The sequence below is a fragment of the Heterodontus francisci genome, chromosome 36 (assembly GCF_036365525.1).
Source record: "Heterodontus francisci isolate sHetFra1 chromosome 36, sHetFra1.hap1, whole genome shotgun sequence".
NCBI classification, from domain to species: domain Eukaryota; kingdom Metazoa; phylum Chordata; class Chondrichthyes; order Heterodontiformes; family Heterodontidae; genus Heterodontus; species Heterodontus francisci.
The window spans coordinates 15,231,064-15,303,152 of record NC_090406.1 but is presented as its reverse complement, the minus strand read 5'-3'; the positions used below and the strand labels follow the sequence as shown (position 1 = coordinate 15,303,152).

Genomic DNA, 72,089 nt, shown 5'->3' with positions numbered 1-72,089 from the left:
ATTGAAAGCTGTTTTACTCGTGGCACTTATTCATTCTTCTTTCAGCTATGGTTTGCTTCAAACCCGGTGGAAGAATGGAAAAAGTAGATTTCCAGTTAAGGCTGGGATTTGAATCTCAACTGTTCTGTGTGTTTATCGTAATAATATCTTTCCATTAATAAACAAACATATCATTATACAGTACACAAATGTGCTTGTGGGAGAGGAGCTTCTTTGATAATTTAATAACAATTTTCATTCCAAAGGAAAGTCCCGATAATTTAATGGGTCATGAAAGTTTTTCATAACATGTTTGATTGGCAACATTTCCAAGCAAAAGAACAGGACTACAAAAAAGAAACTGTCATATGACAGAGTGTTAATGTATTAGGCAAGGATGCTTTGATTTATCCACAGAGCTTCAACATGTTCATTGATCTTCAATGTATGTTGTGTCCATGGAGCTTCAGTGTGTTCATCAAACTTCAATATGTTCTTCGAGCTTCAATGTGTATTGTGTAAAGAAATGTTGTCTCTGGTGATTTCTGCTCAGCAGCAAAGGAATTGATTAAATTAGCAGGGGCATTAAGCGATGAAAAACAGCACAAGCAAAACTGACATCTGACTGCGGACTGAGAAGTTGCAAACTCAAGGCCATTTTAGTCAGGCTATGTGTGTCAAAACAAACCATAGTGCGGAAGGAGCACCTACGTACATGCAACAGGGTGATTTGTGCCTGAATTATGGAAAGTTAACATGCAGGTACAGCATGTGAGCATCGCTGGCTGGGCCAACATTTGTTGCCCATCCCTAATCGCCCTCGAGAAGGTGGTGGTGAGTCACCATGCCATCTTGAACCACTGCAGTTCATGTGCTGTAGGTATACCCACAGTGCTGTTAGGGAATGAGTTCCAGAATTTTGACTCAGTGACAATGAAAGAACGGTGATATAGTTCCAAGTCAGGATGGTGTGTGGCTTGGAGGGGAACTTGCAGGTGGTGGTGTTCCAATGCATCTGCTGCCCTTGTCCTTCCAGGTAATAGAGGCTGCACGTTTGGAAGGTACTGTCAAAGGAGGCTTGGCGAGTTGTTACAGCGCATTCTGTAGATGGTACCGGAGATGGAGGGATTGAATGTTTAAGGTGCTGAATGGGATGCCGATCAAGCAGGCTGCTTTGTCCTGGATGGTGTTGAGTTTCTTGAGTGTTGTTGCTCACTCTTCCAGGAAAGTGGAAAGTATTCCTTCACACTCCTGGCTTGTGCCTTGTGGATTGTGGACAGACTTTGGGGAGTCAGGAGGTGGGTTACTTGCCACAGAATTCCCAGCCTCTGACCTGGTCTTGTAGCCATGGTATTTATATGGCTACTCCAGTTCAGTTTCTTATCAATGGTAACCTCCAGTATGTTGATGGTGGGGGTTCAGCAATGGTAATTCCATTGAATGTCCAGGGGAGATGGTTAGATTCTCTCTTGTTGGAGATGGTCATTGCCTGGCACTTGTGTGGCCCGAATGTTACTTGCCACTTATCAGCCCAAGCCTGAATGTTGTCCAGGTATTGCTGCATGCAGGCATGGACTGCTTCAGTATCTGAGGAGTCGCGCATGGTATTGAACACTGTGCAATCATCAGCAAACATCCCCACTTCTGACATTATGATGGCGGGAAGGTCATTGATGAAGCAGCTGAAGATGTTTGGGTCTAGGACACTACCCTTAGGAACCCCTGTAGTGATGTCCTGGGGCTGAGATGATTGGCCTTCATAACCATAACCATCTTCCTTTGTGCTAGGTATGACTCCAACCTTCCAAACCTGCAATCTCTATTACCTAGAAGGACAAGGACAGCAGATGCTTGGGAACACCACCACCTGCAAGTTCCCCTCCAAGCCATATACCATCCTGACTTGGAAGTAGATCACCATTCCTTCATTGTCACTGGGTCAAAATCCTGGATCTCTCTCCCTAACAGCAATGTGGGTGTACCTACACCACATTGACTGCAGCGGTGGCTCCCCACTACTTTCTCAAGTGCAATACGGGATGGGCATTAAATGCTGGCCTTGTCAGTGATACTCACATCCCAAAAACAAGTTTTAAAAAAGAGCTGCAACGAACCAACAGTGCAGGAAAAAGATGACTTGTTCATTTGCAATTGATGGAACTTTGATATGTGCAACTTGGCTGCTGTATTTTCCCACCTAACAACAGTGACTACACTTCACAGAATCACAGAATCGCAGAATAATACAGTGCAGAAGAGGCCCTTTGGCCCATTGAGTCTGCACCAATGCATTAAAACACCTGACCTGTCTATCCAGGAAGCACTGTAAATGGCATTAGCACCCACAACTTTATGTAAGTGATCCCTGGGATGACAGTGGTCCTAAGTAGGCTTTTGTAAGCAAAGATGGAGGTAACAAGGTGCATGGGTTTTGAGAGAGAGTTTTGCAAGATGAGCATAGTGGCTGACAATGGTGGGGCAGGGGGAGTGGAGAACAAGGTGTAATGTGATGGCAGAGGATGAGAGTGAAGATGTACAGCTAGAGGAGGCCATAGTGTTTGCAAATGGGGATGACAATTATATGTTAATGTCTGCTGCATTGCAGGAAGCCAGCGAAGCTCAGAAAGTATGGGGTTGATGATGTTGTAAGATTATCTCCAAGTCCAAAAAAAGGTGCAATACTTGGAGTAACTGGGGGCAAGCCCAACCTTTGGTGGTGATTGAGTGTGGGTGCAAAAGTAAATCTGATGCTTCAATTTCTCAAAAGGAGGGAGTTGAAAATGCCAATCCTGTCCCTGTGTAGATAGTGACATGCCTTAATATTACACACATATATTCCTTTACACCTTGATTCTGCATAACTGGTTTTATACAAGTCAATAAACCAAAGTTTGATGAAAACGAAAGATATCAGGTTCCTTCCCATTCTCTTAGACTTTCCACCTTGAGACTATGACCAAAGTCCAGCTTTGCACCAACAGCATAGTTTTTATATTCTTCATATATATTATCTAAGTTAATAACATGATCTACCAATAATATTGTCAGAATCTTTGACACAGTAATGTAAAGTTATTATTTAAAGGATAATGCAACTGCCAACACTCAATTTCTCAAATTATTTTATATAATTGCTTTAATTAGGGAAGAAGGGAGGTTGAGAAAGTTGTGTTTCTCTATCTGTACTTTCTATCTTATAGAGATGTTTTGTCAATATTGTTAAAATTTGTATATAATAAGATTTTATAAATGTGCCCGAGTCTCAGTTCTCTTAACCATTGGATCAGTTCTCTTAATTAATGGATCCTTCTGAGCAGGCACCATCACACACTCTATCACTCCCAGGCACCAGCACAGTACAGGGAATGACATTCTGGCTAAGTGAAACAGAGGGATCAGCATATGGAGATGCACCTAGCACTAATGCACAGGAGCAGGTAGTCATGGCAGGACAGCTCAGGAGAGAGCTTTCTGGAGGACAATGTCCTCTCAGCTCTGCTGAGGAGGACAGAGATGCAAATTTCAGGGCCCAGCAGTGATAGGAAAACTGCTTCCCAAAGAAGTTATATCAATTAATGGAAGGCCCACCAAATAGTTTCAGCACCATAACTGAAAGCATGGAGGAGTTCACTTCCATCCTGTGTAGTGTCATTTCACATAGCACCAGCACTCTGCACCTTGGAGTGTGTACTCACTTCCAGGGACACTGCAGCCTTGCCTACACAACAGGAATACACGGTCAGTTCTTTGCCACTTTGATGAAAGCTCAAATGACTGCCATGCAGATTCTGTAAGAACATAAGAAATAGGAGGAGGAGTTGATCATACGGACCCTAGAGCCTGCTCCACCACTTAACAAGACCATGGCTGATCCTAGATCTCAACTCCACTTTCCTGCCTGATCCCCATATCTCTTGATTCCCTTAGAGTCCAAAAACATATCGATTTCAGCCTTGAATATATTTAATGACTGAGTATCCACAGCCCTCTGGGATAGAGAATTCCAAAGATTCACAACCCTCTGAGTGAAGAAATTTCTCCTCATCTCAGTCCGAAAGACTGACCCCTTATCTGGGCTCAAACCTCTGTTCTCCTTTGGATAGACAGATGTCCAGCTTGGAGAGATTGGTAGAGAAAGTAGATTGGGGCTTTCAAGAAGTCACTCTAATTCTGCAGTCTGCCCTCTTGCAGATCAGTGGAAGTGATGACCTCCAGCCTCTTGAGAGTGACAGTAGTGCAGCATGAGCGACATGCATTTGCATTGTCCTCTAACAGAATGTCGTAGTTTGTTCCCTTGCTACCCGTCAACCAATACCCAGAACAGTGCCAGAAAGCCAACTGAACCAGTGTCCCCTCAAACCCAATCACTTAGGAATGTCCAGTTATGGTCATCTCACTGGCCACAACATGAGCAACAACAGCTTTCCAGCAGCTCAGCTGAAACCACTAATAGGGGTAGTAGAGTGAGGAAGATCACTATAGGGTGAGCTCTTGTTTGTCAAAAGTTTTTAGTTCAATCTTCTGTTTGTAAATAATTTCATTACCTTTTTCACACTTGGGAATTTCTCTTTACAGTCGCAGCTAGTTAGTCTGCACTGTCGGGCTGTCAATGATAAAGAGGTTGGATGAATGCTTTCACTGTTGTTTAATGCATAATGAAGGGAGTAATGAAGACTCTTAAAACAGAGGACCTTTACATCAATTTTCAGATGAGTGGCTCGAGAAGATTAATGAGAGGCCTTCCGTAGTGACTGATCCTTGGTCTGCTTAAATGCTCCGCTCGCCTGCTGCACTCTAATAAGCCCAGCTTCTGCTCGTTCTGGTTTCTGAGGCTGCTGCACTTCCTCTTCCTCCAACTGATCCTCCATCCAGAGTACATATGCAACACTAACACCCATGATAAGCAAAGAGTGCTTAATCAAGAAAACAATTAGTAATAATGTGGTAGCTTACCATTGCCTTGTGCAGTGCAAGCATCTCTTCAATCTTCGAGTTTCAGATAAGTTCCCCTTTAAATTCTTTAGTAGAACTGATCAGCCAGTTTCTGAGGCCAGTAGTGTGAGTTTCTACTAAGCGGGTTGGCCGCTGACCAGGATTTTCATCTTACCCAGTTAAAATAGCATTTGTCTCCAACAATGTCATGGGGCCATGATTTGTGCATATTTATTAGGCATCGGCTGGGGGTCTTTCTGACATATTTCAGTGCTGCAGTTAAAATGGTGGTCATCGGGGATTCAGTGGGAGCAGGATGGTAAATCGATTTTTGCGATTGTAACCACTCACTGGTCCTGTTTGTGCCAAGTGGTAGGATTAAAATGGGGATCCATGTCCTTATTAAAAGTCTGTGGGAAGTCCAGAGTATCAGACAGCCACCCAAGGCTGGCAAAGCATCCTGCCCCTCGGAGCTGAACAGACACCAGCAACAGCTGTGAAAGGTTTTATTGTTCGGAGTGGTTTCAAATGTCTGATCTGCTCTCAGCCCACTGATTCATTGCCAAGAAAATTGTTTTAGTAACTAATGGGCCAACAATATCCCAGTCTCATGACTGCACTCGCTTTGATGCATTACCATTAAACGCTCCCCATCTGATCTCCCCTCCTTGTAGGAACAGTGGCGATCAGAACCTCAGCGGAGTGAAGAATTCAACTTTGATTGTACCATATGCTGGTGCATCAATGAACAGCATTACCCCTCCCAGTACCAACATTTAAAACTTCTGCAAAGTTGGTCAATTCAACTCTGGGTACACTGATTGTTTTTTACTTCATCTTTATTTGTTCTCTTTCCCACCCCAAACTCCCCAAGGTACTGACCCCACTGCCACTGGCATCCCCTCTGCCTAGGGTTGCCAACTCTGCTTGGACATATTCCTGGAGGTATCTTCACGTGATCTCTTGCCTCCAACTGTCCCGCCCAGTAAGCCAATATTTGTGGTGCACCACCTTACTAAGCCAATTGGAAAGTCAACAGATACCTCATCATCCAATTGAAAAAATTTTGAATTCTTGAATGTCAGTCAAACAGCCTTTTTCCCCATGTCTAATAGTTTTATAACTAATAAACAAACATGCCCAAAGATTTCACAAGCTGGGCAGGCAATTAGGCTCATTAAGAGCCTTGTTAAAGATAAGTTAAGGAGGCCAACTGGGGAATGTGGGTGCAGAAAGGTGCTTGGAGGTAGACACCCAGTGGCAGGCTAGGATGCCAGCCCTCCAGGCAGACCTACAGACCCTCCCTGCCTGCTTGGGTGAGGGTGAGGGTGCAGCCAAAGGCCGCCTTGTAGAGGTGCTCTTCCCCCCAACACCACTCCCACCCATGCCCCCCCACCACTACCCCCACCCCCCCAACACACACACACACAGTGGTGGCCTGGCTGCTTTTTCTGTTTTTTTTTTATTAAAGTTTTTAAAAAGTGGCTGAGAAAGCATCTACTTGTTGAAGCACCCTCTCAGTTACTTACCTTGCAGTGTAGCCGGGTGCTCTCTGAAGCTGGAAGGCCTCTTGTTCGCCTGCCTGCCACCTTTAATTGGACAGGAAACACAGGAAACCCATTTCTTAATTTTAATTAGTTTCTCCCAGGAAGTGTGTCTCTGACCCAAAAACAAACCCGGCTCCTATTTCACCTTTGTGGTGAAAATTCAGCCCAATGAGTTTATCCAATGAATAGCTTAGCCATACAGACTGCCCTGTGCTGTCAGGTGACCAAACTGTGGAGCTTCTGCCCCACCCCTCTTCTGCATTCCAAACAATCTCCCCAGGAACTTCCTTGTTTTATTTAACTCCAGTCTGGAGCCTGTGGATTAGTCCATATTCTCAATTTACAAGTATTAAAGACACAAGGGATAGAAGATATTAAAGAAGGATATAAATCTACCCATCTGTGCTTCAAAATGCTGGGTACAAGAAATGCATTATTGCTATAACACAAGGGCAATGGAAATAGAAAGAAAGAAAGTGCATTTATATAGTGTCTTTCACAACCTCGAAACACGGACAAATGCAAGTTAATTAAGGAAAGCCAGCATGGATTTCTTAAGGGAAAATCATGTTTAACTTGCTGGAGTTTTTTTGAGGAGGTAACAGAGAGGGTTGATGAGGGCAATACTGTCGATGTGGTGTACATGGACTTTCCAAAGGCGTTTGATACAGTGCCACACAACAGACTGGTGAGCAAACTTGTAGCTCATGGAATGAAAGGGACGGTAGCAACACCGACAAAAATGGCTGAGTGGCAGGAAACAAAGAGTAGAAGTTAATGGATGTTTTTCGGGCTGGAGGAAGGTTTGTAGTGGAGTTCCCCAGGGATCAGTGTTGGGACCCTTGCTTTTCCTGATATATATTAATGACCTAGACCTTGGTGTACCGAGCACAATTTCAAAGTTTGCAGATAATATAAAACTTGGAAGCATTGTGAACTGTGAGGAGGATAGTGTAGAAGTTCAAAAGGACATAGACAAGGTGGTGGAATGGGCAGACAGGTGGCAGATGAAGTTTAATGTAAAGAAATATGAGGTGATTCATTTTGGTAGGAAGAACCTGGAGAGACAATATAGAATAAAAGGCACAATTCTAAAGGGGGTGCAGGAGCAGAGGGACCTAGGTGCATAAGTCATTAAAAGTGGCAGGACAGGTTGAGAGAGCAATTAATAGAGCATACAGTATCCTGGGCTTTATTAATAAGGGCCTGGAGTACAAGAGCAAGGAAGTTATGTTGAACTTGTATAACACACTAGTTCAGCCTCATCTGGAGTATTGCATCCAGTTCTGGGTGCCGCACTTGAGGAAAGACATGAAAGCATTGGAGACAGTACAGAAGAGATTCACGAGAATGATTCCAGGGATGAAGAATTTCAGTTATGAAGATAGATTGGGAAAGTTCGGACTGTTTTCCTTGGAGAAGAGAAGGCTGAGAGGTGATTTAATAGAAGTATTCAAAATCATGAAGAGTCTGGACAGAGTAGATAGAGAGAAACTGTTCCCACTCATGAAAGGATCGAGAACAAGAAGGCACAGATTTAAAGTATTTGGTAAGAGAAGCAAAAATGGCATGAGGAAAAACTTTTTCACGCAGCAAGTGGTTAAGGTCCGGAATGCGCTGCCTGAGAGTGTGGTGGAGGCAGGTTCAACTGAAGCATTCAAAAGGGAATTAGACAGTTATATGAAAAGGAAGAATGTGCAGGGTTACAGGGAGAAGGCAGGGGAATGGAACTGAGGGAGTTGCTTTTTCAGAGAGCCAGTGCGGACACGAGGGCCAAATGACCTCCTTCTGTGCCATAACAATTCTGTGATTCTGTGATATCGAAATGCTTTACAGTCAATGAAATACTTTTGCAGCAAAGTGTCATGCTTGGAAGGAGCCATGATGAAATAAACAATGAACTGAAGAAATTATGACAATAAAATGTCAACTGTAAAACTGAACCACAAGAAAATGGGCACATTTGTACCACGGACAAAATGGAATAGAAGTCAGGTGACCCCCTTGTCATTAAACAAGCCTGTCTGCAATGATGAAATTCATTAGCATCTTCTGAATTAGCTCTGGGGAAAACCCATTGAAAGTGAAAGGAGCCCATTCCATGTTGATGACTCCTATCTACAGAAATGAATTAACAAAGACAGACTGACTCCACAGCCCAAAACTAGATGAATGGATGTGAAGTAGCACCATTGTAATTGAATGGTCCCTATCGGGACACCGACAGATAGCAAGGGTTTCCATATCCTGGACTATTGTGTGGTAACGTAAGGGGAGAGGGTTCTGTGCCACCTGACAGAGACTCAAAGGTGATGGATTTTTACCTTCAAAAGTAGTGCTCTGGAGAGAGAGGGGAGATCAAGCAAAGACCACAGAAAGCCAGTTCTAGACAAAGGCTGTGAGATGGTTCCAGCTAAGGAAGAAGTCCTGCCGCTGATACTATACTTCAACTTGCTGCAGCAGAGAACTAAAAAGGTGACCACTGCCTCGGGACTGAAGTTTTAATCACCAGAAATCCACAACATCTCAGCTGGTTCACAACTGCAAACATCCAGGCCTGCACCTTTGAAAAGACTTTCCTCCCTGAGAAGATTCAGCAGGTTTCTGTGAACCATGAACTCTTACATCACTTTGGACTTTAATTGCACGCTATGCTTTTTCTCTCTATTTATCTATTCTTGTGTATGAATGTGTGAGTGGGTGAACAATTTGGGTCTTGCTGTTTAAATAAAAATTTAACCTTCCTTTTTTTATCCTATGAGAAGACCTGCCATGTGTCTGTTTGACCCTAAAGATACTCAGGACTAACACACCATTTTTAACAAAACACTATCTGCAGTTAGTTGGGAGGGGAAAAGTGGAAGCCCACATCACTTACCACCTGTCCATAATAATAGTCACTGTTGTAATGTAGGAAACATGGCAAGCAATTTGTGAACATCAAGCCCCCACAAACAGCAATGACCAGATAATATGTTTCAGTGACGTTTTTTTTTCAGGTATAGAATGCAAGAGCTGGGAGGTTATGCTGGAACTGTATAACTCATTGGTTAGGCCACAACTTGAGTACTGTGTGCAGTTCTGGTCACATCATTACAGAAAGGATGTAATTGCACTAGAGAGGGTACAGAGGAGATTTATGAGGATGTTGCCAGGACTGGAAAAGTGCAGCTATGAGGAAAGATTGGACAGGCTGGGGTTGTTCTCCTTGAAACAGAGAAGGGAGATCTAATTAAAATGTACAAAATTTTGAGGGGCCTGGATATAGTGGAGGTGAAGGGCCTATTCACCTTAGCAGAGAGGTCAGTGACGAGGGGGCATAGATTTAAAGTGATTGGTAGAAAAATTAGAGGTGAGATGAGGAAAACATTTTTCATCCAGAGGGTGGTGGGGGTCTGGAACTCACTGCCTGAAAGGGTAGTTGAGGCAGAAACCCTCAACTCATTCAAAAGGAGTCTGGATATGCACCTCAAGTGCCGTAAACTGCAGGGCTACAGACCAAATGCTGGAAGGTGGGATTAGAATAGGGAGATCATTTTTCGGCCGGCACAGACATGATGGGCCAAGTGGCCTCTTTCTGTGCCTTAAACTTTCTATGATTCTATTCTATGACGTTGGTTGAGGGATAAATACTGGGGAGAACTCCTCTGCTCTTCTTCGAAATAGTGCCATTTTACATCCACCTGAAAAGATTACTGGAGCGCCTGCTTAATGTCTCACCCAAAAGACAGCATCTCCAACAGTGCAATTCTCCCTCATAGTGCACTGGGAATGTCAGCCTTGTTAATGTGGGACTTGAACCAAGGTCCTTCTGGCTCAGGTGAGAGTGGGACCACAGAGCCACGACTGACGCAATATGAGTGATATGTAAATTCTTGGCAACTGGGGCTATTGAAGGGTATCTGGGGTAAAATGTCTAATCCCTTTGGTTTGGCTTGATGAAGATGGTCATTTTCTGTCTAGTATAGTGCAACATTCCTAAGGAAATTGGAAGGGGGACGGTGTTATTTATTATGAATTTGGGTCTCCTGTCCTAATATATCCTTATGTGGCTCAGTTTCAAATTTTGTTGATAATACTTCTGTGTATCCCCTTGGGATGTTTTAAAAGTGTTGTGTGTTGCCTTAACCTCTGTGTTAGTCTATACACAAAGCACTGACCACTCAAGACAGGGTCAGTAACGCAGTAACATGGAAGCCTTTTTTAAGGATGGTTCTGCATGTACAGACAGGTTTTCACTGTACAGATACTTACTTAAGACTGTCCCCAATCCAGAAGTCACATGGTGTGTTACATCACAGCTCTTACACTGCTGGCAAGATAACATAGCCACACCTCTTAAAAGGTGGACACACAACAACCTTCTTTTCCCAAACAGAAACATATGGGCGGCACAGTGGTGCAGTGGTTAGCACCGCAGCCTCACAGCTCCAGCGACCTGCATTCAGTTCTGGGTACTGCCTGTGCGGAGTTTGCAAGTTCTCCCTGTGACTGCGTGGGTTTCCGCTAGGTCCTCCGGTTTCCTCCCACAGCCAAAGACTTGCAGGTTGATAGGTAAATTGGCCATTGTAAGTTGCCCCTAGTGTAGGTAGGTGGTAGGAGAATGGTGGGGATGTGGTAGGGAATATGGGATTAATGTAGGATTAGTATAAATGGGCGGTTGTTGGTCAGCACAGACTCGGTGGGCCGAAGGGCCTGTTTCAGTGCTGTATCTCTAAATAAATAAATAAATAAAAAATATCCCCCTCAAATAAGTTGAAGCTAACTTTTTACAGTTCAACTGCAGTAATATTAACTATATACATGGTACATAATAATACTAGAAACGTGTGAATATATCAGTCATGGTAAAATAAAGGTGTTTTGATCGAAGGGCCTGATTTAGAAACAGGATCATAGTTCTTGAAATCCGGAGCAGACGTGTTGACTTGGCCATATGGAAGTGGAATGCGTGGACTCTGCCTGGGGGCTCCACTTGAATTTCATTCGATTTTGCGATAGAGTCTTCCATGGATCTGGGATCATGGACTGTTCTGATCTGATCTCTATTCCTACATAAAGTAGCACCAGTAGAAGTAATAACCTCATATGAACGTGGTTCTGGTCGAAACCTGGAGACTTGTGCAGTTCTCTGTGCACCAGTTACAGGATTCTGAATCGTGACCTGCTGTCCTACCATTAAGTTTGTAAGCTCACTCCAGCATCATGCACCTCTTCATCTTTCCCCATTGCTCCACAAGAGCATCCCTAACTTCAGGGTAGATTATTGTCACAGGGGTGTGATTTGTTTTGAGGGCCTCTGCACTGGACGCAGTCTGAGCTGGAGGTGCTGCAGACCGGGCAGTAATGGGCTGTACTTCTTCCTCTGTCTCTTCTTTAGGTATCTTGCAGTCACAAGGTTGAAAACAGCTTTTATCTTCGGTCACAGTATAGGCAAAATTTAAAGTTCATTCTGAGACTGCAGCCTTCCTTACGCTCACTTGCTTCAGGGCCTTTCGGAGTCTGTGTCTGAGGCCTGATGGGAGGCAGTGCTTGGCTCTGCCCAATGCCATGTATCACTACCGGGCTTGCACGCCTGTAGTCCAGCGATAGCAGGTCCAGCCATTGGGATGATGCAAAAAAGTTGGGATTTCCAATCTGAATCATTGTATTTGTATTTAATCTTGATGGATCCTAAACACAGGATTAGGGACCCATTTCATACAGTTAGTTGGGTGTTCATCAGTGTCACCATGGCTCACCATTTAACCAGATACATGCCTTTTAAGATGCATAGAGGTAAAATATTCACGCTGGCACCAGTGTCTGCCTTCACCCAGAGCACGTGTGCTCTCCTTTCTCGGACATAGAACGTGAATAGATGCAAACGCCTCCAGTGGAGTGATCAAATCAAAGTGTTCGGTAACACGGACAACGTGAAATGACTGTTCCTCTTGCACACTTGAACTTGGACCCTCACCATTATCATCACTGGTGTTGACATCATCCTCTACCTGGTGAATGTATCGGTTGTGATGCGAAGTACGACTGCGAATCTTGTCAGGGCATGGGGCCTTCTTACGGTCTGTCCGACTGTGGTCAGGACTCTTACCAGCAGCATCTGTATTGGTTTTCCAACACTGACATTTCCAGTGGTCCCTGATACCACATGCTTTGAAGATAGCGTTAAATGCTGTGCAACCCTTAGGCGTATATAACAGCCTGCACCTTTTACATGGTTTCCTGTACTCATAATCCTTACTCAAGGTTGCAACGGTATTCGCAGCACACAGGGCTTGTAAACTCTGTTGATCCATAATGATGGACTCATATTTTCGACCATCTATGAGCAAGGTGTCCACTGTGTCCCCCTTGGGCTTCTCTAAAAGATCCCTCTGGAATGCCTCTATTGTTGTGGATGCAATTCCAAGCTCAACGATGCGGTCTGCCAGCTCAGTCTCAGTGAAGTCACATGTGCGGCCCTAAGCTCAACATCGACTGACAAACTGGTCAATGGACTCAGTTGGCTGCTGTCAAAAGGATATGAATTTGAGTTGATGGACCTAAAAATTGAGTCTGATACAAAGTTGATCCGCTAATGTGGACCAGATTTTCGGGATCCTTTTGCTCTTCTTCAGTAAGACCAGAAGTGTTAAGGCGATGTAAGCCTTCATTGCCAATGGCAATGCATATTTTCACTGCCTGCTCCTGTGGATCTGCAACTGCTACGTCATCGAAATATAGCTTGACTCTTTGCTTGCAGAGTGAAATTCTGATAACAGGTCAGATGCTTTCCAGTTGATGGCAGGTAACTGTGCTGTCATTCTTGAAATGACTCACTGTGGTTGCTCTTAAACGAAATCTCCTGCTGTACAGGCAAACAGAAATAACCACCTGCAGTTCCACCTGTGAACAGGCTTGGAGGGTGTGGCGCTGACTCCTGCTATAGTAACTGGCTGCAGTTTCACATGGGAACAGGCTTGGAGGGTGTGGCACTGTCTCCTGCTATAGTAACTGGCTGCAGTTCCACATGGGAACAGGCTTGGAGGGTGTGGCATTGTCTCCTGCTATACCGGTAACAGACAGCTGGCTGCTGTTCCACTTGGAGGATGTGGCGCTGTTGCCCAATTCGCATGCTTTTGTTAGGCCCCACCCACAAAGCAGTCAGCCAGGGAAGAGGCTCTGCAATGACAGCCCAGCTTTTTCACTTCTGGCTGGGTCAGAACAGGCTTTGGACAGTGCAATCTTGGAGCAACCTGCAGCGGACTTGGACAGTGTGATCCTGGACTGACCTGTTTCTTCTTTTGACCTATGGTCAATTTTAAAATCAGGTACTCCCAGTTTTAAAGAGACTTTGCCTTTTTCTGGTTGTGGCTTTACGTGACTTCGGGCTGGTTCCTCTCCACGACCTTGCACTGAAGTAGAGCACCACGATCTCGATCTTCTGTTCCAAGTTTCAACTTTAAATTTTTTAAGTTCTGAAATGTGGTCTGGTCTTCAAACGCACACTGCTGCCACCATATTGCATGTTGTCTTAACCTCTGTGTTAGCTGCCACTATACACAAAGCACTGACCACTCAAGACAGGGTTAGTAATGCAGTAACATGGACTCCTTTTTTAAGGATGTTTCCACACGTACAGACAGTTCTTCACTGTACAAATACTTACATAAGACTGCCCCCCAACCCAGAAGTCACATGGTGTGTTACATCACAGCTCTTACATTGCTGGCAAAATAACATAGCTACACCTGTTAAAAGTGTACATACAACCAAAGGTGCTTACACAAATGCAAGCAGTTGTTGATCGGAGAGGAAGGCCCCAGAGTTTTCCTGAAATTGTCTGCTGTCTTACCGCTTTTCTGCCTGCCAAAGCAATTAATATTATTGGCAGTTGAGGGTGTGAGCATGAGGTTGGACTTTGTTTTATTCGTTCTTGGGATGTGAACGATGCTGGCACAGCGAGCATTTATTGCCCATCCCTAAGTGCCCTTGAAAAGGTGGTGGTGAGCCGCCTACAACTGAGTGGCTTGCTCGGCCATTTCAGAGGGCAGTTAAGAGTCAACCACATTGCTGTGAGTCTGGAGTCACATGTAGGCCAGACCAGGTGAGGATGGCAGATTTCCTCTCCTGAACAAGATGGGTTTTTACAACAATCTGGTAGTTTCTTAATCATTATTAATGAGATAAGCATTTTATTCCAGTTTGATTAATTAAATTTAAATTCCTCCAGCTGCCATGGTAGGAATTGAACTCCTGTATCTATTGTACAGCTATAGTATAAGATGAGCGCAGATTGGACTGGTGTTTTTTTTTTAAGTGTTCATACGACAAATTTAAATGCAAAAACAAAAACTGTTAATTATATCTTGCATGAGTTTGTCAGAGTGATTGAAAGTTCATCCTGAGTTCCAATAATAATTTCAACATTTGGAACAAGGAACCCCATTCATGAGTTCCCTGGAGTTATGGAATAATTACTGAATAACATTATTACTCATTGCTAAAGTATCCTCTCCAGCTTGTGTTCCACAATTTGTGGTTTGGAACAGCTCCAGAGAGCATTTAGAATGCTGAGTGATGATGGAGAAGGTCAGGATAAATGTTAAATGTGGTCACGGACAAAATGAAATGAAGAATGAACAGGTCAGTTGAGAAAACTAGGATAGCAAATAGCATGATTTTTCTTTATAATTGAGAAGCCCAGGTGAAGGGCCAGAGCCCTGCTCACAGTTTACTGCCAAGCCTGCAAAGAGGAGGAGAAAAATTGGGGATGAATGAAGAAGCTGAAATTTTTTTAAATGCCATGAAGAGACATGAGACAAATGATACACCAAGGTGCAGCAAATTCACTCTGCCCATCAAAGCTCTGCCCTTTCACACTTTAGCTCTCCCATGTAAGCTCCAAACTACATTTTCAACGACCGTAATGACTTCTCTCCTATGTGCCTGGTTGTGACCAAGGACACTGATTTGTAGTTTACACAAAAAAAATGGATAGAATTTCAGTGAATGATCCCCAGTGCACCAATAACAATTCTGAAAAAGCCCATGCTGAGAAAAGGGAATTTAACTTGTTCACAATCACGACAATGAGTCGGCCTCAGAGGAGAGATGATGGAGTATTTGACTGTGTTGAAGGCCGTGAAGAATTCAAGCAGGACAAAAAGCAAAAGTGCTGCATGATCACAGTCATAAAGGATGTTGCTGATGACTTCAATCATATTCTGAAACTGGAACAATTTGCAGCTTAATTTCTGAACAAGAAGGACATGCATGTCTGTGAAGTTTTCCACATCGCTGTCATCCAGCCCCTTCAGAGCTCATCTTCACTCTGTCTGCCAACCTCCCTTTCCTCTCTAATATCCTTGAGTATGTCAACATCACCCAGTTCCATGCCTACTTCTTTCTCTTTGAATCCCTTCCGTTCATTTTCTGCCCAAGTCTCAGTACTGTGGCAGAAAATGAACTAGAAAGATTTGATAGGTGCGCATGAAGCTGGGTGGTGACATGTTTAAGTACCTTTTAGAGAGGGAAAGGCCAGCAGTAGAACAATGATTGGAGGTTGGTGATAGAGCAATAATTGGAGATGACAGATTGAAGGTGAAAGTTTTGAAGGAGTTGATGCCGACAATGTGAAAAACATCAGTGCTATGGGTGTCGTTCTTGTTCAGGGTCCAAGCTAATCATCCATGTATGTTCCAGTTTTAGTAAATGTGTTGGTGACGTAGATGTGAGACTAATCATCGTTGTCCGTCAGCTTGATGTCAAAGAATTACTGGGCATCGTTACTGATTTACTTCTGTTTTAAAGTATGAGCCAAACAACACTTCACTTCTTTTCTTCCTCCTTTGTTTGTCGCTTCTCTTTCCTCCCCCTCCCCTGTGAAATTGTTGACCCCTTGCTTTGCTACCTCACCCAGGTGGCCTTTTTCATGTTTGATACCATAGTGAGGCAGGCTATTCCACATAGGGGCATCACTAACCTCATCTTGACGTCAACACACGTGCAATTCCAGCAGGAGCGCACTTGATGGTGACTCAATCCTAGCTGATTTTCCCCATCCCTAGCCCAGCTATACTGAGACCTCTTGACGCATTCTTACTTCTGGCCTGTACAGTTCAACTATTCGCTGCATTATGCCAACTGGGTCAATGCAGGAGCTTGTTTTGTTATGGTATAAACTCTGGAACGGTTTAAAATGATTGTGTCTTGCTTTGAAATGCACATCGGAGCTAAATTCCAATTGATGACTGCCTGCATTCTCCTACTTCCAGGAAATCATTGAGGCAACATTATCATTTCCACTGTGGATAGAATCTCCATAACCTTTTATGACTAGTAACAATAGCGTCAATATGCTGGAGCATAATAGTGCAGCCCTAAGGATATCAAACAGAATGGATATTGCCTGAACTGTTGCTGGGTTGTACCTTCCCATTCAGTAAGGCTATACTCAGCACAAAATCTAGGCAGACACTCCAGGAGTGCAGCCCTATCGGAGTCCCCATCTACTCTATCAGGCAGATATGAAAGACCACACGGCACTATTTCAGAGAAGTCCAAGGAAGTTCCCCTCGTGCCCTGGCCAATATGTATTCCAATATGTAATCAACATCATAAAAACAGGTTATCTGGTCATTGTCACATTGCTGTTTGTGGGAGCTTGCTGTGCACAAATTGACTTGTTGCATTTCTTACATTACAACAGTGACTGCACTTCAATGTCTGTACGGCGCTTTGGCACATCCTGAAAGGCACTATATAAATGCAAATTTTTCTTTCTGTACCGCTTCAAGCAACCATTGGTTTCGAGATTGCTATAGGGGTTGAATTTCCTCGGAATTTCTCCCGTTTGACCACCTTTTCCATTGCATTACCGGAGTAGTTACGACTGAGCAGGAGAGGGTCTAAGGAAAATCAGTCAGTCTGCATTGGAAAATACTTTCCAGTCAGCTACACAGTGATGATTCATCACGACATGATATCCTTTTGAAAGGTTGAGCTAATCCTCATTGTATCATTCCGAACATCTTTACTGGCAAATCAGGCATGAATAAAATGAACATCCACAGATGTTTTAAGTTCCTTTTATCGTAGTCGTGCCTAAGTGAATAGCTGAGGGCCCTCAGTATGGGATCCTGTGCCTCAGGAAAGAGATGTACCATACTAGGAGCAGTGCTGTACTGTGTGATTCCCAACACCCCCCACGCACCCCATCAGTTCTGCCACCACCCCACCCCACCCCCTCATGCCATAAGGGCACGGTTCACAGATGCAAAATCTTCAAAGCACTTTTGACTTTACTTTGTGTGCTGACTCATAAAAATAAAATAAATTGAATTTGGTTGAAGATGCCATGAATAATATTTTGAAATGGGCGGAATTTCCCATTAAAGAAACAGCCAAGCTCCTTGAGCTCCACTGAGTAACTTGTCCTGAAATGACTTTGGGGTTGAAAACACAGGGGACTGACACGCTGGCATAAAAGTGCTCACACAATGTTGGTGGGCTCAGGAGGAGATTCTTTAAATATCCAGGCCCAATGGGTTATGGTTTTGATTCTCTCCTAGTAAAATGATCCTATTTACACCAACAGTTGGGATAAAATGACAGCCAAAGAAAGCAGCACTGTCAGCCTGAGCAATCCACCATTAAATCCTCACACTCCTGAAACTACAGCCGTGTTCACATCCCTCACAAGCTCTGTATCCAGTGTAAAGCTGACCAATACTGACTGATGCTGAATGTTGCGTGCAGCAATTCAACCATTGTAAAGGGAAACAAAGTCAAAGTTAGTTCTCTGGCCACTGACTTCGCAAATCCCATCAAAGGCCAAAATTACATGTGCTGGATGAGTGGTCATTGAGTCACACAGAGTAGGAAACTCCCAGAGTTTAATCACTGCTCTCTGATGAGCCAGTTGATCTCGGCCCAAGCAGTAGGAGCTCCCGATGGTTATCATGCCTTCATGGGCTGGAAGGGTGGAGGTAATAAGTCAGCCAGGATTTCTGCTTCTGATCTTTATCTAGTAACCTTGACTAGAAAGTGAGCAAGAGAAAGCATCTCATCAGGTTAGAATCAGGTCAGTGTGCTGGTAAATGTTGGTTTAGATGCTATTTTATACAAGGTGAATTCTCCAGTCCTCAAAAGGAGGTGATTCAGCCCATCACGCCTGTGCCAGCTCTCTGGAGAAGTATTCACAGTCCTATTCCACTAAGCCTGTTTATTTCTTTTTCAAATATTTATCCAGTTCCATTTTAAAAGCTGTTGTGGATTCTGTTTCTACCAGAGTTGGGCATTCCATATCCTAACAAAAAAAAGAATTGTATAAATTTCCATCCCTTACTATAATCTTTAAAATTGGTTGACGCTTCGTAAAATATGTGAATGTCTATCTATTTGTGGAATGGCTTCATAAGATGTGAACATATCTTCGTAAGAACCCAATTTTAAAAAAGTATATATGCTTTGAGAAAAAAATTGGCTGACCAAAAAATGTTTGGTTCCGTCTACATGAAGCAGACAAACCTGAGGAATGTATCAGCTCATCCTGTTCCAGAAGTTTGTGGACAAGTTTTCTGGGTTCAAATAAACGCCAGACTTGGACACTGCAGGAAAAGGTTTGAAAGCTTTTCGCCCAATTTTTGGGCCAGTATGTTCTGGCATTTCTGTTTGACTTTCCACTGGCACATGCGGACTCCCTTTAAATATTCAAATGAGGCTGAGGACAACCCTTACAGAAATTTCCAAGTTTGGGCAAGTCTCCTCCCACAGCAATAACCTGGCAAATTAAAATAGTGACGCACCTGGTTTCAGGATTTTTGGCTGTTTATTTGGTTCAGATTGTTTTTTGCCTGAGTATCTCTCAAGGGTTTGCATTCCTCAACGTGCACCGATTATTTGGGATCCCTGGCACTGCCCTAGTGCATAATTCTCATTTGTTAAAGTGACAAAGCTCTGCAGCAACCTAAACAATGGAATGTTGGGAGGATGAGTGTGGCTTGGAGAAGGATCATTGGGCTCGCAATGGTAAGTGGTCCAAAGTGTTGTCATTCAATACTGCTTCCAATAAAGGTTCCTTACAACCATCCACCTTCTGTCATCCAACAAATTTGAGTTCATCCAAAGCTCGGCTGCTCGTATCCAAACACGCACCAAGTCCCATTCATCCATCACTCCTGTGCTGCCTGACCTACATTGTCTCCCAGTCCAACAATGCCTTGGTTTTAATTAAAATTCTCGTCCCTGTTTCCAAATTCCTCCATGGCCCAACTATATGATAGCCACTTAGTGGAGCCTACACAAATAGCACACTCCCTGTTCCCATGCTGACCTGGAAGCCTGTCTACCGTTGCCCACAATTATAGCCTTCTGCTTTCCAACAACACTGAACAAAGGAAGTTTCATTGTTTACCTATTTACCAGTGACCTTCTCAATTTCCAACCTCTGTGCTTTTCCTTAGTGACTCAGCAAGGTAGGGTAGATATATTTTATAATCTTGCACTATGATGAAATTCTGCTCCCATGGACACAGCAGCTGTCATGATGCAGAGAGAACTTGTGTGTTGAGAGGCCGCTGGGCTAGCAGACTTCGCTGCTCTCTCCATGCAATCTTTCAATCATTCCTGTTCAGTAGAAATGGAGTCCTTTAACTTAAGTACCCAAAGTATCAATGACAGTAGTGACAGTGAAAATGTTGTTCTGTCCTTGCTGCATTTTTCCCTCATGTTGACCATGCATCCTCCATAAATTTGAGCTCATTCCAAAACTTTGCTGCCCATATCATAACTTGCATCAAGTCCTGTTTATCCATCATTCTGTGTTCGCTGACCTACATTGGCTCCTAGTCCACAATAACTGGATTTTTAAAAAAATTCTCATCCTTGTTTTCAAATCCCTCAGTGGCTTCCCCATCTGTAACCTCCTCCAGCCCTACAACCCTCTGAGATTTCTGCATTTCTCCAATCCTAGTTTCATGTGCACATCTGATTTATATTGCTCCACCATTGGTGGCTGTGTCTTCAGCTGTCAAGGCCTTAAGTTCTGGAATTCTCTCCCTAAACCTCTCCTCGTTTCTCTATCTCTATCTCTCTCTCTCTCCTCCTTCAAGACCCTCCTTAAAACCTACCTCTATGACTAAGGTTTTTGTCATCTGTCCTAATATCTCATTATGACTCGGTGTAAAATTTTGTTTGGTGCTCCTATGAAATGCCTTAGGGCATTTTATTAGGTTAGTGGCGCTACATGAATGCAAGCTTTTGTTGTTGATATGGTCACTTGCAATCAGTGACCAAAGCGTGATAAAGTTTGACATTACGTTTGATGAGGAGCAATAAATTAAGGGAAGCAACATATTGGACTCGATATGTGTTTGTCTTGAAATGGTAACAGAAAAATTATTGCGATTTAGGATATAGATCTCCCAGACCTGATGGTTTCTACCCGCAGGTATTAAAAGAAATAGGTGAGGTAATTATAGAATCATTGCTCATAATCTTCCAAAGCTCTCTTAATTCAGGAATTGTGTCAATAGATTGTTACATGAGGTAATTACAGGCCTGTCAGTTGTGGGCAAGCTACTAGAACCTGTCATTAGGATAGAGTGACTGAGCACTTGAACAAATACAAACTGATCAGAGAGAGCCAATGTGGTCACATTAAGGTAAGTCATGACAAAACTAGTTTTTTGAAGAGGTCTTTAATACTGTAATTAAGGGAGTGTCTATGAACGTTGGGGTATGGTGTCATGGTGGTTTTGTTACTGGACTAGTAATTCAAAGGCCTAGACTAGGGATCCAGAGAAATTAGCTTAAATCCCACTATGGCAGCTGGGGAATTTAAATTCAATTAATTAAATAAATCTGGAATAGAAAGCTATTCTCAGCAATGGTGACAATGAAACTACTGGATTGTCGTAAAAACCCATTTGCTTCACTAATGTCCTTTAGGGAAGAAACCTGCTGTCCTTACCCAGTCTAAACTATATATGACTCCAGATCCACAGCAATGTGGGGGCAATTAAGGGTGGGCAATAAATGCTGGCCTTACCAGTGATACCACATCCGATGAATGAATTAAAAAAATTATCTGTATGGACATCCACACAAGTGATTATTAGCAAAAATGAATAACCTTTTGTCTGAGTTTGGAAAATGGTCAGGAGGTAGGAGACAGAGAGTGGGGATCAATAGAATGTACTCTGTTTGGCAAGATGTGAGGCGTGGTGTTCCCCCAGGGATCTCTTCTGGCACTGCAACATTTCACCATCTATATCATGACTTAGATGAAGAAATAGAGTTGTAGATGCAAGTTTGCAGATGGTACTAAATTAGAAAGGACAGTAAGTAATGTAGAGGAGAAGAGGTAGTGGCAATGCAACATAAACAGAATAATGAGTGAGTAAAACTGTCACAATTGAAGATTAATGAGATGATTCCTCCTTCTTGCCCCTCCACCAAAACACTGTTTCCAGTTAGTTGAGAAAAGACGGCAATCTATCCATCCTGGTAGCTGCATGATATAGTAATAATGGAGTTGTTGATTAATCATAGCCACCAATCTCTACCAATTAGTCTGCAACAGACCCAGACGTGAGGCGAGGAAAATCACTGGTGAAGCGCTTTAGGAACCATAGGTCCAACACTACTTCTTCCTTGCAAACACGCTCCACTTACCACATGTGTTACAGACTTTGTGCTGGTTTGCATTGTTAAAACAGTGGATTCCATTATCTCCATTTATAGGGTGTCCAGTCATCCAGTTATCATCATTGTTTCTCTGAAGACTTTCTCTGTTCTGCAACTGTACGGCTTCCAGTGTTTTGCCTGGCTTATCTTGGGTACAGAAGAAAGTTTCCTTATGGGCTTTGGTCACTGTACCAATTACTTGATCTTCAACATTTTGAGGCATCTCAGGCTGCAGTTGTGGGGAAGAGATCGCCTCTTGTAATATTTCAGTCTGAACATAGCCATTCAGCTGATTATTCATCATGTTTTTCATTGCACTTTGCATTTCAATTAACATTCTCTGCTTCTCACGCTTAGGAATGCGTCCAAATCGAACAGCATCTCGGGACATGCCTACAGCCAAACACTTCTTAAAGCGACACTGCTGACACCGGTTCCGATTCATCCTCATTATGGAACAGTTTTCATTTTTCAGGCACTTCTTGTATTGAATATTCTGCTGAATGCTTCTTCTGAAAAATCCCTTGCAACCTTCGCATGCATGCACACCGTAATGGAATCCAGATGCCACATCTCCACAGACTTTACACAGAAGGATCATCCCATTAATTTTAGTAATACCACTGGTACTTCTGCTCATAGGGTTTGAGCTTGGTCCATCCCCTTTAGCTGAACACACAAGCTGAATGCTGCTGGAGTTTCCTAGTTTCACTGTACAGTTTTCAGCAAGCATGTCATTGGGGATAATGTGGTTATCAGATATAAAACTGTTAGGTGATGATGGAACGGGAGACGAGATTGACTGGAAACTGTTCTCCGAACTGTCACTGTGATAAGAGGCAGGACTACAACTGGAACTTGATGAACTTATGTATGCAATGACTCCACCTGCACCATTGCCATCCATTTCATTAAGTATAAAAACCCTCCGATGTCTGTGAGTAATCTTAATTACAGGTTCCTTTGAAAACAAAAGACTTTGTTCCTGAGTCCTACTTTTCGGTCGTGATTTCTTCCCTTTTCTCAACCCCAAATGTCTCGCTGCTCGTTGTCTCCGTTGATGGCTTTCTCAATCCTCATACACTGTATCCCAAAATGTTACTTTCTGAATGAAATTTATTCATTTCAATTACAGAAGAACGAGGGTAAGAATATTCTGTGAGATGAGCTCATTGTAAGCTTAACTTCACCTCTGAATGCAAACCAGGATATTAAAACATGGATGGGTGATTATGTATGCAGCTAGTCTATTTTTGGCTGTGGGAGGAAAGAGACTGTTGCCCACCTCCTTCTGGAATGTGTCTTTGCAAAGCAGGTGTGGAAAGAGATGCAGTGGCTTTTGTCGAGTTTCATCCCAAGCAGCTCTTCAACACAGGAGTCTGTGCTCTACGGGCTTTTCCCAGGGACGCACACCGAGATAAACATCAACTGCTGCTGGAGGACCATCAATTCGGTGAAAGACACTCTTTGGTCTGCCCGAAACTTACTGGTCTTCCAGCGCAAAGAGTTGTCCATGACCAAGTGTTGCAGACTGGCACATTCCAAGGTTCAGGACTACATAGTGAGGGAAGCACTAAAACTTGGAGCAGCTGTCACAAAGGCTCAATGGGGAAAGGCCATTGTGTAAGGCCCTCCCACCATAGTATGCCGAGGATCTGGAACCCATGTAAAACCCCTTGTGCTGTATACACTAAATATGTTTTTGCTGTGTAGTGCAAATGTACATTGCATATCAAATGGAATGGAAAGAGTTATGAGGCAACTCATGTTCTGTATCGAACGAATCTGATCAATATTGCAGGGGGGTGAGACCCAAAGTAGTAGTCTCTCCGATGAGATAGTTGAGGCAAATGTAGAGGTTAAAGCAAGCAAGTCCAGTAGGCAGGCCGGGCAGGGGCAGGACAGGGAGCGTGGAAGGTCTGGTAGGCTAAACTGCATTTACTTTAATGCAAGAAGCCTTACAGGTAAGGCAGATGAACTCAGAGCATGGATCGGTACATAGGATTGTGATATTACAGCTATTACGGTAACGTGGTTAAGGGATGGGCAGGACTGGCAGCTCAATGTTCCAGGGTACCGATCCTTCCTGCGTGACAGAGGTGGAGGTAAGAGAGGAGGGGGAGTTGCACTATTGATTAGGGAGGACATCACGGCAGTACTTAGAGAGGATATCCCGGGGGGAATGTCCAGCAAGGCCATATGGGTAGAACTTAGAAATAAGAAAGGGGTGATCACTTTGATGGGATTATACTATAGGCCTCCCAATAGTCAGAGGGAAGTGGAGGAGCATATATGTAGGGAAATCACAGATAGGTGTAGGAATTATAGGGTTATAATAGTAGGTGATTTGAACTTCCCTAATATTGACTGGGACTGCCTTAGTGCTAAGGGGTCAGATGGGGAAGAATTTGTTAAGTGTGTCTAGGATAGTTTTCTGAAGCAGTATGTGGATGGCCCTACTAGAGAAGGGGCTACACTCGACCTCCTCTTAGGAAATGAGGATGGGCAGGTGGTTGATGTGTCAGTGGGGGAGCACTTTGGGACCAGTGACCATAACTCTATTAGCTTCAAGATAGTTATGGAAAAGGATAGGACTGGTCCTCAGGTTGAAGTCCTAAATTGAGGGAAGGCTAATTTCAATGGCATCAGACCGGAACTCTCAAAAGTTGAATGGGAGAGGCTGTTTACAGGTAAAGGGGCGTCTTGCAAGTGGGAGGCTTTTAAAAGTGAGATAGGAAGAGTTCAGGGCCAGCATGTTCCTGTTAGATGGAAGGGCAAGGCTGGCAAGTTTAGGGAACCTTGGTTGACGAGGGATATTGAGGGTCTGGTCAGGACAAAGAAGGAGGCATATGTCAGGTATAGACAGCTGGGATCAAGCAAGTCCCTCGAGGAGTATAGGGGATGTAGGAGTACACTTAAGAAGGAAATTAGGAGGGTGAAAAGGAGCCATGAGATTTCCCTGGCAGATAAGATAAAGGAGAATCCTAAAAGATTCTATAAGTATATTAAGAGTAAAAGGGTAGTTAGGGAGAGAGTAGGTCCCCTTAAGGATCAGTGTGGCAATCTGTGTGAAGCCACAGGAAATGGGCGAGGTCTTAAATGAATATTTCTCGTCTGTATTTACTGTGGAGAAGGTCACGGAAGCTAGTGAGTTCAAGGGAGGGAACACCGATATCCTGGAGCATATCAACATTACAAAGGAGGAGGTGTTGGAGGTTCTGAAGTGCATTAAGGTGGATAAATCCCCAGGGCCTTACCAGGTGTATCCTAGGATGCTATGGGAAGCATGGGAGGAGATTGCTGGGGCCCTGGCAGAGATTTTTGTATCATCGTTAGCCACGGGTGAGGTACCAGGAGACTGGAGGATAGCTAATGTATTGCCTTTATTTAAGAAGGGCAGCAGGAATAAGCCAGGGAACTACAGGCCGGTGAGCCTTACATCAGTGGTGGGAAAGATATTGGAAGGGATTCTGAGAGACAGGATCTATACGCATCTGGAAAGTTATGGTCTGATTAGGGATAGTCAGCGTGGCTTTGTGCGTGGGAAATCATGTCTCACGAATTTGATTGAGTTTTTCGAGGAGGTGATCAAGAGGATTGACGAGGGCAGGGCGATGGACGTTGTCTACATGGACTTTAGCAAGGCCTTTGTCAAGGTCCCGCATGGTAGGCTGGTCCAGAAGGTTCGATCACGTGGGATCCAGGGTGAGCTAGCAAATTGGATACAAAATTGGCTTGGTTATAGGAAGCAGAGGGTGATAGTGGAGGGTTGTTTTTCAAATTGGAGGCCGGTGACCAGTGGTGTGCCGCAGGGATTGGTGTTGGGCCCTCGTTTGTCATGTATATTCAAGACTTGGATGTGAATGTAAAGGGCATGATTAGTAAGTTTGCAGATGACACCAAAATTGGTGGTATAGTGGACAGTGAAGAAAGGTGTCTAAGGTTGCAACAGGATATAGATCAACTGGGAAAGTGGGCAAGGGAGTGGCAAACGGAATTTAACAGAGACAAGTGTGAAGTGATGCATTTTGGGAAGTTAAACCAGGGCAGGACATACACAGTGAATGGCAGGGCCCTGGGGAGTGTCCTTGAGCAGAGAGACCTTGGGGTGCAAGTACATAGTTCCCTGAAAGTGGCAACACAGGTAGACAGGGTGGTGAAGAAGGTGTATGGCATGCTTGCCTTCATCGGCCGAGACATTGAGTATAAGACTTGGGATGTCATGTTACAGTTGTACGTAACGTTGGTTAGGCCGCATTTGGAGTTCTGGTCACTGCACTACAGGAAAGATGTGATTAAGCTAGAGAGGGTGCAGAAAAGATTCACAAGGATGTTGCCTGGTTTGGAGGGCTTGAGTTATAAAGAGAGATTGGATAGGCTGGGTCTGTTTTCCCTGGAGCGAAGGAGGCTGAGAGGGGACATGATAGAGGTATATAAAAATTATGAGAGACATAGATAGGTTAGATAGCCAGAGTCTGTTTCCCATGGTAGGGATGACTAAAACTAGAGGGCATAGATTTAAAGTGAGAAGGAGGAGGTTTAAAGGGGATCAAAGGGGTAAATTTTTCACACAAAGAATAGTGGGCATCTGGAATGAGCTGCCTGAGGAGGTGGTGGAGGCAGGATCAGTAGTGACATTTAAGAGGCATCTGGACAGGTACTTGAATGAGCAAGGCATAGAGGGATATGGAATTAATGCAGACAGGTGGGATTAATATAGATAGGCATTATGGTCGGCATGGAAGCGGTGGGCCGAAGGGCCTGTTTCTATGCTGTATGACTCTATTGTACTTTCCGAAATGTCAAATTCAAAGTGCTTTGAACTGTTTTGTAACTTATTTATTACAAACTTTTATGAATAAAGTATATTTTTGTGGGAAAAAAAGCTAGTCTGTTTTTGGTTGAGGGAGGTACATTGACCAGCTCTTCAAATTGAACCATGGGATATTTAATATCCACCTGAATCATCAAAACAGGCAGACAGGGGCTTAGTTTCATACCTTATCCAAAGGACAGCACCAACAACAAAGCAGAATGCTGTCAGTACAACAGTGACGTGACAGTCTAGATTACGTATGCAAGTCCTGGAGTGGGGCTTGAGCTCACTCTGGCTCTGATAAGAACGCTACCGACCTAGCCAAACAAAGACCATTGTGTAAGGGCCCCCCCCCCCCCCAAGCTGAACTGAGGGGCTGGATCTATGGAAAACCCCTCGAACTGTATCTGGAAAATTTTTGTTTGCTGTAAAATGTATACGGCATGAAATGGAAGGGTTGTGAGGCAACTCACTCCTGTATTGAAGGAAACTGATCTCCTTTGCACTCTTTGTATTTTTTTTGACTTGGTGCTGTTTGGAACTGTTTTGTAATGTGTTTTTTTTACAGATTTTGATGAATAAAGTATATTTTGGAAAAAAAAACTAAGGTCTCAGTGATGGCAGAAGGATAAAAAACTGCTGTGAATTTGTCGAAGCATTGATTGCATTACTTTCATTTTAAACATCGCAGGTGAACTTCCTGAGAGGCTTCCCACTCCACTGCAACAACATCTATGGAAGTTCAAAGAAACCCTATTTACCCACATAAATTGAGTTTCTGCCGAGCTCCCGGGAAAGTTACAACGGCAAAGCAGGAAAAGCTCTGAGCAAATTCACCCCCATGGAATAATGTTACTGATCCTCAGACAGTTCCATAGCTCAAGAAGCAAAGGGTTTTCTTAGTGCAAGATGGGACAGAGAACTCAGTTTTTCTTCAGTAGAACATGGCATCTAGTGGCCAAGCTGAATATAGCAAAACTCAACCAACCAGGAAATACGAATTTGCATTTATAAAGCCTCTTTATTATCCAATCATAGAATGACAAAGCCCGGAGGAGGCCATTCATTCAATCTGGCCTTTGCTGGCTCTTTGGTAGAGCTATGCAGTTAGTCCCATTCCCTTGCTCTTTCCCCATTATGTCTCAAAGCGCATCACATACAATGAATTACTTTGAAGTGCAACAACGCTTGTTATTTTCTCAGTTGCATTAATTTCCCAGAATGTTTCTTTTTCAAAAATACAAATCCACAGAGGGAAGGGGTAAGTGCTGATGAAAATTGTGGGAAAAAAATTTAGTGGGGCACATTTCGAAGTTGGGGCAGCGGAGAGGAGGCACCCATCATTTTAAGGCTCTGGCCTCACTTAAGTTCAGCAGGCGACCTGCAGGGCACCAAACATACTTGCTGATGCAGCTAATCAGATTGAAGCCTGAAAATCGGGCCAGAGCTACCATTAGTAGGATGAGGCGGGAGGGGTCGGGGGGGTCAGTGTCACGATCACAAAGGATGGAGGTTCTGGGGCAGCAGCCGCCCAGATTACTTTTCTGGGCCCTGGAAGAACACTTCTGTTTTTCCAAGACCCGCAAAAGTAATTGAACACTTATTTTCGACAGTCACCTTTAGTTCCATCGTCCAGATTGGAGTCTGCACTGCGACTAGTTCCTACCTAAAATGACAATCAGAACCCTATTTACCTCAGAGGACCCAACTTTCTGTATTAAAAGGGGGCTATAGCCTGAAAGGAGCAGGCATTTTGGATAATTAGCAGTTGGCTCCTTAAAATGGAGCCAACCGCTCGCTAGTGTTAATGAGGTGGTAAAGATACCAACCCTGTCGTGGGGCCTTTACATTTCTGAAAGGCACTCAAAATCAATACCAATGCTACAAAAACTCTGCAAAAGTGTTTGCATGTTTATTGGACTAGAAATGTCTGCTGGCATTAGCAGAGCTTGGCTCATTTGGATGGTAATCTTCTACTTACTGTTTTATCAAGCTGTTTATTTTAAATAACGGAAATGCGCCATACCAACAAGTTTACTATTTAATCACTGGCATTGTCGACAGGTCATTTCATTTTTTTAAAATATCTACTTTTTATTCTACATGTTTGGCTCAGTCAGAGCACTCACATCTCTAGCCCTGACTTTAACTCACCCCAACCCTGCACCCCGCCTAGCAAAACGGGGCTTGGGGAGTTAAAATGAGGGCAATGACTTACCCACTCTGGTCCCACTGCCTTTCTGCTGTGTCCTGATGTTAACCTGTTCAGGTGAAGGAGACATGCACAGACATAACTTAAATAAGAGCACATGGAAATAGATTGTGTTGGCAAAATTGTAGCAGATGGAGTTTAGTGTAGGAAAGTGTGAGGTCATGCACTTTGGACCAGCGAAAGATAGATTAGGATATTTTTTAAATGGCAAGAAGCTAAGTGGATGAACATAGAGATTTAAGGGTACAGGTACAGAAATCACTAAAAGCTAGTAGTCAGGTATAAAAATAATTCAAAAGGCTAATGGAGTGTACATGATTAAATATATTTTGCCAATTAAGAATTATATACATATTAAAATATGCTAAAACATATGTGGTCTTGTGTGGACTTCTATTCAAATCCTGAAAAAGTGACTTGCTGTTTGTTTGCTAAACATCATGAAAAATAATAACTGCATATCAAATGTCATGGTCTATTAGATTTTTCAATATGTTATTGGTTCGTTTGTTCTGCTGTGTAGGACTATATTTTTCTGGTACATCTTTAAAAATTGAGTACTTTCTTCTAGGGAGATGTCAGAGGTAAGTTCTTTACACAGAGAGTGGTGGGTGTGTGGAATGCACTGCCAGCGGTGGTAGTAGAAGCAGATACATTAGGGACATATAAGCGACTCTTGGATAGGTACATGGATGATAGTAGAATGAAGGGTATGTAGGTAGTTTGATCTTAGAGTAGGTTAAAGGGTCGGCACAACATCGTGGGCCGAAGGGCCTGTACTGTGCTGTACTGTTCTATGTTCTATGAAGGCAGTGGACTCCACTTTAATATGCAGATCAGAGCCCAATTACTGCACCAGGACACGATCTGCAATTTTAGTTAGGGGTCTGAATGAGGAAGCAGTGACTGCTTTCATGTCTGGTCAGACCTGCCGGGAAGTGATCCAGAAGGTAAGGCAAGTAATTAAATGTTATTTTATGTTTCTGTGTGGGCTAGGAGGAGCAGAAGAGGTCTGCACCTTCAATTTACTCCCTCTCCTCTTAGCATTCACACACACATACACACAGACACAGACAGACACACAGACAGATCAGCAGAGGTATCCAAATAGCAATCAACAGTAGGAATTCCAAGGGGCTGAATCCATGGGAAACTCCTCGAACTGTATCGTGAAAATGTTCATTTGCTGTAAAATGTAAAAATGTAATTGGCATGACAAATGTGAAATGGAAGGGTTGTGAGGCAACTCATGATTGTAATGAAGCAAACTGACCTCCTTTGCACTGTTTATATTTTTTGACTTGGTGCTGTTTGAAACTGGTAATGTAATTTTTACAGATTTTTATGAATAAAGTATATTTTGGAAATTTAAAAAAACTGTAGGAATTTAACTGATCTTCACTTCCCAAGTCAAGTGCACGGAGGTCAAAGGCCTACGCCTATGTAGCTGACAAGAGCTACCTCTGCCACAGACTGAAAGGGTTGTCGAAGGTGCATGTGGATTTATCAACTCGGCCATGTGGAGGAGCTCTGTAGTTAGTTCAACAACTGCATTCTGACAGCCTGTTACCCCTATGGAATATTGAATCAGAAGCACTTTTGTTTTAAGACAGCTCCTGAGCAAGATAACCAGGTGGCATGAAATTAATGACTAATTTTCCTCAATTTGCATGCAAGAAATGGTGCTGAATGCAGCTAATTAGTTTACAGAACAAGATATAGTTCTGGATTTGTGACAAGCTACAGAGTGAAACACAGCGAGCACATTTGAAGGAGCTTTTGATTAATAGTTGATTAAGGAGAGCAGGGCTGCTTTAGTCAAACAGCCATTTCAATTAAACAATTAAAACCTGATTATGGTACTTGCACTTTTTAATTCCCACGTTATGTAAATTTTTATAATCTTTCTAACTCTTTAACCCCATTCAGTTGTGCGTTAGCGAATCATGTCAAAATATTCAAAATAAATGCTTTTTTAAAAAAAAGAAACTTCTTCACTAACATAAGCTGCAGCATGCTTATCTACCGTCAACATGTCAAATCTGCTCCCACTTTTCTTTGCCAACAGAATTGTGTACATTTATTCTACTCATTAGAAAGATTATGGCGGGCAGCCATAAAGATGGGTTTAAAGTGTGGCGAGTTGAAGAGACTTAGTAGTTGGCAGGAAAAAAGACAGAGGCGCAAGGGGAGAGCCAACTGTGTAACAGCCCCGACAAACAAATTTCTCTGCAGCACCTGTGGAAGAGCCTGTCACTCTAGAATTGGCCTTTATAGCCTCTCCAGGCGCTGCTTCACAAACCACTGACCACCTCCAGGCGCTTATCCATTGTCTCTCGAGATAAGGAGGCCAAAGAAGAGAAAGATATATAGTTATTGACTCAAAACATCTCCTCTGCCATTACACAATTTTCAACTAAACTGGAACAGATTACCAGATTCTTGGCATTGTTTAATAACATGCTGTAGTCCCCTTCTTCATTAAAAGGGTGGAGGATAATTTTTCCCTTGTTCATTGATCTTTTCAGTTGCTAATTTTCCTCAGTTTTCTGCACTTAACATTGAATCATACAACACAGAAGAAGGCCATTCTGCCCATCATACCCATGCAAGCTATTTGAAAGAGCTATTTAATGAGTCCCACACCCCAGTTCTTTCCCCATACCTTTGTAAATGTTTCCTTTTCAAGAAACGCACTTTGAGTTCTCTTATGAAAGTTACTGTTGAATCTGCTTCCACCACTTGGAGTTTTGCTTACTCAGATCTTTCTTTCTTTCTTTTGGGCCTCCTTATCTCGAGAGACAATGGATACGCGCCGGCAATATAAACACCATGATAAACCTTGGATTCCCTTGCCTGTGTCTTTAACAGTACAGTTCTGGGATTCCACCATATGTGCTACTACCAGACTTACACTTATAAACTGCTTCTAAGGTAAGAAAATATCCCATATTGTTTGAACAAAAGGTTGGGGAAGGGGAGATAGTAATCAGGAATTAAGAGAAGAATTAGGGAAGTGGCTGGTTGAAGAGGGTGGCTTTGGAAGAATGAAAAAAAATGAGGATTTCAAAATCGGCGCACTCATGACATATCAGCCGAGCAGTTCTAAAACTATTTGCATTTATCTAACTCCTTATCACCTTGAAAAATCTTCGAGCACTTTGAGCAGTGAATTATATTTAGAGTGCAGTACATGTTGGCAACACAGCAGACAATCTGTGCCAGCAAAGTCCCACAACCCACAATGAGATGAATGGCCAGTTATTCTGTGTTTCTTTTGGTGGTATTGGTTGAGGAAGGAATGGCGGAAAGGACACCCAGAGAGATCCCAAATCTTCTTTGAAATAGAACCATGGAATTTTGAAAGTCGAACTGAACAAGCAGCAGTTGTACAATCACTCCCTCCACTCATTAACCTACATCAGTGCTTTCAAGTCTTGATATGTGATTCAAACCTGCAACCATGTAGTGTGAATCTTATCAACTGAGCCAAGCCGAGAAGCCATCTTAGAATAGGAGGGTATTCAACCCATCGTGCCTGTTTCTCCTCTTTTGATTGATCCCAATTGGTCCCACCTCCCCTCCTCTCACCATAGCTGTGGAAAATTTTCCTTTCCCAGTATTTATCCATTTCCATTTTGAAAGTTACTATTAAATCTGCTTCCACTGCCCTTTCACGCAGCACATTCCAGATCATATCAACTTGTTGTGTATAAAAAAAAAACTTATCTTCATCTCCCCTGGTTCTTTATCCAATTATTATAAATCTGTGTTTTTTGGTTGCCAATCCTCTAGGCAGGAGAAACATTGGGACGGATGTTCATTTTTGGGTTGAGACACTGATGTCGGGATAATTTCCGGGTCCCAATCTTGCACTGCATCGTCGTGACGCACAACTGTAATTTTTGAATAGAAGGCGAATTGCTAGCCAGGGGGCATGCTCACCATGCAATTAAGGACGGTGGGTGGGCTCTGGTAGCTGGACGGCCAACAGGAGACCCTTCAGGACTGAAGGAGTCGCAGCCTGCCAATGCAGGTGAAGGAGAGAAAGGGCAGCTTATGATGGATGCACCCTCTCAGCACTTTTAAAAAAGAAATGGCCACAGCTGTCGGATCACTGTTGGGAGGGGGAAACCCTCCACAGGGTGACCTGCAGCCACAGCTTTACATGTGTAAATATGACAGCTGTGATGGGGGTGGGGGGAGCGGGGGGGAGACAGCTCAAATTAATCCTGGAGCCCTGACTCCCCAGTCTGCCGAGCTCTGGATGCTGTGGGGGACTCACAGGCCAACTGGAAATTTCCAGTCAGCTTCTGATCAATGGCCTTAATAGGCCTTTTCATAATGTTAATAAGCTACGCGCTGCTTTCACCTGAGTAGCCGTCACCCCACCCAACCTCCCTCCTTAAAAATTGCACTACGGCCGGTACCAGGAAATTGTGGATGACTTCCAAAATCTAGCCCAGTTTCTCCCTATCTACTCTATCAAAACCCTTCATAAATCTAAACAGCTCTATTAAATCTCCCCTTACCCTTCTCTCCTCTAAAGAGAACAATCCGAGCTTCTGTAGTCACTTCACATAACTGAAATCATTCATCCCTGGTACCAGTCCAGTTAAACCCCTTTGCGCCCTTTCCAAGGCTTTCATCCTTCCTATAGTAACTTGGGTCTAACCCAAATTTGAGTCGGGTTTAAGGGAAAGAGGGAGAAAAGATTACACATACAATTTAGAGTCTTTTCTCGTTATTGATGGTTTTTCCAATTTTATCTCTTACTTTCCTGAGAGCAGCAGTTTATTGCTGAAGTACTGTTGCACAGACACTGGTTGCTCTCCGGTAACTTGAGCTTGTATGAGACAGTTATCCCAGTATAGATACAGCATTTGAAGAAGTGCTATTACAATAAGAGGTTTTTTAAATGAAAATACCAATGCTGGCAGTCCTACCCATGAGGAGAGCCTGGCTTTCATTCTATAATTAACCAGGTTAGCACATGTGGGGAAACCATAAGTCCAGATCCATGTCCCATCATTCTATGCCACAGTGTGTTGAAGCATAACCGAGAATAGCCCTTGAGCAAGGATTAGTTTTGGGAATGTGCCTCTTGACAATACATTAATGAAAAACACTGCTTTGAATTGTGTTAGGATTTTTGCTTAAGGAATGAAGAAATGTAATATCATGCTTCAGATTATATGGAACCACGTCAGACTGAAATGCCTCAAAGCACTTCACACAGTAAATTACCTTAAAAGTGTCAAAGAAAGAGAGACTTGCATTTGTGTAGTGTCTTAGCATATCTTCCAGACACGTTTTAATGTGCTTTTCATATGATGAGTTACTTTAAAGTGTGTTAATGATCATTATGTAGGCAAATACAGCAGCCATTTGGCACACAGTTTGAACTCTCAAACAGCAATGAGACAAATGACTAGTATAGCTATTTTTGGTGAGGGTGATTGAGGGAGGAATGTTGACCAGGAAACTGGGAGATATCCCTGCTCGTCTTCTGTTGTGGGGTTTTTAATGTGCACCTGAACCAATGGAATAGGCTGATCTTCTCTCATTGCATCCAGAAGACAGCGCCTCCAACAATACAGTACTTCCTGAATGCTGTGCTGTGTTGTTAGCCTGGATTATTTATCTGATCTATAACTATCAGAGCCAAATAGATCAAAGTATCTGTGAAATACTGCAGATGCTGGGATAAAAACATAAAATGCTGGTAACGCTCAGCAGGTCCGACAGCATCTGTGGAGAGAGAGAAACAGAGTTAGCTGAGAGCATGAACATTGCTATCCAATTCAAGTTTAATGAGATCCTTTCAAATGTTGCCTGAAAGACCTTTTTGAATGTTTTATTTTCTAGCCAATGTCCTCTCTTAGAGACATAGAAAAAATAGGAGCAGGAGTAGACCATTCGGCCCTTCGAGCCTGCACCACCATTCAATACGATCATGGCTGATCATCCAAACTCAGTACCCTGTTCCCGCTTTCTCCCCATATCCCTTTAGCCCTAAGAACCAAATCTAACTCTTTCTTGAATATATCTAATGATTTGGCCTCAACTGCTTTCTGTGGTAGAGAATTCTTGTTTCCATAAGTAGGTGGGTTCTTGATGAAGAAGTTGGGTATTTGATGAGATATGGCTCCTTTTGTGTCTCAACCAAATTAAATGTAAGCCTTGACAGTAGGTTTGACAGATCATTCTAATAATCGGGGCATCAGTGCTAAGAATGATCCAAACATTTTGTGCTGTGGGTCTATACTTACTGGAAACTAGGTTGAAATTGTGCAAATACATTTCACTCTTTACAGCCAACAGCCAAAGAAAATGTTCATCCCATTACATTGAGCTGGATTTGGAATCTGGTCCCAAAGATGAAAGGCCAGTATCTAAGTTTCTACGGTACCCAGTCCTTCACATAGTTTCCCGATCTTCCGCTGTAACTTTAGCCAAAGATAGTTGGAAACCCAAAGATCAGAAGCGGATCAGAGAACCTCTGTGAAAATTGTAGCCCCTTCCTCTCAGTAAAAGATAAAAGATCAATGGTTTATGTAATCCAACTATTTTCTTTTCGGTTTCAGAAAGTGATTGAGCACTATTGGCTGGCATAATGCTCCAGTCTTGCTAGGCTCCATGCCAGCTGTGGTATTTGTAATCTCTGCCCTTGTTTCTCATGGCTGTTATTTTGTGGCATAAATTCCACCATCTACAGCTCTACGCACTGGGTTCTCACTAACTCTTTAAGGACTATAATCCTGGACATGATTTGCTTGAAGGCTGCTCTCTCAGACTTACCAAAGAGTAACTCCAAACATTGTTTGTATTTTTTTTCAAACATTTCCATTTATATATTTTCCACAAACATTTAAAATCTGTCTGTTTCCCTCTTTTTCTCTCTCTCCCTCTCTATCTCTCTCTGTCCCTCCACTGACCACTGAGGGGGAAATGGACTATGAGTAGCCCCCAGGTCATGTGAATACCACTGATCTGCACTCTCAGCTGAAATTCAATTGAGATCATTCTGAATGACTTCCAATTACCTGTATGAACAAGGAGTCCCTTACCTTTCCCACGCTGTTCTTTCACCAGGTCTGATATGGTTAACCTGAAAATATGCTCTTACCCTTTGGGTTTCTTAACATATGTAATTTAACAAATTCCTTATAATTGAGGGTGTTGTGCTAAGCTGCTATAGCTGTTCTTACGCCAACCACAATTTTGCTACAGTGGGTCCCTCAATAAGAAGGTTTGTTCCATTATATTGAGCACTAGACAAAATTCTTGAAGGACAGTATTATTGTCATGTGAATTGGATTTACGTAAGGATCATTTGGCTATAGATTGGCTGCCAATGCTTAGAGGTACAGTTTCTCAGCTGCTATAATCATAATTACGCAGATTTGGAAGCTATTTTAATTTATAATTTAACAATGTTGCTCCTCTGTGTTTGAAATTACTACATGAATGTTATTACTACAGCTCTGTGCTGTAACAGCTCATGTAATGTCATCACACCCAGAACAAAGTACTTATTTAGGAACTCTTTTTTTTAAATGATTTTTGCCTACTGGTTTTCTCCCCTCATCCCTCTGAAAAACAAAGCTGCACAGGTCCTGGCATCCCTCCCATACCAAATCATTTCTTGTGCATGAGAGTGAGTGTCTGTTGGCTATTCAATCATGGAATGCATCAAAGTCAAGTCCACTCCTGTCATGGCCACAAATGAGCACTTTCCAGTAGGGAGTCTCTGGACTGCAGGGAGGAGTCCAAGTTGAATGGAGGAGATCACTTGTAAAAAGTGTGACTGCAATTCAATTCTTCCTTTTCTGTTTAGGTTTTGCACTAACTGCAACAACTTGCATGTTTATTGTGCTGTTAACCAATTAAAGCAGCTTAAAGTCTTTGTCAGAGGTGATGACCAGAAATTGGGCATAGATTGGATGGGAAAGGTTAGGGGAGGTGACTGAAAGCATGGCAAAAGAGTTTTGAATAAGAAGAGAGAAAAAGCAACATGGGAAACCAGGCTGATTTTTCTGTCTCTGCCTCTCCCTAGCCTAGGGTCCCTGAGGTTAACTGTGGCACCCTTGCCCAGGTCAAAATCAGCTCACTCAGCGAAGCCAGTAGTGAAAAGCAGGATCTGTTTTTAGCAAGTGAATAAGGAAATTAAAGTGTAGCCAATTTCTTACCAGTTGTTCCCACCCACCTCCCAATCGTCTCCCATACACTCCTAACAGCATTGGCTTGGTGGAAGTATGTATTCACCCAGTGCCAGTAGGTCTGTAGTACCTTGACTAGGTGGCTGTACTATGGCCTAAGTGGCCTTGTGTCCAATAGATTATTCATCATGGAAACTGATCTCGTTTGCATCCAACTTCCAGCACAGGTCAGTATACTGAAATCAGGAGTAGGAATCCTAGGCCGGGAATTTCCTCAGAGCTGCTCCTGCTCCCCTGCCATATTTCGCTGGGATACCCATTTTTACGTGTAAGTGGAGTTTCTGCCGAAGTTACAGCAGGAAGTGTGCCAAAGAAATTTCTGGCTCATGTCAATCTTCCCCTCTCTTAACCAGGGTAAATATCACTAAATCAAAAAATATCAATATTACTGACCAAATAAAGCCGAAACCACAACAGAATTCTCTGGAAGTACAAGGAAGAGCCTGCAGCTGGAAAAAAGAAATGTCCATGTTTCAGGTAGAACTTTTCTTCAGAGTCGGTCCATTCAATCTTCAGTCTCGAGCAACTTGAGGTGAAGTGCAATCAGTCCATATGACGTTTTTCCCAGTTGTGTCGTCTCCTGACGGCACCGATTCACACTGTGATGCATGGTGATTTTCATGAGCTCACCCAAGAGGCTGTGAATCCAGGCAGTGTCAGTAGGCTATTTGACCTTGAAGGGATTCACTGCTTAACATGATCCTGTTTCCATCAAATTATTTTTGTTGGGTAAGGGATAAGGAACTAAGGTGGGCAAATGGAGTTGTGGTACAGATCAGCAATGATCTCACTGAATAGCAGAGCAGGTTAGAGGAGCTGAACCACCTACTCCTATTCCTGTGCACAATCTTTGCAGCAGCGTTATTGAACAGTGAATAGAAATGGGAACCCCAACTGATATCTTGTTTCTTCGCTAATCTTGGAGGTACTGAGGTCAATTGCTGCACATGGTCCTCTGCTCTGCTTGAAATCAGCCCAATCAGCACCTGTGTGGGAATCGAACCTGTGGTTATCTGGTCTGTAATGTCTCAATACTATACCGGACATTGCTCCTTTTATTCTGAAACTGCATCAGGAGTACACTTGAAATCAGGCTGAACCTGGCAGCTGTGTCACACAATTCAGTGGAGAACACAGTGGGCAAAAGAGGATGATTCAGCAAATGCAGAGGCAATAATTTAATGGCCATGTTATATTGGCATGTATCTGAAACAGTGCCCAATATGATGCCACTTCCTGAGGTGGGTCCAGTTTACACTGGTACCAAGTTCGTGCTCACAATTCAGAGACGTTGGCCAGGATTTTGTCGGCATGTGGTAAGTCCCGACGTCGCGATCCAATGCAGGTCCCAAGCCTGTGCAGGAGGTCAGCAGGACCGCAGCAGGGATCTTCCTGGTGGAGGCCAATTCAAAGGCTGCCACTGGACCCGTCATCCAATTAAGGACAGCAGGCTGCCTCTCCAAGCTGTCGGGCCTAATCAGAGGGCCGGCAGCTCTGCAGCCTCAGAGGGCGCCTCCATCTTTAGGCACCTTCGAAGGGCCAGTAAGGCAACTATTTCTGTGCTGGGGTCAGGCAGCCTGACCCCAGAGGGGTATGGAGCCTCTGGAAACCAAGGCCCCCCGCCACCCCAGGAAGGGGCTGGGAGGCTGCCTCCATGCAGATGGCAGCCACCCCACACGGCATTTTGACACAGGAAACTGGCCATCAGTTGGGCCTTTTCATTAATTAAATTGGCCGCCCGCCTCCCTGAGGTGTGCAGCTGAGCCACTGGGAAAAAGGCTCAGTGGTAGTACTGCGTCGGGATGCCCTTCCAATACCATTCCACACCATTTTCCCACCCCTCCTGCCTCCCAGCCCTTCTCCAGAGCACTGACAAAATCCCAGCCATTATGTTCACAGTGACAAACCTTTATGCCTGAACTCTTAAGCCCCTGCTTCCCACATCTGCCAACTAAAGTTGTAAAAGAAATTGGTTTTGAGAGAACATCACTCTTGAGAATCTCTCCTCATCTTCCATATACCATAATAGCAGCCTTCATTCTGCAGACGCATTTTCATTAATCATTTTGTGAGCTGGTTGAAAGTGTATTTGTTTATTAGGTTTTCTGGTGTGGAGTGCTATCCCTTTACACAAGCTCAGAGCCTTGCAAAAAGCACAGGTCACATATTTTGCTGCAAGCCTCTGGCATACACAAAAAAAAAGAAAATTACCGTGATGTATTTCAGAGACAAGCTTTCTGACCAAAGAAATGGCTATGACTCCCAAAACAAAATTTGATTTAAAGAGCTCTCAGTGGAGTCTGACCTAATTTATGGGCTCAGTGTTGGATTTTGAATTGGAAATTCTGTCATGCCTAGTTTAACCACTGAATTTTTGTGTCTGGATGTGTGTGCAACTGAATGTGCACTTGTGCACACATGTGTGTGTATGTGCGGATGTGCATGAGTGTGCTTGTAAGCACTTATCAAGGGAACATGTGATAATGATGGGTAGGTCTAACCTAAAGGTTCACTTGGCCATTTCACTGCCCAACGCAAAAGAAGTCCAATGTCCAAAGTCCAAGACTTGGGTGGAGAAATGGCAGATGGAGTTTAATCCGGACAAATGAGAGGTAATGCAGTTTGGAAGATCTCATACAGGTGGGAAGTATACAGTAAATGGCAGAACCCTTAGGAGTATTGACAGGCAGAGAGATCTGGGCATACTGGTCCACAGGTCACTGAAAGTGGCAACGCAGGTGGATAAGGTAGTCAAGAAGGCACACAGCACGCTTGCCTTCATCGGTCGGGGCATAGAGTACAAAAATTGGCAAGTCATGCTGCAGCTGTACAGAACCTTAGTTAGGCCACACTTGGAATATTGCGTGCAATTCTGGTCGCCACACTACCAGAAGGATGTGGAGGCTTTGGAGAGGGTACAGAAGAGGTTTACCAGGATGTTGCCTGGTCTGGAGGGTATTAACTATGAGGAGAGGTTGGATAAACTCGGATTGTTTTCACTGTAACGACGGAGGTGGAGGGGCGACATGATAGAGGTTTACAAAGTTATGAGTGGCATGGACAGAGTGGATAGTCAGAAGGGTGGAAGAATCAGTTACTAGGGGACATAGGTTTAAGGTGCGAGGGGCAAAGTTTGCAGGGGATGTGCGAGGCAAGTTCTTTACACAGAGGGTGGTGAGTGCCTGGAACTTGCTGCCAGGGGAGGTGGTGGAAGCAGGTACAATAGTGACGGTTAAAAGGCATCTTGACAAATACATGAATAGGATGAGAATAGAGGGATACGGACCCTGGAAGTGCAGAAGGTTTTAGTTTAGACAAGCATCAAGATCGGCGCAGGCTTGGAGGGCCGAATGGCCTGTTCCTGTGCTGTACTATTCTTTGTTCTTTGTTCAACACTATGCAGAATGAGCTGATCTCAGCTGGGGAGGCAGTCGGGATTCTACGATTGGCTTCGATTTCCCCATGCTAGGAAATGGAATTGTCAGGGAGAGTCTCTACTCCTGAGGGGAAAGAAAGTTGTTGGGACCAAAAGAAAGATGATGGCGGTGAGATAGGGCTAAGGGCTGGTCAATTTTCAATCTGGCAGCATCAAGCAGCGGTATGACACTGGCCCTAATTTTCTGCAGCTGCTCCTGTACCTTCCCAATTGCCCAGTCTCACAGTTCAGTTCTTTTCCACTGATGTTCTAACAGTGAACCAGATACATTTATGCACAATTTTTGTCCTGGATTCAGGGCAGTTTGGTTGTAACAGGGCCATGCATGATCAAGGACAAGTCTAGAGCGTGCACTAAACTGAGCAGGACTGGCAGGTGGGTATCTGTGCCCCGAGGCATGTTTGCAATTTATGTCATAACCTGTGTACATCATCATGCCATCATTTACACATTGCTACCCTAAACTATTTTGTCCATTTGATGGAAATGATGGTTGCTTTTACATTGAAGGAATGCCACAACATCCTCTTTAACATAAAATTCCTGTCACCCAGAGACTGGACCCACAACCTGCCATTAAACCTCCTTTTACAATATGTGCAACCAAATTCCCTTCCTTTTAACCATGAAATCATGGGCCTCCAGTCCTTAATTTGGAGCAGGCATGGAAAGAAAGGTAAACATATGTTTAGATTTTGAGAGCTGCTTCATGCAAGACCTCTTACGAGAATATAAAAGTGTTTTGTAAATCGCCCTGATTTTAAATGGCTGCTGAAACAGGCTGGGCAGAGATTGCTGCAGGACTAGCAGTATGTGATTCAGTAGGTGTCACTGTGGTATAATGCATAAGAGGGGATTTATGCCAGCACTGATCAACTTGCCAATCTTGTATTACATGCTTCTGTTGGATGCCAGTTAAGGGCTGTTTGGTGGCAAAATCCATGAAGTGAAATTAATGAGACAGGGCGGTTAATATTTGGCTGCAGATTTTCAGTACTTTCTCATCCAAACCCCCAACTGTAACAGTGTTGCTACTGGCAGTGTGCAACAGGATTTAACAGCATTTATATTCAAGGATCTGGAGACCTCTTTCCGTCTCCTCAAATAAAATGGTAATTTTTATCTTGCCTATGTTTTCCTTCACTTCCAATTTTCTCCCCACCTCACTGCTGGTGAGGATTCCTCATTGGCTACCCTCCAGTACCTTGAATATCCAGGTAGGCATTGACAGTAGACTGCTGGCAGGCTATTCCTCCAATAACTTAGTCTGATCCTGCCTTCCCTTGACAACCATGCATGTGCATTTTTCCACAGGAGTCACTGTGCAGTGATCAGGCTGACTTTCGTCTCCCCGGCCCCCCAGTTCCTAGACCTGCCCAGTTCAGCCCAGCCCAGGAACTGAGGCCAACTGAAGTACTTTCATCCTGACTCAGATCAGCTAACTCACCACAGATAAAGGATCTGTATGGCTTACTTCCACACTAGCCAATCGCTTTACCATCGGAGACGCCCCTTTAGAAATATTTTGTGCCGGCAATTGGTTCTACCACACAAGCTGCCTCAGGAAACAAAATGCAAAGATAATTAGGAGGAGCAAGTGCTGTTCTACTTAAACTTTATTTCTGGACTCCATGCACTCTTTTGCATCTCTATGCAGCTCTATTACTAAAGGTTAAGCATAAAACAAGTGGCGACTCTAGGGTAGGTTTTTTGGGTACCAATTTTTTTAGTGCCCTCTCCTCCAGGCACTGACTCTTAGTGGGTACAGTTCCTTGGGCATTGGGTCCTCTCAGTCCCTTACTCAAGATGACAGTCTTCATGAGCCTGGCCTCGAGTTTCCGATTCGTGCTTTTGTAACACCACATTACTGTTAACATCCACATAATGTCAATCAGAAGGGCTCTCCTGCCAGAGAAGGCATCTTGACTGAGCTTGGTCTTGTCCTCGCCCAGCATTGACACATGCACACTTTCTAGCATAGAAATCCTATGTTATTGTTTCCCTCCCTAACTCAGAGGTGAAGAGGCTAATTATAGCACCTCAAAAGGCACAAAAGATGAGATTGGTTAATGCAGTACAGACTAAGGGTCAAAGCTGGGATTTTCTGCTTAGTATAAGTCGGAACCACACCTGGGCAGTCTGCTTGTCCATTGAACCATGGGCAGCGATGGGTGGGCTGGTGAGTTTGATAGGAGTAACAGACATATAAAACCAGTAACCTGTAGGCTGTGCACTTATACCAATTTTGTGCCAGTATGGTTTATTCAGACCATTTGCACCAGAAATTTGAAAAATTTCATTTATATCAGTATAACTTCTTCCATATAGCTGCTTATGTTACTCTGAGCTTTAAAAGAACAACGACTGGATCAGCGACCCTACTGTACCAGTGTGACATTAATTTCTTACACTGTCTATTCATTCCCAGGCTTTCTCCTGCCAATTAGGAGAATGTGCCTGCACTGTGGATTTGTGCCCACTGGAAACTATTGATACTGCCTTGGCTCATTTAAATAATCATGAACTGTCACAAAGAGAGAGAGATCTTCATCTCCTCAGTCTGGGTTGGATTGAAACTCTCGTCCCAAGTTGTTCCTTTCCACAGCTTCTCCTGTCAGTCCTCAGGCAGATTAAGATTCCTCCATGGTTATTGAATCCAATGCCATGTCTGGGTCTATTCACAGGAGACTTGTTTGTATGGAAGGAATGTCAGTCCTTTGAAGTTGTGCCCCCTTACACATGTGGGATATGGTAATTTGATAGACTCGTGCTGATCCAAATTGAATTTGAATTACAACATAACACTTCATCTTTCTCTACCAGGAAGAAAAGCACCAGGCAATAGCAAATTTACAAACCCTTTTATTATGGAAAATATACCTAATTTAAAAGAAATCTACCTCCCCCAAGTCTCATTTGCCCCATTTGTGGATGATCCTAATTGCGTCTCAATGTTGTAGTTGAATGTTGATTGTATGATGAAGATCCTGTCTGGTGCAGCATTGAATTATAGGTGTCAGCCGTGGACAGCTGTAGTACTCTCGCCACTGAGTCAGAAAGTTGTGGGTTAGAGTCTCGCTCCACAGAGACTTGTGCACAAAATCACACCTGAAGTATTGAGGGACTGTCAGAGGTCCTGCTTTTCAGATGAGACCGTAAACCAAGACCCCAGCCGTCCCCCTCAGGCAGACGTAAAACATCCCATGGCACAATTTTGAAGAGCAAGGGGCTTATCCAATTTTTCTGGCCAATATATTTATCTCTCAACCAACATCAGTAAGACAGATTAACTGGTCATTATCACATTGCTGCTTGTGGGACCTTGCTGTGTGCAAATTGGCTGTCATGTTTCCTACTTTACTGCAGTGACTACACCTCAAAAGTGCTAGATTGACTATAAAGTACTTTGGTACATCCTGAGGTTGTGAAAGGTGCTATATAAATGCAAGTCTTTCTTTTCTATAAACCAGGAGGTCCCTGGTTAAGGAGCGGAATATCCAGCAAGCACTTCCACTCCCAGTTGCTGGCCAGTGACTAACGATGAGAAAATCTGGATGTGAATGTCAGGTGAAGGCATGATCAGACTTGGCTTCCATGCTTTCCATAGTGAAATAGCCTGTTAACACTGACTGTCTTTGTTTGCATGTGATATCGCATATCTTGCTGAGGCGCGACACTGGAGGCCTGCTGATGCCTATGGACACGCATCCTGGCATAAAAAGGAGAGGCAAAAAAATTGGAAGGAATAAAAATAGGAGTTTCTATTCACTTCTAACAACTCGAAATGTAAATATCCAAATGATATCCAGACCAACAAAAAGTCAAAGGGATTGGTCTTACCAACAAGGAGATATGTCAAATCCAGCAGACTTAGAGAATCATGCTGCACAAAAGGAGGCCATTCAGCCCATCATGCCTCTGCCAGCTCTTTGAAAGAGCTATCCAAAATGTCCCACTCTCCTTTTTTTATTTGTTTCATGGGATATGGGTGTCGCTGGCAAGGCTAGCATTTGTTGCCCATCCCTATTTCCCCTTGAGAAGGCGGTGGTGAGCTGCCTTCCTGAGCCGTTGCAGTCCATCTGCAGGTGCACACGCAGTGCTGTTAGGGAAGGAGTTCCAGGATTTTGATCCAGCCACATGAAGAAACGGTGATATATTTCCAAGATAGAATGGTGTGTAGCATGAAGAGGAACTTGCAGATGATGGTGTTTCCATGCGTCTGCTGCTCTTATCCTTTTTAGGTGGAAGAGGTCACGAGTGTGGAAGGTACTGTTGAAGGAGGCATGGTGAGTTGCTGCAATGCATCTTGTAGATGGTACACACAGTTGCCATTGTGCACAGGTGGTGGAGGAAGTGCATATTTAAGGTGGTGGATGGGGTGCCAATCAAATGGGCTGTTTTGTTCTGGATGGTATCAAGCTTTCTGAGTGTTGTTGGAGCTGCACTAATCCAGGTAAGTGGAGAGTATTCCATCACACTCCTGACTTGTGCCTTGTAGATGGTGGACAGGCATTGGGGAGTCAGGAGGTGAGTTACTCACCACAGAACTCCTAGCCTCTGACCTGCTCTTGTAGCCACAACATTTATGTGGCTGCTCCAGTTCAGTTTCTGGTCAATGGTGATCCCCAGGATGTTGATGGTGCTTTTTCCCCATAGCCCTAGAAATTTTTTTTCTTTTTCAAATATATATCCAATTCCATATTTAAAGTTACTATATATGAATCTGCTTTCAACACCCTTTAGGTCAGTGCATTCCAGATCATAGCAACTCACTGCATAAAAAAAATTCTTGACATCTCCCCTCGGTTCTTTTGCCAATTATCTTAAATCTGTGACCTCTGGTCACTGACCCTCCTGCCAGTGGAAATAGAGTAAATAAGGAGAATCTATCGTAAGCCTTTATAAATTTGAACACCTTTAGTAAATCTCTCCTCAACCTTCTCTGCTTTAAGGTGAACAATCCCAGCTTCTCTAGTCTCTCCAGGTGTCTCTTCAGACTTTGGTCTTGAGATTTCTCTGAGGAATTCACAACATCCTAGCAGGACAGCTGCTACCCTTGCCCTCACTCTGTGTATACATGCACATGCTCCATAAATACACACATTATGCTCAAGGATGCAGTGAGTAGATGCTTGCTTAAATGCTGGTCACATTCTTTTTCCTCTCGCTATATTTTAAGCTCGCATTCATTGTAGTGAGAGGGAAGTGACAGCCCAGGTATGTCAGGGAACATGCTATGAGGGACAGCAAGCCAGATTTGGAAGGTGTGAAACAGTTGGACACCAGTTGCTGTGTTTATTTAGATTGTCTGTCTGGTTTGGGAAACTGCCATGCTGTATTAGCAGGAAATTTTAAGAACCTGCAGATAGTCATCCCAAAGTTCAGATCCAATTACAGCCTCAAGTTTGAGCATAAATGAGATATTACAGCAGAAAGCAGAGGGCTATTTGAAGTCTAAATTTGCAAAACTACATGCCAGGAATTTCTACAGGATTCTCCTGATCAGTCATTGGAAAATCTGACAGAAACTCTGGATGAAAATAGAGTTTCTGCCAATCTTCTGTCACAGTTAAAGTGGCCGATCAGAGGAACCCCAAGGAAACTCCTTGGGGATTTTCTCCAATTACTGGTGTAAAGTCCACATCTAAATTGGTCCTCCTTTCAATGAAACCCTTTTTTGCAGTAAAGCAAAAGAAGAACTGGTAGATATATATAGCGCCTTTCACACCCTCAGAATGTCCCAAGGGGCTTCACAAGCACTGAGTTAATTTTGAACACTAGTCTTGACAAATGTTGCAGCCAAGTAGCACACAGCAAAGTTGCACAGACGACAGAGAGATGAATGATCAGTTAATCTGTTTTGATGGTTTTGCTTGAAGGATGAATGTTCGCCAGGATACCAGGAGACTCTTTGGAGAAGTGCCATGGGATTTTTCATGTCCACCTGAACAGACAGACAGAGAGCTTCGGTTTGATATCTTCTCCACAATATAGCACCTCTAACAATGTAACAGTCCCTCATTATTCCTCACTGGGGATTTCAGAGCCATTGCAACTATGACTGTAACTACTCAGTTGTTCCTACCAGATCGAAGCCTATTCTGCCAACCACTGTGCTGTTTGTCTTCAATTATGCCCAGCAGGAGACATAGGGAAAGTATTATGTCTAGGTCCATGTAGAACCTGGCATACCAGTGTAATTAGGTATGATCTATGTATGTCAGCATAGTCTGGCACGAACTAATCCAGCATCTGGGATGCATCTTTACTCTGTGCCTGTGCGAAATGTTCAATATATGCATCCACACACTATTCATTGCAGGGAAAGATTTTTTTCTGATCGTGCCTGTGGAGCTCCCCGCTGAGATCCAATGGGTTGAATCAAGCAGCTTCACTCAATCCGGCTGCGCAGAAGGATTTAGTGAACCAAGATTACAATACCATGACCCACAGAGGACAGGGATAAGGCAACAACCCCTGCTGGAAAGCATGCAAACATATGGACATTGAAGGAGGAAAGGACTGGGCACAAATGTGATGTGCCCTGCAATCAAAGAGCCTACTTGCTTACATTCACTGTCAATGGGTCACACATGAATAATGCCCAGTTGAGCCAGGTTCCCAGGTAGGCTATAGAACCATATACCCACAAGTAAATTCAGGAATAGAGGCAAAGGGAGATAAATAGTGGCCACGAGTTAGCAAGGAAAAGCACGGTATGTGAAAGTGAGGCTCAATTCACATCAGGCTCACTTGTTCTTCCGTCATTCTAAAAATATAAACAAGTCAAGGCTGTTCCATAGTGAGGTAAGGAGCCTTCAATCGAATCCTAACAGAATTAAAATTCATCTGCACCATTTTAAAAATGGATGCAAAAAGCTACTCATTTGATGAAAAAACACTAATTTACAAGTGCAGTGCAAATGGAGCTTTAACACATACTCTGCAAATATTTGAACTGTGTTTGAATATGTAGATGCTAATAAATGACAAAATGAGACACTAAATTCATTGCACTCCTCCTCGAAAGTTGACACAGTTAAATAGACCTTGTGTTGACCATTAGAAAAATGTTACTAAGAGTTGCAATGATGGCTACTATTTAGCGGTGTGGAGGAGAATGTGTGGAAATCAGCAGAAACCCTTTTATCAGTTTGAAAACAGCAATATTAGTGTGAAACAAACAAGGCTGTGACAAATAGAGACACAGCACAGGATTTAAATGTTCAGATGTTGTTCCTGAATTTGCAATTATTATAGAAACAAAGTGTTTAGGCACAATAGATTTGTTTGCTACGCAATTTAGCAATATTCGTTTAAGGTCATATTTGGGCACAGTCATGATGTCAGTGTTAGATATAAGGAGAAGGATCTACTCTGTTAAAGCAATATTAAAGTGTCACTATTGGTAATCTACAGCATGTTCTTGGTATATCTGTAGAAAGAACATTCACAGTCATAACTCAAGTATAAGAGGGACAATGATAGTTTTAGCTCCTACTGTTTTTTTTCACTGAGTGTCAGGATCGGTGACCCACCCCTGCTATGAGATATCATTGAAGTGGAATAGCTATCCAGGCAGCAAATGCAATTCCCCTCATACAAAGGCGGTTTATTTTTTTACATGTGGGATAGATCCTCTCCCATCCCTTCTAATTCAGCAGCCGCTTTGTGCATGTCTGTCATGTCAGGTCTCCCAGACAGAGAAAAAAAACAGTTGGATGGCACATCAGTTAAATCCGTCTCTTGGCAGCTGTCATGGGGGGTGAGAAGGCTTTGATACCCTTCCCACTCCTGAAGCTTGATCCCTCCCTCAGATCTAACTCCAAAGCTTGGGACTGGTTGAGTTGCCTCAATTTATTCAGAATTGAAGACTGTCGCCATGTTTGGAGGAGACTCTTCCATCACCTCTCTGACACTGCTGGACAGGACGCTTTATCTGAGCCACAATTCTCTTCCTCTCCTTTACAAATTTTCATATGTGTGTCTCGAGCTCTATTTTTATTGATAGGATCATTGTTGCTCTGAGCTTTCTCTTGTTTCTTCTGAGCTCCACACCCTCTTCCTGCCCCTTGCAACCTCAATGGGTTGAAATGAAGACTCACTGGTATAGAAACTGGTAGGCGTTGCGTCTATTTTTCAAGCATATAACGTGCACATACCAATTTACCAGTGAGTCTGCATGCTTCCAAGTTTGTTTTTTAAACATTTTTTTGTGGGATGTGGGCATCACTGACTAGGCCAGCATTTATTGCCCATCCCTAATTGCCCTTGAACTGAGTGACTTGCTAGGCCATTTCAGAGGGCATTTAAGAGTCAACCACATTGCTGTGGGTCTGGAGTCACATGTAGACCAGACCAGGTTAGGACGGCAGATTTCCTTCCCTAAAGGACATTAGTGAACCAGATGGGTTTTTACAACAATCGACAATAGTTTCATGGTCACCATTAGACTAGCTTTTAATTCCAGACTTTTAATTAATTGAATTCAAATTTCACCATCTGCCGTGGTGTCCCCAGAGCATTAGCCTGGGCTCTGGATTACTAATCCAGTGACAATACCACTACGCCATCCCTGGGAGATGACTTTACCTCTACTTTTTTATGTAGTGCCTTTCATAGTCTTACGCACACATTAGACCCACGGCTAAATTCATAGGACCCCTTATATGTGTAAGTTAGAGTCCTATTTGCTCGTTGAAGGGTTGTGTCCAGAAGTTAGTTGGTGGTGAGTGGGATAGGCGTTGAGCCTAACTCACTGCAGATTCTTCAGTGCTCCCCATGCCTGCAATGCAAAATAAGTATAGATTATTTTTAATGTTTCATGTAGAAACAAAAGGAGCAGGAGTGCTCCTCCCATTCACTGGAGTCACAATTACCTCACCCCACCACATTCCCTGTCCCCCTCCCCACCACCTCGGCCCACCATATCCCGTTCCACCCTGAATGGTGCCCTGCAATATCTTTCCTTAGGTTTCTCAAGATCCCAATGCTGGCATCCAGATCCCAGGAGGCATCCTTGAAGTTGACTTTAGACTGGACCCAAATGGATGTGGTATTGGCTTTTAAAAAAAAGGCTGGTTAACAATCTTTGGGAGGGTGAAGGGAATGTTACTTTACATTGAAAATTCTACTCCAAAAAAAAAAGTGGTGTTCCTCCCAGATTTTAAAAAAAAATTATTTCAATGGTGCTTTTAATATCTGCTGTCCAGCTTCAAATCCATGTACATTGTTCATGTCTGGACAGTAGTAACAGTTTACAAATAGAAGAATGTAAGAAAATCTGGGGTGAACAAATGCCATTTGGTTAAACAAGCCCAATCTGTCCACAGTCCATCGGGGATTCTCCCCGACACCATCTGTGGGCAGCCCTAGTTCACTAGTCCTAGAACCTTCACTGGGGAAGAAACAATAAAAGCAATATTGTTAGATATCAGTCTAAGCCTCAATCCCACTTCCCAACTAAATATTTAATGCTACTTTCTGTGTTATATTACACATCTTCTGGGTAATTTAAAATGTTAAAACTATCATATATATGTTGATGTACATTGTATGGATGATGTTTGCATGCATTTCAGACTGCTGTTGCCCACTGACTGTGTAACATTTATAATCTACCGACTGCTTAAAATGGTCCAGGAAATCAAAGGCAGCTGGCAAAGCAATACCAGGTATTCAGAGATTCAGTGTTACTGCATGGACAGTTTGCTAACTGTCTAACATCTATGATAAGCAGTTTTTTAAAAACAAATTAACATAGAGAAACTCAAAGCCATCAACATCAAGAAAATGCTCGTGGTGAGATTTATCCAAGAAGAACAGGTCTGATAATTCAATCATGTATATGGGATAATTCCTTGCCTTTACACTCCCAGGAGGAGCCATGCTGGCTGGGAGTGCATGTCTGAAATTCAGGCGCATTAATAGCCAAAACATCATGCCCACATTGAAAAGGAAAACTTTTCTGGACCTGCTGCCTTGCTAAGAAGGCTGAGAGGCATGTGGCCAAGAACTAAGGAGGGTCTGGGAACATACCAACAGCTAGGCAGACACCAAAATTTCTAAGGGCATAGGTCAGGCAACACTGGAGATGCACAACACTACAACTGGCCGAGATTTGGCCTCAACAGGGGGCCCAACCGCCCAAATTCCAGTTGGCGTCACAATATGAGCTTAATTGTTACCTGCCAGTTGCAGAAGGGTAGATATCACCTCCCTAAACCAGCATGTCTAAAAATGGCCTGGGGGGTGGGGGGACATGCCAGCAAACCAGGACGCCAGCTGGTGGTGGGAAATTGCGGGCATATCTGCCTTTGGTCCCACCTCCACAGCAGTTTAAAAATTCAGCCAAGGCCTCAGGATACAGACTGTATCTAAGGTTAATTTCCTAATGAAGGGAACTGAACCTGCAAAGTCATATTGAAGTTTGTAAAGCTACTTTTGTTTTCATACATGAGCTGTCTGTAGCCCACTTAAGAAATTAATTTCAGCTTCATTACAGTTGGCCCCAAAATATGGGAAAATGCACCAAATACAGTGCCAGAATTATGCTTTTCTGGAAGGGGGAGGGAGAGCATGCCCTCAGATAATAAATATCTTGCCTTCCGCACTCACACCCACCTTTCATAACTTCTAAACTGTGCTGTTGTGTACTTTAGTTTTTTCTTCCTGTCAGTAAGAAGGATGGAATGTGAGGTATACCCACAGTTTAAGTTATGACAGGCCCAGGTCCCGCCTCATTTTAAGGCCAATTCCTATCTTCTTTGTGTCATAACATCTACAACCAGAGCTGTTTTGGTATTGTCAGTTTTTTTAGGATTGTGCTCAGCTGTTTTGGAAGCTATTGCTAGCTTCCAGCAAAAAAAGACATGCTGGAATAAAGTACAACTCACAGGATTCATTGTTGAAATCAGCACTGAGGTCATTAGGAATGCCTGAGGTCTTAATCGTGGGTCAGTGGTAGCCATCGCAATTCTGAGTCTGCACTTCTTGTGTTCAAGTCCCAATCCAGACATGCGAGAAGAAAATTCAGGCTGACACTCCAGTGCAGTATTGAGGGAGTGCTGGCCTGTCAGATGCACTGTTTTTTGGATGATCTCTCAGGTGGATGCAAAAGGTCCCATGTGACTATTTGGAAAAGGACCAGTGTCTTGGCCAATATTTATTCCTCAACCATCATCACTCTTGGAAACAAAAGATTAATCATTAAAATATTGCTAGTTGTAGGAGCATGCTGTGGGTAAATTCATTGCTGCCATTTCCTACAGTAAAACAGTGAACACTTGACAAAGTGCTTCATTGGCTATAAAGCGCTTTGGGATGCAGAGAGGTTGTGAAAGGCGCTATATAAATGCACATTCTTTCTTTTGAGGTGACACGCTTCTTTGTTCCAGCTCAGCAGAGGCGGGGATGTGTATGACAGTGCCTGTTCCTTTGGAAATGTATCTGTCTGACCATTGCTGTTGCAAAAAAATGGAAACTTTTGCTGCTACGGACTGCAGCCAAATGTCACAGCAGAAAATGTAGCCATGCCGACAGTTTGGCTTTTAAAGGAAGCAAAGTTATAAATTCTCATTTAGAAACTGTAAATATTTGTATCCTGTTGTAGTTGGGCATTTGTTTATTTATAACACACTACCCTTACTTTATAATAAAAGCAAAATACTGCGGATGCTGGAAATCTAAAATAAAAACAAGAAATGCTGGAACCACTCAGCAGGTCTGGTACTTCATTTCATTTTTATTTCTCCTCCACTTATGGTTGCAGCCCGTCCAATCTTGGACCGGACATTTTGGCTTTTGGGTAGCGGGTCAGGAAATCTCCAAGAATGTAAACCGGAAACCCAAAGTCTGATTTTTAACATAAAAGTTCCACTTGTTTCCTTTTACCATATCCCTTTGGGAAATTGGGATTTTAAAAAAATCATGCTGCCATGGCTAACAAAATGGTGGAGAAAGCTCATTGGTGGTCTTCTCCTGTTTCCAAGTACTTCTGTGTCACATGATGGGAAAGTATTAGTTATTCAAGTTTTCAATGAAGGGAATTCAATTCATCATCCCACCCAGTTATAACCACCATCACCACCTGTCCCAAACCCCCCAACCTCAGCTTCCTCCCCTTCAGTTCCAGCTTTTAAAAAAAAAAGTCTTATTCATTCAGGGTATATCAGCGTCACTGGCTAGGCCAGCATTTATTGCCCATCATTAATTGTCCTTGAGAAGGTGGTGGTGAGCTGTCGTCTTGAACCACTGCAGTCCATGTGGAGTAGGTACCCCCACAGTGCTGTTAGGAAGGGAATTCCAGGATTTTGACCCAGCGATAGTGAAGGAGTGATGATATAGTTCCAAGTCAGGGGAACTTGCAGGTGGTGGTGTTCCCATGTAACTGCTACCCTTGTCCTTCTAGGTGCTAGAGGTCGTGGGTTTGGAAGGTGCCTTGGTGAGTTGCTGCAGTGCATCTTGTATGTGGTATGCACTGCTGCCACTGTGTGTCGGTGGTAGAGGGAGTGAATGTTGAAGGTGATGGATGGGGTGCCAATCAAACAGGCTGCTTTATCCTGGATGGTGTTGAGCTTCTTGAGCGTTGTTGGAGCTGCACTCAACCAGGCAAGTGGAGATTATTCCATCACACTCCTGACTTGTGCCTTGTAGATGGTGGACAGGCACTGGGGAGTCAGAAGATGAGTTACTTTACCACAGAATTCCCAGCCTCTGACCTGCTCTTGTTGCCACAGCATTTATGTGGCTGGTCCAGTTCAGTTTCTGGTCAATGGTAACCTCCAGGATATTGATAGTGGGGGAATCCATAGATGGTAATGCCATTGAACACCAAGGGAAGATTCTTTCTTGTTTGAGATGGTCATTGCCTGGCATGAATGTTACTTGTCACTTATCAGCCCAAGCCTGGATGTTGATACAATTGAGTGGCTTGCTAGGCCATTTCAGAGTCAACCACATTGGTATGGGTCTGGAGTCCCATGTAGGCCAGACCAGGTAAGGATGGCAGACAATTGAGTGATTTCATGATCACCACTAGACTAGTTTTTTAACTTCCAGATTTATTAATTTAATTCAAATTCCACCATCTGCCACGGTGGGATTCGAACCCATGTCCCCAGAGCATTAGCCTTGCGTTCTGGGTCACTAGTCTAGTGATGTTACCACCACACCACGCCACCACCTCCCCGTGAGACTTTACCTCTACCTTTTAAAGAAGGAAAGAACATGCATTTATGTAGTAAAAGAAAACCAAAATACTGCAGATGCTGGAAATCTGAAATGCAAACAGGAAATGCTGAAAGTACTCAGCAGGTCTGGCAGCATCTGTGGAGAGAAAAGCAGAGTTAACGTTTCATCAGTTCTGATGAAGGGTCACTGACCTGAAATGTTAACTCTGCTTCTCTCTCCAAAGACGCTGCCAGACCTGCTTAGTGTTTCCAGCATTTCTTGTTTGTGTTGCATTTATGTAGTGCCTTTCATGGCCTAGGGATGTCCCAAAGCACTTCAGAGTCAATTAAGTACTTTTGAAATGTAGTTACTGCTGTAATGTAGGAATTGCAGCAGCCAATTTGCACCACAACACACCACAAACAGTAATGTGTTAATAACCAGATAATCTCTTGCAGCAATATTGGTTGAGGGATAATTATTGCCCAGGACACCAGAGTGGGGGAGCTCCCCTACCATGGCATTTTTTTAATATCCACATGAGCGGGCTGACATGCTTTAATGTCTCATCTAAAAGAAGGCACCTCTGACAGTGCAACACTCTCTCAGTACTGCTTTGGAGCATCAGCCTAAACTTTGTGCTGAAGTCTCTGGAGTGGGACTTAAACCCACAACCTACTAGCTTAGAGGCAAGCGCCCTATCTCAAAGTCAGAGCGAAACCTTTTAATGATGTTTAATTGGGGTTTATGACATATTGGAGGGTCATCGCAGCAGAGCCTGATCCTGTCCTCTCCTGGTGTCTCTGTGCAAGCACTTTCCAACAGGTTCACTTGAAAAGCGTGGACCCTGGTAAGTGGTTGTAAAAACCAACAAAATAAATCGTTGCTATGGAGCCAGAAGGAGTAGGAGTACTCGCTCAACTCCACAATCGTCCTCCCTGCCCCCGCTGTATTGCTATTCCACTACTGACAGTGAGGCAAGCAGTCCAAAATTCAGTTTTTCAAATATGCGAACTGCCTGTGATGGCGTGACAGGCTCTGATAGCTGTTCCAATTACGTAAATGAGGCCTGAGGCCCAATTTTGGGCCTCCCAATTCAGGCGCACTTGAAATCATCTCGCAGTCTTTAGGCCCGAAACTGGGTGCTAATTAATTCCTAGCTCTATGAATTTGCAAATATCATCATACCTCCCAGTGCTTTTCCCTAAAAGTCCTTTCTGGGACATCAGATAGATGTGGAGCTAATGAAAACAGTCTAGCTCATTCTGGGGTGTATGCTATGATCTGTCTAGAATTAATCAAAAGTCTAAATCAAAGGGCGGCACAGTGGTTAGCACCGCAGCCTCACAGCTCCAGCGACCCGGGTTCAATTCTGGGTACTGCCTGTGTGGAGTTTGCAAGTTCTCCCTGTGTCTGCATGGGTTTCCTCCGGGTGCTCCGGTTTCCTCCCACATGCCAAAGACTTGCAGGTTGATAGGTAAATTGGCCATTAGCAATTGCCCCTAGTATAGGTAGGTGGTAGGGAAATATAGGGACAGGTGGGGATGTGGTAGGAATATGGAATTAGTGTAGGATTAGTATAAATGGGTGGTTGATGGTCGGCACAGACTCGGTGGGCCGAAGGGCCTGTTTCAGTGCTGTATCTCTAAACTAAAAAACTAAACTGTGTGTGCGCCCCACCCCCTCCATCCAGTGGACAGTGGGATAATATAATTATGCCAATAATAGTTATTAATGCACTATGAAGGAGTCCCATTGGTGTGATATTACATCTCATGGCGACTGTGAAACTTAGCAAGGGCACATGTTTCATTTCATAGCACATCTGATATCATTCTGTTCTGTAAGAATAATTACTCACAGTGGAGATTTAACTTTCTACAGATTTAACACAAAATGAATCCTGTTGTATTCCAAAAAATTGTTGATGTATAAACAGTAGAGGCAATTAGTACCAGTTATATACATAATTTTTGTTCAGGTTGCTAATCTGACCAGGTCGAGTGGTGCAGTGGGTAAATTGCATCCTAACTCATCCGGACCAAGAATGTTTGTGCTGTATCAGCTGATTGCAGACAAGGCAGCAGTGATAAGGTCACAGTCTGCCAACTAGAAGGGGAGAATTAGCCAGGGTTCTCGCTGCTATCAGTTGACAAACTGCTGGAAAGTGGCTACGTGTAGATATTGGATGAGGGCAGTTTGTGGTGTCCCATCATCACTCAGTAAGCTGCTGAGATTGCCATTGCTTGCACATGAAGAATGTCCATCTGAGAGCGGTGTCAGAAGGATCTCCCCATGGCACCAAGCTTCTAATGTTATGTAAAAAAGCAATTGTCAATCATATTGTCTATCCTCTTTTTGAAAGGCATCTAAGAGGGAAAAGAAAGACTTGCATTTATAAAGCACATTCCACATCCTCAAAACTTCCAAAAGCACTTTACAGCTTTTGAAGTGTAGTCACTGATGTAATGCAGGAAATGTGAACCAATTTGCGCACAGCAAGCTCCCAAAAATATTAATGTGATAATGACTATAACATCTGTTTCAGTGATGTTGGTTAAAGGATACATATTGGCCAGGACATCAGGCAGAACTGCCTTGCTCGTCTTCGAATAGTGCCATTGGATTTATTTTTATTCTTTTCATGAAATGTGGGCATCACTGGCAAAGCCAGCAATTGTTGCCCATCCCTAATTGCCCTTGACAAATGAATGGCTTGCTAGGCCATTTCAGAGGGCAGTTATGTGTCAATCCCATTGCTGTGGGTCTGAAGTCACATGCAGGCCAGACAAGGTAAGAACAGCAGATTTCCTTCCCTAAAGGTCATTAGTGAACTAAATGGGTTTTTACAACAATCAATGATAGCTTCATGGCACCATTACTGAGACTAGCTTTTAATTCCAGATTTATTACTTAATTGAATTTAAATTCCACCAGCTGCCATGGTGGAATTTGGACCTGTGTCCCCAGGGCATTAGCCTGGGCCTCTGGATTACTAGTTCAGTGACATTACCACTACACTACCATCTCTTGCATGTTCTTAAAAGCAGACAGGACCCCCGTTTTAATGTCTCATCCAAAATGTGGTACTTCTATCTGTGCAGTGATCCCTCAGGACTGCACTGGACTATCAGCCTAGATTTTGTACTCAAGTCTTTGGAACGGGACTCAAAGACTTACCTGACAGGGGAGAGACCATGATCAGTGGACTTTGATCCTGTTCCAGGTATGTTTTTGAGTAAATGGCTGTAACCAGTTCAAGAACTTCAGGCCAGGGAGTGTGTAACACCGTTAGGGTGTTGGTGAAGGATAATGAAGGAGGTGCACCTGTTGACCGTACCTTCTTCATTAAGAAAATCCTTATTGATTGCTGTGGATTCCAAGCTACAGACATCTTCTGCCTGCAGGACTTCCCCAGCAGTGGATATTTCAACGTGACGTTCAAGAACGTGGCGGGATGCATCAAGTTCCTGAAGGTGTTCAAGGAGAAGGGAAACCAGGCTCCACTGTCGATCCTCACAGTGGAGCCACTCTTCATGCTGCTGTCGCAACGTGACCGGGTGGTGAAAATCTACCTCTACAACCCCCATGTTCCTGTGGTGGATGTACTCGCGTTCCTCGCCAGGTACATCGAGGTGGCCGGCAGTAGCACTGATGTCAAGGACCCGTTTGGGATTTGGACCAGCAAGCGGAAGGTCAAGGTGACATTGAAGGTCGATGCCAATGGAGCCATCATCCATCCTCCCTCCAGCTTCACTAACGGGGGAAGTCGAGACTTCTTGGTCTATGTGGGGCAGCCCAGAGTTTGTCGCACCTGTGGTAAATCTGGTCATATGGCAGCTAACTGAACCACAGTCATCTGCAAGAAGGAAAGCAGAGTAAGTGCTGAAACCTGTGTGGTAAGGCAGGCCACCTCTACAAAACCTGCCCCAAACGCTGCCTCAGTTCTGCACAGGCGGCAAGGTCCAAGGAAAGGCTGGGAGAAGGAACGATGAATGTGTCTGTTGCTGGCAGGGAGACCAGCAATCCTCCCCACAGCGAGGAAAGTCTATCTGAGAAGGAGAAGAAAGGGCAGGTAGCTGCAACCAGTGACCCAACACCTACCCTGTGCCCGGAAACTCCTCTACAGATAGAATCAATGGAGGAAGAGGCAACAGATGGACAAAATGGTCAGTGGCAAGTGGTTAAAAAGGAAAACCACAAAGAAGAAGCCTCCAAAAAGGGAACAGGTCACCACCCTAACCAGTGGCAAGATGAGGCTACCGTCTGAGACTGACCACGGCAGCTCCTCCTCATTGGACGAAGAAGGGCCGGAAAGACCAGCAAAAGAAGCAGCAGAACTCAAAGGAGCTGGAAGAGCAAGCGCCCCAGCTCCAGGGCACTGGACACTGTGACAGGCCCAGCTCGCCCCAACCCCAAAGCGCCGAACCCAGCGAGATGCTCAGCGCACCCCAGCTCCGGGAGACCGAGAGTAGCAAAGCGTCTGGCGCACTCCAGCTCCGGCAAGCCAGGAGCAGCAATGTCTTCGAGGAGGGACAGAGGGGAAAAATGCCACCAGCAGAGGACAGCACAAGCCTTGCTGCCAACAAGACCTCCCCGATGTCACCCCAGCGGAACAAAATTTCCATAAGCAACCAGGAGGGGTTTCTGAGCCCAATGAATATGAAACAGCTTGTGTATACATTGGGTATGCAGAAACATACCCAAGGACTAGGACTAGCAAGGACACCTGCTGTGGTAAGCAACACTCAACTTTAAAATGGGTATAAAGATTGCTTTGATTAACGTGCGTAGCATTAAATCCACTACACAATGTGTTTCGACCTTGGACTGCCTCGCCAAGGTCAAAGCCAACTCGCAGTTTCTGCAGGAATGTGGAATCCCGGCACCTCAGTACATACAGGCAATGGTCGCGATGGTGGTCCCGCAGGCCATCGATCTAGTATGGGGGAAATGATTTCCGTTCCTCTGGCCTTGGAATTCTGCTGCTGGAAGGCAATTTCACCATCTCTGAAGTTAAGGAGGTGGTGGGGGTCGCCTCCTTGTAGCAGATGTAATGTACAATAATGTTCCACTCCGGTTAATCAACGCGTACGCCCCGGTTCAATGCAGCGAGCGACTGACCGTCCTCCAGCAGCTCCCACCGCTGCTGCCGACATCCAGGCAGGTCATTCTTGGTGGTGACTTCAACTGCATCATTGATGCAGCTGGACGATTCGGCAGTGATGACAGCAAACTGGATGCTATGTCCAGATTCCTAATGGAAACAGTAAAAGATGCCAAACTGCACAATGTCTTCAGCAAACCTGCAGACGGAACGCAGCATAGATACACCTGGTCAAGATTGGACGGGTCTGCCCATTCCAGGATTGACTTCCTGTTTGTGTCCCATGCTATCAAGTTCAGATCCACCGATGTCAAGCCGGTGTTCTTCTCTGACCACTGCCTCTTATTGACCGACTGTCACCGACATGACGACCAGCAGATTGGCAGGGGGACATGGAAGCTGAATGTTACACTGCTAACCCCAGAGAACGTTGAGGAACTCAAAAGGGATTACGAAGGTTGGAGAACCGTGAAACCCCTCTTTGAGTCTCCAGTTCACTGGTGGGAGGCGATCAAGGAGAACATCACGAGGTTCTTTATCTTCAAAGGTGTTCAGAGGGCGAGAGAGAGACAGAGGGAAATGTCCCGACTCCAGAAAAGAATGCAAAATCTGCTCCAGCTGCAGTCGATGGGGTCAAGGTCAAGGAGGGTCTCCAAGAGGTGAAGAGCCAGCACGTCTCGATCTTTGCCATGGAGGCCTCCAAGATCATCTTCCAGTCCAGAGTCCGCTCCATGCAGCAGGATGAGACATGCTCACGTTACTTCTTCCAAAAGGTACACTCTGTGATCAGCAGCCTGAAGGAAGAGGATGGCTCAGTAACTTCTTCGCAGTCCGACATACTAAGGATTAGCAAATTCTTTTATGCAGGACTGTACAACGTGAAGCCCATGGACAGCACTGGCTCCCAGTCCTTCTTGTCACCTATCATGGAGGTCTTAGATGACAGCATACGGGAGAGTCTGGACAAACCGCTAACTCTGGACGAGCTGACAAAGGCCCTCAGGTCCTTCAAGACGAGTAAAACTCGCAGAAGCGACGGCTTACCGGTTGAGTTGTATTCGGCCCTATGGGACTGGATCAGCCCGGACCTGCTGGAAGTGTACGAGAGTATGCTCCCGGCCGGATGCATGTCAGAATCCATGAGGAAAGGTATCATCGCCCTCATCTACAAGCGGAAGGGGGAGAGGACGGAAATCAGAAATTGGCAGCCCACCTCACTGCTTAATGTTGACTACAAGATTCTATCCAAAGTCATCGTCAGTCAGGTCAAGTCTGCTCTGGGGTTGGTGATTCACCCTGACCAGACCTGTACTGTACCCGGCAGGAAGATCTCTAATATTCTCGTGCTACTCAGGGATATGATCGCCTATGTACAGGACAGGAGGGTGGACACCTGCCTCGTCAGCTTGGACCAGGAGAAGGCTTTTGACAGGATATCGCACACCTATATGATGGATGTGCTCTCCAAAATGGGATTTGGGCAGGGAATCTGCAATTGGATCAAACTGCTCTACACAAACATCAGTAGCGCAGTCTCAATCAATGGGTGGGTATCAGAAAGTTTCCCGATCCAATCTGGAGTCAGACAGGGCTGTCCTCTCTCCCCTGTCTTGCTTGTTTGCTGTATCGAACCCTTTGCTGAGTCCATTAGGAAGGATACAGGCATCAGAGGGAGCAGAGTCACTCAGGTAAAGCCTCCCTGTACATGGATGGCGTCGCCGTCTTCTGCTCGGATCCGTTGTCTGTTCGCAGACTGATGAGCATCTGTGACCAAGTAAGAGTGAGGCCATATTCTTTGGGAACTGGGCCGACCGATCCTTTGTCCCCTTCATCGTCAGGTCAGACTACCTGAAGGTGCTGGGGATATGGTTCGGAAGGGCCAAGGCGTGTGCCAAAACTTGGAAGGAGCGAGTAGCCAGGGTACACCATAAACTGAACATGTGGGAGCAGCGATCTCTCTCCATTGTGGGTAAGAACCTGATCTTCAGGTGTGAGGCGCTCACGTTGTTGCTGTATGTGGCACAGGTCTGGCCCATACCCCACTCCTGCGCCTTGGCGGTCACCCGAGCAATTTCTGCTTTATCTGGAGATGCAAAATGGATCTGGTCCAGAGAGACACAATGTTGAAACCTCTGGACAAGGGCAGAAAAAACGTACCCAACGTTGCCCTCATCCTGATGACCACCTTTGTGTGTGGCTGCATCAAGCTGTGCATAGAGCCCCATAATGCAAACACTAAGTGTCACTACTTGCTGAGGTTCTATCTGTCCCCAATGTTGCGAAGGATGGGTCTGGTCACATTGCCGCAGAACGCTCCATCCAGTTGGACCGTGCCATACCACCTATCCTTCGTGGAAAAGTTTGTGCAGAAAAACACCTTTGACCACTAATCCATCAGGCAGTGGTCTGCACGGAATGTCTTCAAGGTCCTACGGAAAAAGGAGATGGTGGATCCTGTCGGATGGTTCCCGAGCAGACTGCCAAAGTTGTTTGGCAAGAATGCCTCCTCACCAGAACTTTCCGACAGGCACCAAGACGTAGCTTGGCTTGTGGTGAGAAAGGGCCCTCCCTGTCAGATCCTTCCTGCATGCCTGGAATCTCACCACCTCCACACGCTGCCCTCGAGGTGACTGTGGCGGGGAAAAGACTGTTGCCCACCTCCTTCTGCAATGTGCCTTTGCAAAGCATGTGTGGGAAGAGATGCAATGGTTTTTGTCGAGGTTCATCCCAAGCAGCTCTATAACACAGGAGTCTGTGCTCTACGAGCTGTTCCCAGGGACGAACACCGAGATAAAATGCTGGAGGACCATCAATTTGGTGAAAGACGCTCTTTGGTCTGCCCGAAACTTGCTGGTCTTCCAGCGCAAAGAGTTGTCCATGACTGAGTGTTGCAGACTGGCACATTCCACGGTCCAGGACTATGTGCTGAGGGACGCACTAAAGCTTGGGGCAGCCGCTGCAAAGGCTCGATGGGGAAAGACCACTGTGGGAGGTCCTCCTGCCATAGTGAACCAATGGACTGGACCCATGGAAAACCCCTTGGGCTGTATACACCAAATATGGGTTTGCTGTAAAATGTACTTTGTATGTAAAATGGAATGGAAGGGTTGTGAGGCAACTCATTTCTGTATTGAAGAAAACTGATTTCCTTTGCACTTTCTGGAATGTCAACTTGGTGCTGTTTTGAACTTTTTTGTAATGTATTTTTTACAGATTTTATGAATAAAGTATATTTTTCAGAAAAAAAGATTCAAAGCCACAATCTTCTGACTCAGAGTTAAGAGTGCTACCACTGAGTCAAGACTGACACCATCTATTTCTGAAAGAATATGAACTGATTCTTACATTCGCAAGCTCCATGCACTCACACAGCATGGGAATGCAATACAGAATTTCATTGGCTTTATGCTTCAAACAGTTTTAACAAGTGTAAGGCTAATAACTGACTGGAGAATCAGTTGGTAAAGTCAGTGCATTTTAGAGAGATGATGACCTGACTGACAGTCTCAGTAAAACTTCAGATAGATAATAAAAGAACAACTTCAATATGCCGATAATGGGCTTATTGTCACAGGTTAAAAAAAAATACACTATAGTATGATTGATTTTTTTGCAGTGTGAAAAGGGCTACAGCAGAAAATAGATGTGTCAGTTTGGAAAAGTACTTCTGCATAATTAGCCAACTATACTTCTAAATGAACAAAATAGTTTTTGTTTCCATTGATTAATCTTCTGAATTCTCTCCACTCCTCACCTGAAGTCACTCTCTCTTGTCTGGCTACAGTTTCACAGCTACCAGCAACCCTCTGGTGTCTCGTCTAAGTGATCATTCTTCATATGTGAACCAAGACAGAGTATTGTACCATGAGAGGCATCACAGCTGAACCTCATGCTGTTCTTACCAAATGGTCAAACAGACATACTTTGCAGAAGAATACCCTAAAATAGCACTTAGCAGTAATAACATTGGTTGCTTCCTCGCCACTCTTCACACAGTTCAGAGGCACTGAGACCAATTCAAACACCTCAGTTACCACCTCACCTTAAATCAGGTAACTCCGCAAAGATCAGGGAACAAACCTGAAACCACACCACATCTAACAATGCATTTATATAGGAACAGGAGAAGGCCATTTAGCCCCTCATGCCTGTTCTGCCATTCAATTAGATCATGGCTGATATGCAAAATAACTTATATTTATAAAGCGCATTTAACAAAATAAAATGTCCTAAGGGGCTTCACAGGAGCATTATAAAACAAAATATGACACCAATCCATACAAGGAGCTATTAGGGGGAGACTGTGGCATAGTGGTATTGGCACTGAACAAGTAATCTAGAGGTCCAAACTAATGCCCTAAGGATACAGGGTCAAATCCCACCACAGCAGCTGGTGGAATTTAAATTGAATTAATTACTAAATAGTCTCAGTAATAGTACTGTGAAACTACCATTGATTTGTCAAAAAGCCCATCTGGTTCACTTATGTCCTTTAGGGAAGGAAATCTGCCGTCCTTACCTGGTCTGGCCTACATGTGACTCCAAACCCACAGCAATGTAGTTGACTCTTAACAGCCCTCTGAAATGGCCTAGCAAGCTACTCCGTTGTCAAGGGCAATTAGGGATGAGCAACAAATGATGGCCTTTCCAGTGATGCTCACATCCCATGAAAGAATAAAAAAAGGTCAGATGACCAAAAGCTTGGTCAAGGAAGTAGGTTTTAAAGAGTGTCTTGAAATAGGAAAGTGGGTAGGGAGGGTATTGTAGAGTCTAGGGCCTAGGCAATTGAAGGCATGCCCACCAATGGTGGAGTGATTAATATTGGGGATGCTGAAGAGGCCAGAATTAGAGGAGGTCGTGGCGCTGGAGGAGGTTGAAGAGATGGGGAGTGGTCTCAACTCCATTTACTTTCTTTTTCCCATATCACTTGATACCCTTAACTAACAAAATCTGTTGTTCTTAGTATAGAAAGGTACACCTTAAGAAGATTCCAAAGGGTAAATTGTATGAATTTTCACTTCCAGCTTATACCAGGAATGTATGTTGGCAGTTTGGAATGAAAGTCATTAATGGACAGAAAATCCTACAGACCAGCTAACCTTCAAACCCAATATGTGATTCCACCAAGCAAGGCTCCTTTTAAGAGCATAAATTTATAAAAGTTGCCCTTAAATGCAAAGCTATCTCCCGATACGTTGCAGAAGGTGGTCTGACAGTGATATCAGCTCAGAGTCCCACCCTCTGTTTTTATTTTGTATTTTAAGTGTGTTTTAAATTGTAGTCCCCACCACTAACACTATCCAAGCATATTGCAGGCAACCGCCTGTTTTGGGAAAATAGCACTAACCATTTTCCGTTAACATAGGAGTCAATTAAAAAAGTGCCATTTATAACATATCAACCTTGTTGGCTGTTTCAGGCAGTTCAATAGGTTCTTCAATAAATTTGCACTTTGTTAATCCTCTGTGGTTGTGAAATTGGTCCTTTATCTTGGTAATCAGATTCAACAAAAATGTCAAAGTAGAGCCATGAAGGGAGGGCGGAGAGAAACGCATAATTGAAACTAATTCTGAAGCCATAGGCTCCTTTAGCACTTGAATATTGTTTGTTTTCAGCCTGTCGAGAATATGTTTGCTCACTTCAATCTGTTAGAGCAATGGAATGAGGAGGCTTAACACAGATCAAATTCAGGAGCCCTTGCAATGGTTTCGCAGGCCACTGCTTATATCAGGCAAATTATGCTAACACCAACCCATATGCTACATGTGGTGAGGATTGCAGTACAACTGCTTTGAAAAGGAATTCAGAGTTGCCAATGAGATACAATGCGATTATGGGCAGGGCAGCTCCTTTTTACACTTTTTTTGTGAGTTTTGCACTCGTCCCAGTGAGGGTTGTGAGCTGCGGGAAAGGGACTATTTCACCAGATACAACACCAGCATAAAAGCGCTCCCAGTTTGGTTTAAAATCATTTGGTTACCAACAATGTGCCTCAGCTCCAATATCAAAAGATTATGCTCTACTGCAGCAGTGTGACAGTTTTCCATTTCCCACATCCTGCCAGACTGTGGTTTTTCTGGGTACGGTTAGCATTTGTGCTGAATTAGGGTGGTTTGTGCTGTTGGCCCATATCCACTAAAATAAAAGCAAAATACTGTGGATGCTGGAAATCTGAAATAAAAACATGAAATTCTGGAAATACTCAGCAGGTCTGGCAGCATCTGTGGAAAGAGAAGCAGAGTTAACGTTTTGGGTCAGTGACCCTTCTTCAGAACTGGCAAATATTAGAAATGTGAAAGGTTATAAGCAAGTAAAGCGGGGGTGGGGCAAGAGATAACAAAGGAGACGGTGTAGATAGGACAAGGCCACATAGCTGACCAGAAGGTCATGGAGCAAAGGCAAACAATATGTTAATGGTGTGTTGAAAGACAAAGCATTAGTACAGAAAGGGTGTTAACGGACTAAAAATTGAACAGCCACAAGTACAAACATGAAAAAAAACAGTGGGTAGGCAAACTGAACAAACTAAGATGAAATAAAATAAAATAAACACAAAAAATATATATAAAAAAAAAGAAAAAATAACTGAAAATAAAAGTAAAATGTGGGGGGTGGCGTCATGTTCTGAAATTATTGAACTCAATGTTCAATCCAGCAGGCTGTAGTTTGCCTAATCGGTTAATGAGGTGCTGTTTCTCGAGCTTGCGTTGATGTTCACTGGAACACTGCAGCAAGCCCAGGACAGAGATGTGAGCATGAGAGCAGGGGGGAGTGTTGAAATGGCAAGCAAACGAAAGCTTGGGGTCCTGCTTGCAGACTGAGCGGAGGTGTTCCACAAAGCGGTCACCCAGTCTGCGTTTGGTCTCCCCAATGTACAGGAGACCACATTGTGAGCAGCGAATACAGTATACTACATTGAAAGAAGTACAAGTAAAACGCTGTTTCACCTGAAAGGAGTGTTTGGGGCCTGGGATAGTGAGGAGAGAGGAGGTAAATGGACAGGTATTACACCTCCTGCGATTGCAGGGGAAGGTGCCTTGGGAAGGGGACGAGGTGGTGGGGGTAATGGAGGAGTGGACCAGGGTATCGCGGAGGGAACGATCCCTTCGGAGACCCCACTAAAAGCTGGATTAAGAATTCATCAAATGTATTCATAGCCAGCAAATAGAGAAGACTTACCTCTCATAAGTTTGGGGTGGATTTGAAACCTTATATCAAATGCTGACATCTAGCCCAATGCATAATCCAGTCTCCTTTTAGTTTTTTTAAATTTCTCATTATCATGAGATTTCACACAAAAAATTCTAATTTATTGAAGTTGAAATTGATGAGATCTCATTGAACACTGCCCTTGAAAGTTCAACTATGATGTTCAAAATCAGAGGAAGGAAACACGTTTCTCATATTACGATATCTCTGCAATCAAATGGGCCAAAGAAAAGAAAAAAAAGAGACAGAAATGACTGAGCATTATCCAGATCTTTTTGTCTTCTAGTGTTATTCTCTCTTTGCTGTCTGATTGTGGCGGTACAATTGCTGAAGCACCAGCAACCTCCCAAAGTCTCAGCAGGCAGTTAATCCTCTCTTGTAAGCCTGATCAATGGTTGTTGACCTGTTATTTCAATATTGCAGCATCAGTGACTGGTCCACCTATGCTTTCCAGCAGAGCTTACTGGATTGCAATCAGGAACGGCAATCTTGGCTGAGTTTCCCTTCCCCTAACCAAGGGACACTGACAGCAATTATTGTGTCCCCATTGCCATTCTGGCTAAGTACAAGCTAACTCAAGACAGAGTTCGTCAGTGGTAGCACTCTTGTGGCTGAGCTAGAAAGTTGTGAGTTCAAATCCCACTCCTGAGACTTGTGCACGAAATCCAGGCTGACGCTCCAGTGCAGCACTGAGGCAGTGCTGCATTGTAGGAGGTGCCATCTTTCAGATGAAATGTTAAACCAAGGTCCCATTTGCCCTCTCAGGTGGATGTAAAAGATCCCATGGTATTATTATGAAGAAGAGGAGGGGAGTTATCGCTGGTGTCTTGGCCAATATTTATTCCCCAACCAACATAATTGAAAAAAACAGATTATCTGAGGCAAAAAGATCAGATTATCCAGACTTGTAAATTAAGAAAAAAAAACTGGAGACAATAGTTTTATTAGTCACAAACTGTAAAATTCAAATGCAACATGCATTTTTATTTAGAACAATCTTCCGATTTTTTTCTTTAGTTGAGAATCTGTATTTAAATATAAAAGAGCTCAACGTTGCTTATCTGAGCAGTTCAGAATCCCATTGGGTTGAGTGAATAATTCTATACTGCATTAAACAATATTGTTTGTGCATAGACTGATATGCAGTACAGTGAGATGTAAACACAAGCTACGCTTAATTTTGATTTTGTGCTATAGTGTAATACAAGTGATAGTGAAAAGACAGCTGGAGACGTAAAACGGGCTGCCAATTTGCTATCATTCGTGTTACACTATAGCACAAAGTCAAAATGACCCCCAAGATGTGCTGAGAGTACCAGTCAGTGTAGTTAACCAACCGATTTGGGGGTGGGTAGCACAGTAGATTATACAATGGCCTTTCATATCTTGTACCTTAGTTCAAATCACACTGAAGGGAAGAAAGGATGTATACCAGCAGACAGACACTCTGTGAAATGAGAATGGATAGTCACAGTCCAATTCCTAGTGGACATGAGTCAATATCTAGCATAGATTTGGCCCTAATTAGCATTGTTATGACCAGGTGAGAAAGAGGTCTAAGGTTCCCTTTCAGCCTTCACCTGGTCTTACTGTAACAGGGTTTAATTTTAAACACACCATGTGTTTAGCTCCCCTTTTGGTGAATCCTTGTTCACTGCTTTCAAATTATAAGGCAAAGAAACCAGCATAAACAGGCTTTCTTAGGTTTAAAGAAGAAAAGTTGAAATTTATTAAACTTAAACTATAATTCAGTTAACACCTATGGATACATGCTGCGCCCCATGCTAGCATGCATACACGATACACACATGCAAATAGAGACAGAAAAGAGCAGGGAAAAAATTAAATGGAAAGGTTTGAGGCAATATCTGAAGAGTGTTTGTTTCAGTTCTTCGAGCTCACTGTAGAGTCCTTGATTGTAGGTAGATCTTGTTTTTCATTGGGGCCCAGTATTCTTCTTAAACCTTGTTCGCTGTAGGAGACTTTTCTCTCTTGGGGTTGATTAGATTAGATTAGAGATACAGCACTGAAACAGGCCCTTCGGCCCACCGAGTCTGTGCCGACCATCAACCACCCATTTATACTAATCCTACACTAATCCCACATTCCTACCAAACATCCCCACCCGTCCCTATATTTCCCTACCACCTACCTATACTAGTGACAATTTATAATGGCCAATTTACCTACCAACCTGCAAGTCTTTTGGCTTGTGGGAGGAAACCGGAGCACCCGGAGAAAACCCACGCAGACACAGGGAGAACTTGCAAACTCCACACAGGCAGTACCCAGAATCGAATTCGGGTCCCTGGAGCTGTGAGGCTGCAGTGCTAACCACTGCGCCACTGTGCCACATGGGTTCATGTGTCTTCAGTGGATTCAGAGGCTTGTGAGAGAGAGATGGGAGCTGACAGGAGAGAGATGTTCTCAGTCCAGGAGCAAACAGTTTTCTGCCCAAATTGTTTGTACAAATTCAAAAAAAAACTCAGGTTGCCCAGCAGGTTAGTCATGTGACTAGCTGGTTTGACCATGTCCGTTTGTGTATTTGGCCATCTTAGCAGTCAACTTGGAATGTGAGCTCCCCCACCTTCAACGTCTGGTGATCAAAAGTCCATTGTGGGCTGAATGTCAGGGAATGGCTGCTTTGTCCTTCCAAACACTGTCTGTTAATATGCAAATGTCTTTTCCAGCCACGGCTGATCTGTTTAACAAGACTTCTTCACTCCAGTAACAGTTTAAAATCCATGTTCATGACAAAATTAATATGCCTCATTCTTGGCAGGTGGGGGCCGAGCACAGCAGCATTGTCACTCAGACATATAGGCCCATACTAGTGATAGCTTGTATGGAAAATGGAATAAATACTATAGTGGTGCAGTTGTGGGTATTCCTCTGAAGATGGGGCTCAAGCCCATTTTTATGGCAGAGTAGAGGGAGCTTTATTTTGCATCTAGCTGTGCTGATGTTGATCTGGGAGTGCTTCATGTGTGCTGCATAAGACTGTTGGACAAAGATCAGACAATGCTTGCTTCAAAGGGCTACTTCTACTTTTTTTCTTTTTATGTCAATTTTCACTTTTCTTCTCCTCTTCCCCCCACTCTCCAAGCTTCGATCTTTGGTGGAGTACAGTTCAATAGGCACATTACACCTTGCCTAAGTTGTTATTTATCATGCATGAGCCTTAGCCATGTGTGTCAGAAGACTATTTATCTGTGACGGCTGGCCCAGAGGAGCCCAATGCTACTCCCACCCAACATCTGTACCACACCTCCCATTGGTGGCCATTGGAGCAGGAATCCTTTTTACTTAACCCTCTCTAGTCCAAGGGCACTGAGGGCCAAAGGCAGTGCCCTAATACCTGAACTGCAGTTCATTTTTCATACAGCATAGGGTGAGTCAACGATCAGTGTAACTCTCAGACTTGTCCGCTGATTGGTGTAGAGTTTGTAGATGGCTATTACACTGGTGGCCATACCACACACAAAAATACAATTTTTTTATTGTCTCACTTACAATAACGGGAAACTCTAATGTGCTGAGGTTTAGCGGGTCATTCTGGACAAGGGGCCAATTTATTAAGATAGTAGGATAGGGATCTTCTTTTGTGGATTGCAGCATTAGTTCCACTGCAGTCCTCTGAAAATGCCATTCAGCTGTTTTGACTTAAATGGAACTGACTGCCCTGACTTAACCATAAGGTGAGTGCAGGGATTTAGTTCTCATCAAATGACAAGATTTTTTTGTTTTCCTGCACACAAGCTGCTGGGGTAATAGTTCTTGATTCAGCAGGTTTAATCAGCCACTTTGATTGGAATGTTCACTGCAACCACCAGTTCTTCTGTTCATTAATAATTTATTACCGGCCTGAAGCAAATTGAACAATCAAACACGGAAGCAGTCAATTTCACCAGATGCAAATTGCTACCGTAACAGGTGACCTGAATGTTCAAGGGGGTTGGGGGCGCAGGGGTTGGGGGCGTTGGGGGGGGTGGTGGTGGGGGTTGGTGCGCTAGGTCACTCTCTGTCCTTCTGTGCGGTTATATTTAGTGGCTGGAATATTAACACTGATATCACTAGATAAAGCAAACATTTGCTGGTTTTCTTATTCCCCAAAGTCTCTACAAGGAATGGAACAATAACGCAGTGTTACCATCCTGATACCCTTGCCAGTCATTCTTTTTCTCACCCCATTGAAGAAATGACTTACATGTCAACTGTTTTCATGTTTTGGATTGGCTGGGAACATGATGAGACATCGGTTTTTCCCAGAGTATCATCTGTTCAAACTTTTACATCTCCTGTCTGGCTTCTCCGCCCTTCCAATTTGCATGGCTGCGGGTGGTAATTCATCCTAACTACGGTGTTTACAGATGCAGCACCCCCACCACCCCCCACTGTCATTCTTCCTTGTGTGAGTTTTGACAATAAATGTTAACAGGCTATTCAACTAAGGGGTAGGGGGTATTGCAGACAAGCCCAGGCATTCACACACATACCCTTGTCCGGTGTGAGTTATTGGATCATGATCAGGAGGGAGAAACTAGGCTTTTTTATTGTTCCATCTAGGGAAGGTGTACTGAAGCCAATTCGAACTCTTCCCCTGCCCTCCATATCTGCGATCCATGAATTCAGTAAAGACCAAGGACCGAACTTGGAATCTTCATGGTCTGTAGAGCTCACTTCCAATGCACTGGTTACCTGTGCCGCTAAGGCAACTCTAGACCAGTTGATACTAACAAACACTTAATTAAATCCTGTTTCTTTGACTCTCTTTGATGGATTAGTTACTGTTGAAGGGTGATATAGTAAGGGTTTAAACCTGTTAATGTTGATTTCCATATCCCAAAACATTCTCAATAACAGCACCTTGTATTTATATAGCACCTTGTATTTATATAATCCCACAGAAAACAGCATTATAAAACAAGGTATAACACCAAACCACAGAAGGAGATAGGAGGGCAGATGACCAAAAACTTGGTCAAAGAGGTTTAAAGGAGAAAAGAAGCAGAGAGGTTTAAGGAGGGAATTCCAGAGCTTGGGGCCAAGGCAGCTAAAGGCATGGCCACCGATGTTGAAGCGATTAAAATCAGGGATGCTGAAGAGGTCAAATATAATGGAGGGCTGTGGGGTTGGAGGAGATTACAGAGATCTGGAGGGTGCGAGGCCATGGAGAGATTTGAAAAATAAGGATGAGAATTTTAAAATTGAGATGTTGCTTAACCGGGAGCCAATGTATGTCAGTGAGCACAGGGATGATAGATGAACAGGATTTGGTGGAAGTTTGGACAGGGGCAGCAAAGTTTTGGATGACTCAAGTTTACAGGTAGAATGTGAGAGGCCAGCTGGGAACATACTGGAATAGTCAAGTCTAGAGGCAACAGAGGCATGGATGAGGGTTTCAGCAGCAGATGAGCTGAAGTGGGGGTGAAGCTCAGTGATTTCGCTGTAGTAAACAGTCTAATTCTCAACTGCCCTCTGCACTTCTAAGACAAGGCTACAAAACAAACTTCCAGGAAATTTAAAGTGGAATATGCAGACAAAACGTAATATAAAGGAAATGGCAACGCTTACTTCAGCTGATCAAAATATTGGAAAATTCACTGGACTCTCCCATTCACTTCACTCTCAAGTAAATTAAAGGGAAATTACTCACAAGATATTAGACCAGGCGCACTTGCTCTGAAAATGAAACCATCTTGCTAAATTTGTACTGCAACAAACATTATTCCTGCTTTAACTTCATCACAATTTTTAAAATCAGAATTGAGCTCATAATTATAAATTAGG

General features: G+C 43.7%; 1 protein-coding gene across 1 annotated transcript; it reads right to left on the bottom strand.

Moving 5' to 3' along the window:
• Window positions 1-12,202: 12,202 nt before the first annotated feature.
• Window positions 12,203-23,190, bottom strand: LOC137351438 (uncharacterized). The gene is made up of 3 exons (XM_068015883.1): window positions 22,116-23,190; window positions 13,595-13,746; window positions 12,203-12,919 (listed from the first exon to the last, which is right to left on the bottom strand). Exons 1-3 carry the CDS (start codon window positions 23,032-23,034, stop codon window positions 12,203-12,205), a joined length of 1,788 nt encoding a protein of 595 aa, XP_067871984.1. The 5' UTR covers window positions 23,035-23,190.
• Window positions 23,191-72,089: the final 48,899 nt, after the last annotated feature.

Bases quoted from the DNA above. Each gene is read 5' to 3' on its own strand.
- LOC137351438 (XM_068015883.1), bottom strand. From the start codon at position 23,034: ATGGATGGCAATGGTGCAGGTGGAGTCATTGCATACATAAGTTCATCA. The intron at 13,747-22,115 runs GTAAGTGGAGCG...AATTGACCATAG, and splicing joins CAAAGTCTGTAACACATGTG to GTCAAAAGAAGAAACAGGTC. The intron at 12,920-13,594 runs GTGGGTGGGGCC...TGTTGAGCTTAG, and splicing joins CTTCCCTGGCTGACTGCTTT to GGCCGCACATGTGACTTCAC.